This window comes from Triticum dicoccoides, chromosome 2B (genome assembly GCF_002162155.2).
Source record: "Triticum dicoccoides isolate Atlit2015 ecotype Zavitan chromosome 2B, WEW_v2.0, whole genome shotgun sequence".
Taxonomy (NCBI): Eukaryota; Viridiplantae; Streptophyta; class Magnoliopsida; order Poales; family Poaceae; genus Triticum; species Triticum dicoccoides.
Window position 1 is genome coordinate 721,578,881 of NC_041383.1, and position 72,089 is coordinate 721,650,969.

Below are 72,089 nucleotides of genomic sequence, written 5' to 3' on the forward strand. Positions count from 1 at the left end.
TGTTGCATGGCAATCCCTACTCACTCACATTGATATCTATTAATGGGCATCTCCATAGCCCGTTAATACGCCTAGTTGACGTGAGACTATCTTCCTCCTTTTTGTCTTCTCCACAACCACCATTCTATTCCACATATAGTGCTATGTCCATGGCTCACGCTCATGTATTGCGTGAAAGTTGAAAAGGTTTGAGATTACTAAAGTATGAAACAATTGCTTGGCTTGTCATCGGGGTTGTGCATGATTAAATACTTTGTGTGACGAAGATAGAGCAACAACCAGACTATATGATTTTGTAGGGATAACTTTCTTTAGCCATGTTATTTTGAGAAGACATGATTGCTTGATTAGTATGCTTGAAGTATTACTATTTCTTATGTCAATATGAACTTTTATTTTTAATCATTTGGATCTGATCATTCATGCCACAATAAATAAAATTACATTAAGGATTATGCTAGGTAGCATTACACATCAAAAAATCTGTTTTTATCATTTACCTACTCGAGGACGAGCCGGAATTAAGCTTGGGGATGCTTGATACGTCTCCAACGTATCTATAATTTTTGATTCCATGCTATTATATTACCCGTTTTGGATGTTTATGGGCTTTACTATACACTTTTATATCATTTTTGGGACTAACCTATTAACCTAGAGCACAATACCAGTTTCTATTTTTTCCTTGTTTTTGAGTTCTACAGAAAAGGAATACCAAACGGAGTCCAATTGACATGCCAATTTTTGACGATTTTTTGTGGACCAAAAGAAGCCCCTGGAGTGAAAGAGTTGGGGCAGGAGAGTCCCGAGCTGCCCACAAGGGTGGACCACGCGCCCACATCCCCTGGGCGCGCCTCCTGCCTCGTCGACAGCCCGGAAACCCCCCTGATGTGAGACCTATGCCAAAATTTCCTATAAATACTGAAACCTCCAAAAAATAACCTAGACCAGGAGTTCCACTACTGCAAGCCTCTGTAGCCACCAAAAACCTCTCGGGAGCCCGTTCCGGCACCCTGCCGGAGGGGTAATCCATCACCGTTGGCCATCTTCATCATCCCGGCACTCTCCATGACAAGGAGGGAGTAGTTCATCCTCAGGGCTGAGGGTATGTACCAGTAGCTATGTTTTGATCTCTCTCTCTCTCTTCCTCTCGTGTTCTTGAGGTGGTACGATCTTATGATGAAATGAGTTTTCCCTTTGAAGTTATCTTGTCGGATTGAGTCTTTAAGGATTTGAGAACACTTGATGTATGTCTTGCCGTGCTTATCTGTGGTGACAATGGGATATTCACGTGATCCACTTGATGTATGTTTTGGTGATCAACTTGCGGGATCAATGAACTTATGCATAGGGGTTGGCACACATTTTCGTCTTGACTCTCCGGTAGAAACTTTGGGGCACTCTTTGAAGTACTTTGTGTTGGTTGAATAGATCAATCTAAGATTGTGTGATGCATATCATATAATCATGCCCACGAATACTTGAGGTGACATTGGAGTAGCTAGGTGACATTAGGGTTTTGGTTGATTTGTGTCTTAAGATGTTATTCTAGTACGAACTCTATGATAGATCGAACGAAATTATTGCTTCATGTTATTTTACTACGGACTCTTGAATAGATCGAGCAGAAAGGATAACTTTGAGGTGGTTTCGTACCCTACCATAATCTCTTTGTTTGTTCCCCGCTATTAGAGACTTTGGGGTGACTTTTTGTTGCATGTTGAGGGATACTTATATGATCCAGTTACATTATTATTGTTGAGAGAACTTGCATAGTGAAAGTATGAACCCTAGGCCTTGTTTCCTAGCAGTGCAGTACCGTTTGTGCTCACTTTTATCATTAGTTACCTTGCTGTTTTTATAATTTCAGATTACAAAAACCTATATCTACCATCCATATTGCACTTGTAACACCATCTCTTTGCCGAACTAGTGCACCTATACAATTTGCCATTGTATTGGGTGTGTTGGGGACACAAGAAACTCTTTTTTATTTGGTTTCAGGGTTGTTTGAGAGAGACCATCTTCATCCTATGCCTCCCATAGATTGATAAACCTTAGGTCATCCACTTGAGGGAAATTTGCTACTGTCCTACAAACCTATGCACTTGGAGGCCCAACAACGTCTACAAGAACAAGGTTGTGCAGTAGACATCAGCCTCTCCCACATAAAACTTGCTATCGGTCTAGTAAAGTAGTCAATTGCTTAGGGACAATTTCACAACTCCTACCACCACTTTTCCACACTCGCTATACTAACTTTATTGCTTCTTTATTTAAACAGCCCCTATTTTTTATTTACGTGCTCTTTATATTCCTGCAAACCTATCCAACAACACCTACAAAGTCCTTCTAGTTTCATACTTGTTTTAGGTAAAGCGAACATTAAGCGTGCGTAGAACTTGAGGGAATATTTGTTCTACCTTTAGCTTCTCGTTGGGTTCGACACTCTTACTTATCGAAAGAGGCTACAATTGATCCCCTATACTTGTGGGTTATCAAGACCTTTTTCTGGCGCCGTTGCCGGGGAGTTATAGCGCGGGGTGAATATTCTCGTGTGTGCTTTGTTTTCTCTATCAGTAAGTAGTTTTTATTTTGTGCTCTTGTTTTCTATCTTTAGTTATGGGTAGGAAACGCAAAATACCAAAAAATTAGTTGTACCTACTACACCAATGGTTGAAGAACCACTCAAAATCTATCTCACTCTTGAAGCTTTTTCCTTGGATCATCTTCGATCCCCATGTGCTCGTGCTGAAACCCCAACTAGCTTAGTTGAGGGCAAATCTTTAGATGAGCATGCTTGTTATGTGTGACACCGCTTGTCTCAAAAAGGGAAACTTTTACTAGATCAAATTCATCGTTTGCAATGCTATGTTTGGAATTTATTTGAAATATATGATTTTACTTGTTGTTCTGAAGACCCTAAGAAACACCTTCCCTACCAATGTGAGTTTAATGATATGGAATCGTATCTTTGTATGCTAAGGGTGTTTATAATTACTATGATGTTCAACAAATTGAAGAATTTGTTGCTTTTAAGGGTGCTTATGAAATTGCTTCTTTGATTGGAAACTACGATGCTACTCTTTAAAATCTGAAAATTTTGGCATACTTAAATATTGCTATGATAATTATGCTTCTAATCCTTATGTTAAACCATATATTGAGGACTCCTCCGCTGTCCAAGAAGAGACTAATATTTTATAGGAGTCTATGGAAGAAGAAATTAATGACATTGTGAGCTCATTGGATGAAAAAGATGAGGAGGAGAGCGAAGAACAAAAGAAGGAAGAACAGATTAGCTAACCGTGCCCACCTTCTAATGTGAGTAACTCTTCAACTCATACATTGTTTGATTTCCCTTCGTGCTTACCGAAGGATGATTGCTATGATAATTGTTATGATCCCTTTAATTCATTTGAAATATCCCTTTTTGATGAACTTGATGTTTTCTATGCTTGTGGCCAAGATGCCAATATGGATGATGCTTATGGAGATGAACTTGCTATAGTTCCTTATGTTAAACATGAAATTGTTGCTATTACACCCACGCATGATAGTCCTATTATCTTTTTGAATTCTCCCGACTACACTATATCGGAGAAGTTTGCCCTTATGAAGGATTATATTGATGGGTTGCATTTCACTACTACACATGATGATTTTGATAGATATAATATGCATGCGCTTCCTGCTCGTACTTGCAATTATTACGAGAGAGGAACTATATCTCCAACTCTCTATGTTTCCCTCATGATAAAATTGCAAGAAACTGTTTATACTATGCATTGGCCTTTACTATGTGTGCATGAATTGTTCTTTTATAACATGCCGATGCATAGGAAGAGAGTTATACTTCGTCATTGCTTGATATATGTTACTTTGTGCTCACTACTAAATTACAAATCATTGTTAATTAAAATTGGCTTTGATATACCTTGGGATCCATTACTTGAGCACCATATGCCTAGCTTAATGCTTTAAAGAAAGCACTGCCAGGGAGACAACCTGGAAGTTTTAGAGAGTCATTTATTTCTGTTGTGTGCTTTTATAAAGTTTAATAATAAAAATAATGTGCCAAGGTTTGCCTTTAGGATGTTTACAATGCTTGTTGGTTTGTGCGGTGCAGGACAGAAACTTTGGCTGGAGTGTCCACTTTTACATTTTTTACTGGAATGTCAAACAGTTCTGGAACATTTTGCACTGCCTTGCTATACAAATTTTTTATTTTTCCTAATTTTTTCAGAATTTTTGGAGTACCAGAAATATGGTGAATGATCAGATTACTAGAATGTCCTGTTTAAGAAAGATTCTGTTTTTGATGCATAGTTTGCTTGTTTTGATGAAACTATCAATTTCTATCAGTGGATTAAGCCATGTAAAAGTTATATTACAATATCTACAATGCAAAAACAAAATATGAATTGGTTTGCAACCGTACCTAGAGTAGTGATTTGCTTTATTATACTAACGGATCTTACCGAGTTTTCTGTTGAGTTTTGTGTGGATGAAGTGTTTGAAGATCGAGGAGGTCTCGATATGAGGAAAAGGAGGAGAGGCAAGAGCTCAAGCTTGGGGATACCCAAGGCACCCCAAGTGAATATTCAAGGAGACACAAGCATCTAAGCTTGGGGATGCCCCAGAAGGCATCCCATCTTTCTTCAACAAGTATCGGTATGTTTTCTGATTCGTTTCGTTCATGCGATATGTGCAAATCTTGGAGCGTCTTTTGCATTTAGTTTTCACTTTTCTTTTATGTACCACGCTGGTATGAGATAGTCCTTGGTTGATTTATAGAATGCTCATTGCACTTCACTTATAACTTTTGAGTATGGCTTTATAGAATGCTTCATGTGCCTCACTTATATTATTTGAAGTTTGGATTGCCTGTTTCTCTTCACATAGAAAACCGCCATTTCTAGAATGCTCTTTTGCTTCACTTATATTTGTTAGAGAGTAGGCATATCTTTTGTAGAAAGAATTAAACTCTCTTGCTTCACTTATATCTATTTAGAGAGATGACTGGAATTGGTCATTCACATGGTTAGTCATAAAATCCTACATAAAACTTGTAGATCACTGAATATGATATGTTTGATCCTTGCAATAGTTTTGCGATATAGAGATGATAATATGTGGGAGGTTCTAGTAAATGGTTGTGTTTAGTAAGAATATTGGTGTTGAGGTTTGTGATTCCCGAAGCATGCACGTATGGTCTCCAAACTTTGTAACCAAATTGGCGCGCATTGTATTTTGATTGTTTATCTTTGCGTGAAGGTCGGGGCGCGCGATGGTTAACTCCTACCAACCTCCCCCCTAGGAGCATGCATAATAGTACTTTGCTTCGAAGGCCAATAAACTTTTGCAATAAGTATATGAGTTCTTTATGACTAATGTGAGTCCATGGATTATACGCACTCTTACCCTTCCATCATTGCTGGCCTCTTTGGTACCGTGCATTGCCCTTTCTCACCTCAAGAGTTGGTGCAAACTTCGCCGGTGCATCCAAACCCCGTGATATGATACGCTCTATCACACATAAGCCTCCTTATATCTTCTCAAAAAAGCCACCATACCTACCTATTATGGCATTTCCATAGCCATTCCGAGATATATTGCCATGAAACTTCCATCATCATCATATACATGACTTGAGCATTCATTGTCATATTGCTTTGCATGATCATAAGATAGCTAGCATGATGTTTTCATGGCTTGTCTGTTTTTTGATATCTTTGCTATGCTAGATCATTGCACATCCTGGTACACCGTCGAAAGCATTCATATAGAGTCATATCTTTGTTCTAGATATCGAGTTATAAGTAAATAAAGTGTGATGATCATCATTATTAGAGCATTGTCCCATGTGAGGAATGGATGATGGAAGCAATGATTCCCTCACAAGTTGGGATGAGTCTCCGGACTTTATGAAAAATAAAAGAGGCCAAAGAATCCCAAATAAAAAAGAGAGGCCAAAGAAGCCCACCAAAAAAATGAGAGAAAAAGAGAGAAGGGACAATGCTACTATCCTTTTACCACACTTGTGCTTCAAAGTAGCACCATGTTCTTCATATAGAGAGTCTCTTGAGTTATCACTTTCATATACTAGTGGGAATTTTCATTATAGAACTTGGCTTGTATATTCCGATGATGGGCTTGCTCAAATGCCCAAGGTCTTCATGAGCAAGCTAGTTGGATGCACACCCACTTAGTTTCAGTTTGAGCTTTCATACACTTATAGCTCCAGTGCATCTGTTGCATGGCAATCCCTACTCCTCGCATTGACATCAATTGACGGGCATCTCCATAGCCCGTTAATTAGCCGCGTCGATGTGAGACTTTTCTCCCTTTTGTCTTCTCCACACAACCTCCACCATCATACTCTATTCCATCTGTAGTGCTATATCCATGGATTGCGCTCATGTATTGCGTGAGGGTTGAAAAGGCTGAAGCGCATTAAAAAGTATGAACCAATTTCTTGGCTGACACCGGGATGGCCATGGGGGGTACCTTGTGTTAAGAAAAGGGAGCATACAAGACTATATTATTTGGTAGGGATAGCGTTCTTTAGCATTGATATTTTGAAAGACATGATTGCTTGTTGGGATGCCCGATTATTCAATTCTTTTATGTCAAATGATAGACTATTGCTTTGAATCACTTATGTCTTAATATTCTTGCCATGATTAGATCACATGATCAAGATTATGCTAGGTAGCATTCCACATCAAAAATTATCTTTTTTATCATTTACCTACTCGAGGACGAGCAGGAATTAAGCTTGGGGATGCTGATACGTCTCTGTCATATCTATAATTTTTGATTGTTCCATGCCAATATTCTACAACTTTTATATACTTTTGGCAACTCGTTATACTATTTTTGGGACTAACATCTTGATCCGGTGCCAGTTCCTGTTTGTTGCATATTTTTTGTTTCACAGAAAATCCATATCAAACGGAGTCCAAACGGGATAAAAACGGCCGGAGAATTTTTCTTGGAATATTTATGAATTTTGGGAAGAAGAATCAACGTGAGACGATGCTCGAGGGGCCCATGAGGCAGGGGGCGCGCCCCTGACCCTTGTGGACACCCTGTAAGGCGGTTGTTGCCCTTCTTTTGCCGCAAGAAAGCTAATATCCGAAAACAAATCGTGTTCAAAGTTTTAAACCAATCGGAGTTATGGATCTCCGGAAATATAAGAAACAGTGAAAGGGTAGAACTAGAAACGCAAAAACAAAGAGAGACAGAGAGACAGATCCAATCTCGGAGGGGCGCTCGCCCCTCCCACGCCATGAATACCATGGACCAGAGGGGAAACCCTTCTCCCATCTAGGGAGAAGGTCAAGGAAGAAGAAGAAGAAGGGGGGCTGTCGGTGTCAAAACCGGCGGATCTCGGGTAGGGGGTCCCGAACTATGCGTCTAGGCGGATGGTTGGAGACAAGGGACACGATGTTTTACCCAGGTTCGGGCCCTCTTGATGGAGGTAAAACCCTACATCCTGCTTGATTGATATTGATGATGTGGATGTTACAAGAGTAGATCTACCACGAGATCAAGGAGGCTAAACCCTAGAAGCTAGCCTATGGTATGATTGTTGTTATTCTACGGACTAAACCATCCGGTTTATATAGACATCGGAGAGGGCTAGGGTTACACAAAGTCGGTTACAATGGTAGGAGATCTACGTATCCATATCGCCAAGCTTGCCTTCCACGCCAAGGAAAGTCCCATCCGGACACGGGACAAAGTCTTCAATCTTGTATCTTCATAGTCTTGGAGTCCGGCCGATGATGATAGTTCGGCTATCCGGACACCCCCTAATCCAGGACTCCCTCAGTAGCCCCCAAACCAGGCTTCAATGACGACGAGTCCGGCGCGTATATTGTCTTCGGCAGTGCAAGGCGTGTTCTCCTTCAAACTTCATGTTCCTGTCGAATAGTGTCTGGCTTCCTTATAAATGTTGCGCTCCTTGGCTTCTATGTCCAATAATGGCCCTCTTCCACGTGTTGTATGAATGCGAAAAGCTAGGGTATTTTTAAATTTTACCCCCTGGCCGTGCGAACGAGCCGCCTATAAGAGAGGCGAGGATCTAGATCCAACTCACACCATCCTCCTTCCGCAAGTACTCATCGAAGCGCCCCTGACAAAAATCCATTCTATCATGGATATTCGACGCGGCTCCTCCTCTCGCGCTCCCAGCCCTCAGCCAGGAGATTGGGGAGATGCTCAGTTCCACACAGCGAGCTAGTGGCGCTCCAAACCGAGGGATATCTTCCCCCAGCCTTCATGGTTCCGGTTCGAGCCGGACTGGCCACCTTCAGGGGTGGAAAGCAGGCGGAGAGCGTCCCCAACCCTTCCAAAGGAGAGCGGGTATGCTTCGTCCCTTATCTAATAAGGGGACTCGGATTTCCCATACATCCGTTTCTCCGGGGGCTCCTGGAGTTCTACGGACTCCAGCTTCACCACCTTACACCCGCCTCCATTTTGCACATCGCGGGCTTTGTAGCTCTTTGCGAGCTGTTCTTGGGCATCGAGCCCCATTTTGCGCTGTGGAAGAGATTGTTTTGCCTCGTACCCCGTTCTCATGAGGGGTCGATATATCAAGTGGGCGGAGCCAAAATATGGCGCATCACCGGGACCGGATATCTATCCGGCACCCCGAAGAAGGCGTCCGAAGACCGGCCTTCGGAATGGTTATACATGGAGGACGCCCCTCTGCCGGATCCAGTTCGGATCGGCCTCCCGGAGTTCAGCAATGCTCCCTTGAAGAAATGCCTGAGTTGGCGCCCGCGGAGCCCTCAACGGGAAGATGATGGGAGCGTCCATTATCTGATGGGCCGGATTAGGTTACTGGCCCACTCCGGATTGACCATGATTGGAATCATGGCCACGTGCATTATGCGAGGGGTGCAGCCGCTCCAATACAGGGGCCACCCTATGTGGGATTTCAATGGGGAAGATGACGCCACCCGTCATGGCCGCAGAGGGCCGGGCTCGGCTGACGGTCTGGTAAAGATCCTGTCCGGCTTGTACAAGGGGGAGAAGGAGGACTTCCTTCGCACGAGTCCATTGAATGGATTCTCCATGAATAACCCTCGGAGCTGGGTAAGCGGACGTTTATCTATCCGATCCATATTTCCAAAGTGAAGTGTCTTACTTTGTGATTTTGACGCAGGAGCTGCGCCGGGACATGGAGGGCATACAAAGCCTGACTCCACAGCCCGAGGATCCGGGACGATCCCTTGATCCGTCCTCCGAAGAGGATACGGACATAAAGGTGGAGCTGATCGACGGGGTGTTCCACCAACTTAGCATGGACGATGTTCTAGTCGCCATTACGGCTGACTACCCCGGTTTATTTCCGGCTTCCCAGGTGACTACAACTGGAGTCCTGACACCATCATTTGATCCATGCTCGTTTCTGACCATCTTACACCGATGGTGCATCGCAGGAGGCGTCTTTAAGGCGGGAAGCTGAACCCGCAGCGGCTGACCAGCAAGGGTCAGTTCGGCCCAGCAGGCGGAAGAGGAGTGCGACGCGAATTGAAACGCCGCCACAACTGTACAACGCACCGCTGTTTTTAAGGGAAGGATCCTTAAGAGGTATATTAAAGCTCATGACTTCTCCAGGAGAAAGAGCGCTCGCCGGACAGTGTCCGGGGAGGTTGCCAATCAGGCCTCTGCCATCCATGCTCCAACGCGTGGTCCGGAAGGGGAGGCGAACACAAGGCATGAGCCGGATGCTCCTCCAACGGAGGATGCCGACAGGCTGTCCGCCACCAGGTCTGAGGTGGAGAGCGCCATGAATCACAGGCGTTGCCGGACAGTTCTTCGTGACGCGTATTTCTCCCCGGAGGCGTTGAATGCCTTCAATGAGGGAGACTCGCACCTCCGTGCCGCTCAAGATGGTTTAACCAGAGCCACGGAGCAGTATGTGAAGGACATACGGGTAAGCAATTTTAATAGTTATATATGACAGTAGCCCCCGAGACTTAAAATAGTTAAAATAACTGATTTAAGGATCATTTTTTATGCAGGTTCTTACGGAGAAGAATACCCACCTGTCCCAGGAGCTTCAAGAGTGCAAGGCCCATCTTGAGGCCGCACTGGCCACCACAGGGAGAGCTACAGAGACCCCCGCTGGTAATACATACTTCGAAAAGATAAGTAGTTAATAAAGTGCAGCGTGGGCGTAAATCTGACAATAATATTGCAGAGGGTGCCAGACTAGATCCGGACAAGCAACAGCTACTGCGCCGGCTGAAGGCCGGCGAGAAGGTGCTTATGAAGGTGCAACAGGAGAGGAACAAGCTCCAAGATTCCCACACCCAGCTAGGAGAAGAGCTGAAAGATGTTCGGGCCCAGCTGTCTGGCTCCGTGAAGGAGAATCAGCGGCTTCGTCGCGGCATTTATAGAAAGTGCTTGAGCAAACTCCTTTGAAAAGAAGAGTTCGGCGAGGAAGTCGATTGACAGAAATGTGTCTTTAGGTGTGCTCACAGGTCGCCCTGCAGAGGGAATGCCCGGTTCAATGGGTGATCAACTCCCCGAGCTGATGCAACTGCACGAACGTGTTCGGCAAGCGATGAGTGGCATCGCCCAGGCCTTATAGTCGTCCGTCTCCCTACCCGAAAACCTTGAAGGGCTTGCCGAGAAGCTTCAGGGAGCACGGCAGCGCTTCCGTCTGTGGAAGATATCGGCCTGCCGTCAAGGCGCCAAGGAGGCCTGGGCCATGGTGAAGACGTGGTACAAGAAGGCGGACCCGAACCGCATGGCCTAGGTCGGACCTGCGGGGCCCGATGGGAAGGAGATCCCTGTGAGCTTAATGTACGGCCAAGTAGAGTTGGCCGCTAAGTATTCCCAACAGGACTTTAAATTAGACAACCTATTAGACGGGATTGAAGAGGAGTACAATCAGTCAATTTGACGATGTATTTTAAAATGACATGTAAAATGCCTTCTAGCCGGATTGTAGATCATTTGTCTTTGCCGACCTTTTCGCTTCAACCTCGGGACCCTAGAGTCTGGAGTGTGTCCGAATACCTTCTCAGTTATGAAAAAACCGGGGCATGCATGGAGACCAGGCGTAGGGGTCATTAGTGCTTTATCAGACAAGTGCCCAACTAGTTATGTTATATTACATGGTTAGTAAGAAACATCTTCCAGGGAGAATAGTTCCATTAGGGGTTCCTTTCCCTGGGAGGCATGCCCTAAGGTGCATGCCCGTACTGTGAAGAGAGCAGAAAAAGCATCTGGCTGACCCGGTAGTAACAATCACAGAGGTGCTCCCTTTACCTCCTAGCCGAACAATCGGGAACGTAGGGGTAAGCACAGGAGCCAGGCAACCCAGCTTAGCCAAAACTTAAGTCATATAGATGCATATAATGGTGAATAAAAGGTACATGCGGAAGTATGACACATGTGTTGGGCATGAAGCCCGTATAAATAAGCTTCTGTTAAAGAAGCCCCCAGTTATAATGAGTGCTAGGAGCACATCAAGTGTGTGCGAACAATGCGCAAATCAGCCTACCAAAGGCTTTTACAAAAAAAAAGTGAGAAGAAGGAGGGGGACAAGAGACAGTGAAAATGTAAAAGGTGGATGGAGGAGGGAGACGAACTCTGAGTCCGGCGTTAGGCATAGAATCTTCGGAGACGGGCTGCGTTCCATGGGTTCGGCTCGAGTCGGTTGACAGATGCGTTACGTAGACGGTATGCTCCGCCGGTCAGGACTTGGTCGATGATGAAGGGACCTTCCCACTTGGGCTTAAGTTTGTCCTTTTTCTTGTCCGGCAGGCGTAGAACAAGTTCGCCAACATTGTAAGTTTTGGCCCGTACTTCTCTGCTTTGATATCTTCGAGCCTGCTGCTGATAGAATGCGGAACGAGCTTTTGCCACGTCCCGCTCCTCCTCTAAGGCGTCCAAACTGTCCTGCCGATCCAACTCGGCTTCTCTTTCTTCGTAAATGTGCACGCGAGGTGAGTCATGAATTATATCGCAGGGCAGAACTGCCTCTGCGCCGTACACCATGAAAAATGGTGTGAATCCGGTAGTGCGGTTTGGCGTGGTCCGCAGCCCCCAGAGTACGGAGTCGAGCTCCTCTACCCAGTGTGTGTTAGATTCCTTGAGGGACCGCACTAGTCTGGGTTTGATGCCACTCATGATTAGACCATTTGCTTGTTCGACTTGACCGTTAGTTTGGGGGTGATAGACTGAAGCGTAGTCGAGCTTGATGCCCATATTTTTGCACCAAAGTTTAAACTCGTCGGCCGTGAAGTTCGTGCCGTTATCAGTGATGATGCTGTGGGGGACACCATAGCGGTGTACTACCCCGGATATGAAGTCTATCACGGGTCCGGATTCGGCCGTTTTAACTGGCTTGGCCTCTATCCATTTGGTGAATTTGTCCACTATGACCAATAGGTATTTTTGCTTGTGGGTTCCCCCTTTAAGGGGTCCAACCATATCAAGCCCCCAGACCGCGAAAGGCCAGGTGATGGGTATAGTTTTGAGGGCGGTGGGTGGCATGTGGCTTTGATTAGCAAAGAGCTGGCAACCGACGCATTGTTGGACTAAGTCCTGAGCATCTGCCCAGGCAGTTGGCCAATAAAATCCTGTACGGAAGGCCTTGCCTACAAGGGCCCGGGCTGCGGCATGGTGCCCACCGAGTCCGGCGTCAATTTTAGCCAGAAGATTTCGCCCTTCCTCTTCGGAGATACACCTTTGAAGGACTCCGGTTGTGCTTTTCCTATAAAGTTCTCCCTTATGGACCTTGTAGGCTTTAGATCGCCGAACTATGCAGCGGGCCTCATTTTGGTCTTCGGGGAGTTCCTGCCTAGTTAAGTAGGCTAGGAATAGTTCCGTCCACGGGGCGAGTACTGCCATTATTTCCTGGGCTGAGGGTGTTATTTCATTGGCTAAGCCACCGATTGTGTCAGAATGTTCCGTGTTGGGTGGCGCGGTTGGTTCCGGGTTGCTATTTCCGGACTCCTCTTCCCATAGTACGGATGGCTTAAAGAGCCGCTCCAGGAAGATGTTTGGAGGGACGGCGTCGCGTTTTGCGCCGATGCGTGCCAACACGTCGGCTGCCTGGTTGTTGTCCCGGGCTACGTGGTGGAATTCGAGTCCTTCGAACCGAGCTGACATTTTTAAGACGGCATTACGGTAGGCTGCCATTTTCGGATCCTTGGCGTCAAAGTCTCCATTTACTTGGGATATTGCAAGGTTTGAATCCCCGCGGACCTCTAGGCGTTGAATGCCCATGGAGATAGCCATCCGGAGACCATGTAGAAGGGCCTCGTATGCGGCTGCATTGTTGGAGTCCGTGTACATTCTTTGAAGTACGTATTGGACTGTATCTCCAGTTGGGGACGTCAAGACGATGCCAGCCCCCAAGCCAGCCAACATTTTAGAGCCGTCGAAGTGCATAATCCAATTGGAGTATGCGCCGTACTCTTTAGGGAGTTCGGCTTCAGTCCATTCGGCGACGAAGTCAGCCAAAACTTGCGACTTTATAGCTCACCACAGTTTGTAGGTTATATCGAATGGTAAAAGATCAATGGCCCATTTTGCAATCCTGCCCGTCGCGTCGCGATTGTTTATGATGTTGTTGAGAGGTACTTCGGAGGCCACTGTTATCGAACACTCTTGAAAGTAGTGTCGCAGCTTCCGGGATGCCATGAACACCGCGTACGCTATCTTTTGATAATGTGGGTACCGAGACTTACATGGAGTTAGGACAGTGGATACGTAGTACACTGGTTTTTGAAGAGGGAATTTTTGCCCTTCTGTTTCTCGTTCGACGACGAGCACCGCACTTACAACTTGATGTGTTGCCGCGATATATAACAACATTGGTTCGCCCAAGTTGGGCGCGGCCAGGACCGGATTTGTTGCCAGTATGGCCTTTATGTCTTCGAGTCCGGCTGTGGCAGCATCCGTCCATTCGAAGTGTTCGGTGCGCCTGAGGAGGCGGTAGAGGGGCAATGCCTTTTCTCCCAAACGGGAGATGAAGCGGCTTAGGGCCGCCACGCATCCAGTCAATTTTTGTATTTGTTTGAGGTCTTTTGGGATGTCCAATTGTGACAGAGCTTGGATCTTGGCTGGGTTTGCTTCAATTCCTCTATCGGATACAATGAAGCCCAAGAGCTTTCCGGCTGGTACGCCGAAAACACATTTTTCCGGGTTAAGCTTGATGTCATATGCTCGGAGGTTGTCTAATGTTAGCCTCAAATTGTCTATTAGAGTTTCGACGTGTTTAGTTTTGACGACCACATCGTCTACGTATGCCTCCACTATTTTGCCGATCTGGGTAGCCAGACATGTCTGAATCATGCGCTGATATGTTGCGCCGGCGTTTTTAAGTCCGAAGGGCATTGTGTTGAAGCAGAATGGTCTGTATGGAGTAATGAATGCCGTTGCGGCCTGGTCTGTTTCCGCCATCTTGATTTGATGGTATCCGGAGTATGCGTCGAGGAAACACAATGAATCGTGCCCTGCGGTAGCATCGATGATTTGGTCGATGCGGGGGAGAGGGAAGGGATCCTTTGGACAGGCCTTATTAAGGTCTTTAAAATCCACACAAACGTGCCAGGATTTGTCCTTTTTTGGTACCATTACCAGGTTTGCTAGCCAGTCCAGATGTTTTATATCTCTGATGAATCCGGCTTCCAATAGTTTGGCTAGCTCCTCTCCCATTGCCTGTCTTTTGGGTTCGGAAAATCATCGAAGAGCCTGTTTGACTGGCTTGAATCCTTTTAGGATATTTAGGCTGTGCTCTGCCAGCCTGCGTGGGATTCCTGGCATATCTGAAGGGTGCCAGGCAAAAATGTCCCAATTTTCCCGAAGGAATTCTCGTAGTGCGGCTTCTACATCAGGGTTTAATTGTGCCGCAATGGAGGCCGTCTTTGTGGGGTCCGTAGGATGGACCTGGAATTTGACTATTTCGTCTGCTGGTTTGAAAGACGTGGACTTAGATCTCTTGCTGAGTATCACATCGTCCCTATTCACGGTGGAGCGTAGTGCCGTGAGTTCTTCTGCCGCTAGTGCTTCAGATAGTGCCTCTAGGGCTAGTGCGGCTGTCTTGTTTTCGGCACGGAGTGCTATGTCCAGATCACTGATCAGAGTGATGATTCCATTGGGCCCGGGCATTTTGAGCTTCATGTACCCCTAATGGGGTACGGCTTGGAAAATTGTGAATGCCTCTCGCCCTAATAGAGCGTGATATCCGTTGTTGAACGGGGCCACTTGGAACGTGACTTCCTCGGAGCTGTAGTTGTCCGGCGAGCCGAAGACCACATCTAGTGTGATTTTTCCTGTGCAGCGTACTTCCCAACTAGGGATTATTCCTCTAAAGGTTGTGCTGCTTCGCTCAATGCGGCTCCAGTCTATTTCCATTTTTTGGAGAGTTTCCTCGTAGATGAGGTTTAATCCGCTGCCGCCATCCATGAGTACCTTGGTAAGACGAAAGCCGTCCACTATGGGACTGAGGACCAATGCGGCTGGTGCTCGGGCTGTTCGGAATTTAGGTTCATCGCTGGCATTGAAGGTGATAGCCGTGTCGCTCCATGGATTTGTTGTTGCTACTTGGTAGACTTCGGCGAGGCTGTGGATTGTTCGTTTCCGCATATTATTTGATGCGAAAGTCTCGAAGAATGTTGATACCTTACTGGTGCTATTGGGCTGGTTGTCCGGGGCTAGGAGCCCTTCGCCACTTTTGGCCACCTGCCGTAGTATCCAACATGCCCGGAGGCTATGTGTTGGAGTGGCCCCTTCTGCATTATGGATTTTGCAGGGTCCGCTGAGCCACTCTTCCAGTACGGTTCCGTACCCTTTGGGGTTTTTTTGCTTTTTGGTTTTTGACCCAGGTGCTGTAGCGTGGTGCACCCTTTTATTCCGGACTAAGGTTGTGTTCAGGGCCGGATTGTCCCAAAATCTAGTTTCGGTTTTCCAGGCACTCTCCATCGCACAGTATTTTCATACTATGGTTGCCAGGTCGGCGAAGCGCGTGACCTCGCGACGACTTATGGCGTTCATGATTCCCTTGTCCGTGCAATTATTGCAGAAAATAGAGATTGCGCTTTCCTCATGGCAGTCCTTTATACTGTCCATAACCAGGAGGAATCTGGCCCAGTAATGATGTACTGTTTCATCGGGCTCTTGCCGTATTTGAGATAGATCGCTTGTGTTTGGGTGGGCGGGTGGAACTAAATTCGGAGCCCCGCCCAATCTAAGGCTCAAAGGCCGAGGAATTTCCGGATTTGGAAGCTTAGATTGCTGGAGACCGTCCAACGAATCTAGTCCGCTGCCTGACTTTAGGTTCAGTACTCGATCGACGTCCGTCCCCCTGTGGGAATCCGGCGTGGAGGGATCGGGAATCCGGACATAACTGGTTCTTAACATAGGGGAAGAGTCACCGTGTTGTTCTTCTACCACAGCAACATGGTGGGTAGCCTGGGGAGAGTTAATTTCTCTCAGATCGGTTTTAAGCCCAATCTGATCATAGTATGTAGTGACTCCCAGGGTGGTGATGCGATCCAAGAGCTCGTTTACAGAAGAGAGCTCCATCGGATCCAGCTGCTCGGCGAATTCCGAGTTGATGCGAAGATCGCTTTTGATGACCCGAGAGGTCATCGTCGAAGTGGTGGCCGGACAGGCGGTCATAAGAAAACCACCCAGCCGGATAGCTTGACCGACGGCCAAAGTTCCTTTGGCGATGGTACCGTCTTTAAAGACGAGAGGAGGCATCCTTCCTGATTGCGACGACACAGAGGAACTCTTAATGAAAGCACCAATGTCGGTGTCAAAACCGGCGGATCTCGGGTAGGGGGTCCCAAACTGTGCGTCTAGGCGGATGGTAACAGGAGACAAGGGACACGATGTTTTACCCAGGTTCGGGCCCTCTTGATGGAGGTAAAACCCTACGTCCTGCTTGATTGATATTGATGATGTGGATGTTACAAGAGTAGATCTACCATGAGATCAAGGAGGCTAAACCCTAGAAGCTAGCCTATGGTATGATTGTTGTTATTCTACGGACTAAACCATCCGGTTTATATAGACACCGGAGAGGGCTAGGGTTACACAAAGTCATTTACAATGGTAGGAGATCTACATATCCGTATCGCCAAGCTTGCCTTCCACGCCAAGGAAAGTCCCGTCCGGACACGGGACGAAGTCTTCAATCTTGTATCTTCATAGTCTTGGAGTCCGGCCGATGATGATAGTTCGGCTATCCGGACACCCCCTAATCCAGGACTCCCTCAGGGGCTCTCTCCCCCTCTCTCCCGGTGGTGCCGGAACGCCGCCGGGGCCATCATCATCACCGTGATCTACACCAACACCTCCGTCATTTTCACCAACATCTCCATCACCTTCCCCCATCTATCTACAGCGGTCCACTCTCCCGCAACCCGCTTTACCCTCTACTTGAACATGGTGATTTATGCTTCATATTATTATCCAATGATGTGTTGCCATCCTATGACGTTTGAGTAGATTTTCGTTGTCCTTTCGGTAATTCGTGAATTGCTACGATTGGTTTAATTTGCTATTGGTTATGTTGCTGTCCTTTTGTGCCCATCATATGAGCGCGCGCGTGGATCACACCATAGGGTTAGTTGTATGTTGATAGGACTGTGTCGGTGTCAAAACCGGCGGATCTCGGGTAGGGGGTCCCGAACTGTGCGTCTAGGCGGATGGTAACAGGAGACAAGGGACACGATGTTTTTACCCAGGTTCGGGTCCTCTCGATGGAGGTAAAACCGTACTCCTTCTTGATTAATATTGATGATATGGGTAGTACAAGAGTAGATCTACCACGAGATCAGAGAGTCTAAACCCTAGAAGCTAGCCTATGGTATGATTGTTGTTGTTCGTCCTAGGAACTAGAACCCTCCGGTTTATATAGACACCAGAGAGGGTAGGGTTACATAGAGTCGGTTACAATGGGAGGAGATCTACATATCCGTATCGCCAAGCTTTCCTTCCACGCCAAGGAAAGACCCATCCGGACACGGGACGAAGTCTTCAATCTTGTATCTTCATAGTCCGGCCAAAGGTTATAGTCCGGCTATCCGGATACCCCCTAATCCGGGACTCCCTCAATAGCCCCCGAACCAGGCTTCAATGATGATGAGTCCGGCGTGCAGATTTGTCTTCGGCATTGCAAGGCGGGTTCTCCTGCAAATTCCATATACCTATTGAATAGTGTCGAACTTTTGGTGAATGTTGCGCTCCTTGGCTTCTACGCCCAATAATGGCCATCTTCCACATGTCAAACGAATGCGAAAAGCCAGGGTGTTTTTTCATTTACCCCCTAGCTGCGCAAATGAGCTACCTATAAAAGAGACGGGGATTTAGATCCGAATCACACCATCTCCCCTTCGCGAGCATTCATCAGAGCGCATTCGACAGAGATCCATTCCATCATGGCCAGTCGACGCAGCTCATCCTCTCGCCCTTCCAGCCCTCAGCCTGGAGATTGGGAGAAGAGCTCCATCCCGCACACCGAGCTAGTGGCGCTCCGAGCCAAGGGGTTTCTCCCCCTAGCCTATATGGTCCCGGTTTGAGCCAGGCTTGCCACCTATAATGATGGAGAGCAAGCAGAGAGCATCCCCAATCCCTCCAAAGGAGAGCGGGTATGCCTTGTCCCTTATTTGATAAGAGGGCTCGGATTTCCAATTCATCCGTTTCTCCTGGGGCTCCTGGAGTTCTACGCCTCCAGTTTCACAACCTTACGCCTGCCTCCATATTGCATATTGCGGGCTTCGTAGCCCTGTGCGAGCTGTTTTTGGGCATCGAGGCTCATTTCGTGTTGTGGAAGAAGCTGTTCTGCCTTGTGCCCCGTTCTCAGAAGGGGTCGATATATCAAGTGGGCGGAGCCGAACTATGGCGCATCGCCGGGACCGGGTATCTATCCGGAACCCCAAAGAAGGCGTCCGAAGACTGGCCTTCGGAATGGTTTTATATAGACGATGTCCCCCTGCCGGACCCTGTTCGGACCAGCCTCCCTGAGTTTGATAATGCTCCTTTGAAGAAGCACCTAAGCTGGCGTCCACGGAGCCCCCAGAGGGAAAATTACAAGGACGTCTTTTACCTGATGAACCGGATAAGGTTGTTGGCTCATTCCGGACTGACCATGATCGAGGTCATGGCCACATGCATTATGCGGGGGGTGCAGCCGCTTCAGTATAGAGGCCACCCCATGTGGGACTTCAACGGGGAGGACGACGCCACCCGGTGCGGCCATAAGGGGCCGGAATCGGCTGCCGCTCTAATAAAGATCTTATCCTCTTTGTACAAGGGAGAAGAGGAGGAATTCCTCCGCGTCAACCCACGGGGCGGATTTTCTATGTACAATCCTCCAAGCTGGGTAAGCGAATACTTTCACTCGCCCATCCGTTTCATATTCCCATAGTTAAGTATCTTATCTTGTGATTTTGACGCAAGAATTGCGCCGGGCCGTAAAGGATATAAACAGCCCTCCTCCACAACCCGAGGATCCGGAACGGTCCCTCGATCCGGCCTCCCAAGAGGATCCGGACATATCCGTGGAGCTGATCGATGGGGTATTTTACCAACTAAGCATCGGCAACGCCTTGGTGGCTATTACACCCGATTATCCTGGACTGCTCCCCGCCTCACAAGTAATCAAGACCGAAGTCCTAATACTTTGAAGATGATCCGTTCGTGCTTATTTTTGATCACCGTATACCAATGGTGTTTCGCAGGGGAGGACCTCGAGGCGGAATGCCGAGCCTGCAGCGGCTGGCCAACAAGGGGTAGCAAGGCCCAGCATGCTGAAAAGAAGTGCGGTCCGGACTGAGACGCCGGCACAATGGTATGGCGTGCCATCTTATTCCCAGGTTTTATTCCCTCAAGGCATACTAACGCTTGTGCTCTCTTCAGGAAAAAGAGTGCTCGCCGGACTATATTCGGGGAGGTTGCCAATCGCACCTCTACCGGCCAGGCTCCAAGGCCGGGTCCGGAAGCAGAGGCGAACACGAGGCGCGCACCGGACGCTCCTCCGACAGAGGATGCGGACGGGTTGTCTGCCACCAATTCCGAGGTGGAGAGTGCCATGAACCACAGGCGTCGCCGGACAGTTCTTCGTGACGCTTGTTTCTCCCAAGAGGCATTGGATGCCTTCAATACGGGAGATGCGTACCTCCGTGCCGCTCAAAATGGTCTAGCCAGAGCCACGGAGCAGTATGCAAAAGACATACGTGTGAGAAAATTTGATGGTTATATATGTCAGTAGCCCCCGAGACTTGAAACAGTTAAAAAACTGATTTAAGGATCATTTGTTATGTAGGATCTTACAGAAAAGAATACCCAACTGTCCAGAGAGCTGGAAGAGTGCAAAGCCCAACTTGAGGGCGCACTGGCCGCGGCAAGGGAGGACAAGGAGACCCCCTCTGGTTATATATGCTTCGAAAGTTAAGTATGTTGCGAAGTGTGGCATGTGTGCAAATCTGACAATAACATTGCAGATGGCACTGGAGTGGATCCGGACAAGCAACAACTCCTGTGCCGGTTAAAGGCCGGCGAACGCGTGCTTACGAAGGTGAGGCAAGAGAAGAATAATCTCCAAGATGCCAACACCCAGCTGGGCGAGGAACTAAAGGATGTTCGTGCTCAGCTGTCGGACTCCGTGAAGGAGAATCAGCGGCTTCGACGCGGCATTTTTAGCAAGTTCTTGAACGAACTACGAAAAAGAGTTCGGCGAGGAAGTCGATTGACAGAGTTATGTCTGTAGGTATGCTGACAGGTCGGCCTGTAGAGGAAATGCCCGGTTCTATGAGTGACCTTCTTCCCGAGCTCTCACAACTACATGAACGAGTTCGGCAAGCAATGCAGGGCGTCGCCCAGGCCTTGTGGCCATCTGTCTCCATGCCCGAAGGCCTTGGAGAGCTTGCAGAGAAGCTGAAGGGAGCGCGGCGGTGCTTCCGATTATGGAAGATATCGGCCTGCCGTCAAGGCGCCAGGGAGGCCTGGGCCATGGTGAAGACGCGGTACACGAAGGCTGACCCAAACCACATGTCCGAGGTAGGACCTGTGGGGCCCGATGGGAAGGAGATCCCTGTGAGCTTAGTGTACGGCCAGGTAGAGCTGGCCGCCAAATATTCCCAACAGGACTGTAAGCTAGACAGCCTATTGCATGGTATTGAAGAGGAATATACCCAGTCAAATTGACTATGTAATTTAAGATGACATGTAAAATGCCTTCTAGCCGGATTGTAGATCGTTTGTCATGGCGGACCTTTTCGCTTCAACCTCGGGACCCGATAGTCCGGAGTGTGTCCGAATACCCTCTCGGTTATGTAAGAACTGGGGCATGCCTGGAGACCAATCATAGGGGTCACCAGTGCTTGAACAGACAAGTGCCCAACTAGTTATGTTATATTACATGGTTAGTAAGAAACATCTTCCAGGGAGAATAGTTCCGTTAGGGGTTCCTTTCCCTGGGACGCATGCCCTAAAGTGCATGTCCGGCTGTGTAAAAAGCAGCAAAGCATCTGGGGGCAGATAAATAAACGAGTAAGAAATCATCTTTAGTTCATCGATCGAATATTCCCTTAAGAACGCTAGCTTTCGGCTTCACCCAGTCTGAGGTACACATCCGGCTGACCCAGTAGTAACAATCGCAGAGGTGCTCCCTTTACCACCTAGCCGAACAATCGGGAACGTAGGGGTAAGCACAAGAGCCAGGCAACCCAGCTTGGCCAAAACTTAAGTCATATCGATGCATATAATGGTGAATAAAAGGTACATGCGGAAGTGTGACGCATGTGTTGGGCATGAGGCCCGTATAAACAAGCTTCTGTTAGAGAAGCCCCCAGGTATAATGAGCGTGGATAGCGCGACAATTGTGTGCGAACAAGGCGCGAACGAGCCCTTAAAGGCTGTTATAGAAAGGGAGGGAGAAGGAGAGAAATATAAGATAGTTAATGTGTAAAAAATAGACAGAGGAAGGAGACGAACACAGAGTCCGGCGCTAGGCGTAGAATCTTCGGAGACGGGCTGCATTCCATGGGTTCGGCTCAAGTCGGTTGTCCGATGCATCTCGCAGACGGTACGCTCCACCAGTCAGGACTTGGTCAATAATAAAGGGACCTTCCCATTTGGGCTTGAGTTTGTCCTTTTTCTTGTCCGGGAGGCGTAGAACTAATTCGCCAACATTGTAAGTTTTCGCCCGTACTTCTCTGCTTTGATATCTTCGAGCCTGCTGTTGATAGAATGCGGAACGGGCTTTTGCCACGTCACGCTCCTCCAAGGCGTCCAAACTGTCCTGCCGATCGAGTTCGGCTTCTCTTTCTTCATACATGCGCACACGAGGTGAGTCATGAATTACGTCACAGGGTAGAACTGCCTCTGCGCCGTATGCCATAAAGAATGGTGTGAATCCGGTAGTGCGATCCGGCGTGGTCTGCAGCCCCCAGAGTACGGAGTCGAGCTCCTCTACCCAGTGCGTGTTAGATTCCTTGAGGGACCGCACTAATCTGGGTTTGATGCCGCTCATGATTAGACCATTTGCTCGCTCGATTTGACCGTTAGTTTGTGGGTGATAGACTGAAGCATAGTCGAGCTTGATGCCCATGTTTTTGCACCAGAGTTTGACCTCATCGGCCGTAAAGTTCGTGCCGTTATCAGTGGTGATGCTGTGGGCCAGGTGATGGGTATAGTTTGGAGGGCGATGGGTGGCATATGGCTTTGGTTAGCAAAGAGCTGGCAACCGACGCATCATTGTACTAAGTCCTGAGCATCTGCCCCGGCCGTCGGCCAATAAAATCCTGTATGGAAGGCCTTGCTTACAAGGGCCCGGGCTGCGGCGTGGTGCCCGCCGTGTCCTGCATGAATTTCAGCCAGAAGATTCCGCCCTTCCTCCTCGGAGATACACCTTTGAAGGACTCCGGAGGTGCTTTTCTTATAAAGCTCTCCCTCATGGGCTTTATAGGCTTTAGATCGCCGCACTATGCAGCGTGCCTCGTTTTGGTCCTCGGGAAGTTCCTGCCTGGTTAAGTAGGCTAGGAATGGTTCTATCCACGGGGCAATGACTGCCATTATTACGTGGGCTGAGGATGTTACTTCATTGGTCGAGCCTCCCGGTGTGTCAGAATGTTCAGTGTCGGGCAGTGCGGTTGGGTCCGGGCTGTTATTTCCGGATTCCTCTTCCCATAATATGGATGGCTTGAATAACCTCTCCAAGAAAATGTTGGGGGGGGACTGCATCGCGCTTTGCGCCAATGCGTGCCAAGACGTCTGCTGCCTGATTGTTTTCCCGAGCTATATGGTGAAATTCGAGCCCCTCGAACCGAGCTGACATTTTTAGGAAGGCATTGCGATAAGCTGCCATTTTCGGATCCTTGGCATCAAAGTCTCCATTTATTCGGGATATCGCGAGGTTCGAATTCCTGCGCACCTCTAGGCGTTGAATGCCCATGGAGACTGCCATCCGGAGACCATGTAGTAGGGCCTCGTATTCGGCTGCGTTGTTGGAGTCCGTATACATTATCTGGAGTACGTATTGAACTGTATCTCCTGTTGGGGACGTCAGAACGACGCCAGCCCCCAGACCAGCCAACATTTTGGAGCCGTCGAAGTGCATGATCCAGTTGGAATATATGTCGTACTCTTTAGGGAGTTCGGCTTCAGTCCATTCAGCGACGAAGTCGTCCAAAACTTGCGACTTAATAGCTCGCCTTGGCTTATAGGTTATGTCGAATGGGAGGAGCTCAATGGCCCATTTGGCAATCCGGCCTGTCGCGTAGCGGTTGTTTATAATATCATTGAGAGGTACTTCGGAGGCTACTGTTATCGAACACTCTTGAAAGTAGTGTCGCAGCTTCCGGGATGCCATGAACACCGCATACGCTATCTTTTGATAATGCAGGTACCATGACTTGCATGGAGTGAGGACAGTGGACACAGAGTAAACTGGTTTTTGAAGGGGGAATTTGTGTCCGTCCGTTTCTCGTTCGACGGTGAGCACTGCGCTTACAACTTGACAAGTTGCCGCGATGTATAATAGCATTGGTTCGCCGATGTTAGGCGCGGCCAGGACCGGGTTTGTTGCCAATATGGCTTTTATTTCTACGAGCCCGGCCGTGGCGGCATCCGTCCACTTGAAGTGTTCGGTGCACCGGAGGAGGCGATAAAGGGGTAATGCCTTTTCTCCCAAGCGGGAGATAAAGCGGCTTAGAGCCGCCATGATCTAGTTAATTTCTGTATTTGTTTGAGGTCCTTTGGAATATCCAATTGTGACAGAGCTCGGATCTTGGCTGGTTTTGCTTCAATTCCTCTACCGGATACAATGAAGCCCAAGAGTTTTCCGGCTGGTACGCCGAAAATGCATTTTTTTGGGTTAAGCTTGATGTCATATGTTCGGAGGTTATCGAATGTGAGCCTCAAGTAGTCTACTAGAGTTTCGACATGCTTGGTTTTGACGACCACGTCATCTACGTATGCCTCCACTATTTGGCCGATCTAGTTTGCCAGACATGTCTAAATCATGCACTGATATGTTGCGCCAGTGTTTTTGAGCCCGAAGGGCATTGTGTTGAACCAGAATGGGCCGTATGGGGTGATGAATGCCGTTGCGGCTTGGTCTGGCTCTGCCATCTTAATTTGATGGTAGCCGGAGTATGCATCGAGGAAACACAATGAATCGTGTCCTGCGGTAGCGTCGATAATTTGATCGATGCGGGGGAGGGGGAAGGGATCCTTTGGGCAAGCCTTGTTGAGGTCCTTGAAATCGACGCATAGGCGCCAGGATTTGTCCTTCTTTGGTACCATCACCAGGTTTGCTAGCCAGTCCGGGTGTTTTATATCTCTGATGAATCCGGCCTCCAGTAGTTTGGCTAGCTCCTCTCCCATGGCTTGTCTCTTAGGTTCGGAGAAACGCCAAAGGGCCTGCTTGACTGGCTTGAATCCTTTTAGGATGTTTAGGCTGTGCTCGGCCAGCCGGCGTGGGATTCCTGGCATGTCTGAAGGGTGCCAGGCAAAAATGTCCCAATTTTCGCGTAGGAATTCTCGTAGTATGGCGTCTACATGAGGGTTTAATTGCGCCCCGATGGAGGCCGTTTTTGTAGGGTCTGTTGGATGGACATGGAATTTGACTATTTCCTCCGCCGGTTTAAAGGAGGTGGACTTGGGTCTTTTATCGAGTATCACGTCGTCCCTGTTCACCGTGGAGCGCAGCGGAGTCAGTTCCTCGCCCGCTAGGGCTTCGGATAGTGCCTCAAGGGCCAGTGCGGCTGTCTTATTTTCAGCGCGGAGTGCTATGTCCGGGTCACTTGTAAGAGTGATGATTCCATTGGGTCCGGGCATTTTGAGCTTCATGTACCCGTAATGGGGTATAGCTTGAAAAATTGTGAATGCCTCTCGCCCTAATAGAGCATGGTACCCGCTACTGAACGGGGCCACTTGGAACGTGACCTCCTCGGGCCTGTAATTATCCAGCGTGCCAAACACCACATCCAGTGTGATTTTTCCTGTACAGCGCGCTTCCTGACTGGGGATTATTCCTCTAAAGGTTGTGTTGCTTCGCTCAATGCGGCTCCAGTTTATTTCCATTTTTCGAAGGGTTTCCTCATAAATGAGGTTCAATCCACTGCCACCGTCCATGAGTACCTTGGTAAGGCGAAAGCCGTCCACTATTGGACTGAGGACCAATGCGGCTGGTGCTCGGGCTGTTCGGAATTTAGGTTCATCACTGGCATTAAAGGTAATAGTCGTGTCACTCCATGGGTTTATTGTTGCTACTTGGTAGACTTCAGCAAGGCTACGGAGTGTTCGTTTCTGCATATTATTTGATGCGAAGGTCTCGAAGAATGTTAATACCGTACTGGTATCCCTGGGCTGGTGTTATGTGGATTCTGGAGTTAGAAGCTCTTCGCCACTTCTGGCCACCTGCCGGAGTATCCAACATGCTCTAAGGCTAAGACTTGGTGTGGCGCCCTCTGTACTATGAATTTTACAGGGTCCATTGAGCCATCCCTCCAGTACGGTTCCATGCCCTATAGAGGGTTTTTGTTTTTTGGTGTTTAACCCAGGTGCCTGGCGGTAATGCACGCTTTTATTTCAGACTGGGGTTGTATTCAGGGCCGGATTGTCCCAAAATTTTATTTCGGTTTTCCAAGCGCTTTCCATCGCACAGTACATTTGTACTATGGATTCCAAGTCAGCGAAGCGTGTAATTTCACAGCGACTTATGGCGTTGAGGATTCCGTTGTCCGTGCAATTATTGCAGAAGAATGAAATTGCATCCTCCTCGCGGCAATCCTTTGTCCTGTTCATGACCAGGAGGAATCTGGCCCAGTAATGGTGTACTGTTTCTGTGGGCTCTTGCCGAATTTGAGATAGATCCCTTATATTTGGGTGGGCGGGTGGAATTAAATCCGGAACCTCGCCCAATCTGAGACTCAGGGGCCAAGGAGTTTCCGAACTCGGAAGCTTGGGTTCTTGGATGTTGTCCAATGAATCTAGCCCGCTGCCTGACTTTAGGTTCAGGGCCTGAGTGACGTCCTCCCCTCCGCGGGTATCCGGCTTGGAGGGATCGGCAATCCAAACATAACTAGTCCTTAAGATAGATGAAGGCTTGCCGCATTGTTCCTCCACCACTGCAACATGGTGGGTGACCTGGGGAGAGTTAATCTCTCTCGGATCGGGTTTAAGCCCAATCTGATCGTAGTCTGTAGAGACTCCCAGGGCGGCAATGCGATCCAAGAGCTTGTTTAAGGAAGAGAGCTCCATCGGATCTAACTGCTCGGCGAGTTCCGAGTTGACGTGGAGATTGCTTTCGATGACCCGAGAGGTCATCGTCGGCGCGGGGGCCGAACAGGCGGTCATAAGAAAACTGCCTAGCCAGAGAGTTTCGCCGATAGCCAAAGCTCCTTTAGCGACAGTGCCGTCTTTAAAGATGGGACGAGGCATCCTTCCTGATGGCGACGGCACAGCGGAACTCTCAATGAAAGCACCAATGTCGGTGTCAAAACCGGCGGATCACGGGTAGGGAGTCCCGAACTGTGCGTCTAGGCAGATGGTAACAGGAGACAAGGGACATGATGTTTTTACCCAGGTTTGGGCCCTCTCGATGGAGATAAAACCCTACTCCTTCTTGATTAATATTGATGATATGGGTAGTACAAGAGTAGATCTACCATGAGATCAGAGAGGCTAAACCCTAGAAGCTAGCCTATGGTATGATTGTTGTTGTTCGTCCTACGGACTAGAACCCTGCAGTTTAGATAGACACCGGAGAGGGCTAGGGTTACACGGAGTGGGTTACAATGGGAGGAGATCTACATATCCGTATCGCCAAGCTTTCCTTCCACGCCAAGGAAAGTCCCATCCGGACACGGGACGAAGTCTTCAATCTTGTATCTTCATAGTCCGGCCAAAGGTTATAGTCCGGCTATCCGGATACCCCCTAATCCGGGACTCCCTCACTATTTATTGGAGGGCAAGAGTGACAGAATCTTCAACCTAGCATAGAAATTGATGCATACGGGATTGAAGGGGGACCAATATATCTTAATGCTATGGTTGGGTTTTACCTTAATGAACGTTAGTAGTTGCGGATGCTTGCTAATAGTTCCAATCATAAGTGCATAGAATTCCAAGTCAGGGATGACATGCTAGCAGTGGCCTCTCCCACATAAAACTTGCTATCGATCTAGTAAAGTAGTCAATTTCTTAGGGACAATTTGACAACTCCTACCACCACTTTTACACACTCGCTATACTAACTTTATTGCTTCTTTATTTAAACAGCCCCTTGTTTTTATTTACATGCTCTTTATATTCTTGCAAACCTATCCAACAACACCTACAAAGTCCTTCTAGTTTCATACTTGTTTTAGGTAAAGCGAACGTTAAGCGTGCGTAGAATTGTATCGGTGGTCGATAGAACTCGAGGGAATATTTCGTCTACCTTTAGCTCCTCGTTGGGTTCGACGCTATTACTTATCGAAAGAGGCTACAATTGATCCCCTATACTTGTGGGTTATCAACAACCAGGAGCAAGAGTATTGTACCAAGCTTTAGCATCACTGTCGGTGTCAAAACCGGCGGATCTCGGGTAGGGGGTCCCGAACTATGCGTCTAGGCGGATGGTAACAGGAGACAAGGGACACGATGTTTTTACCCAGGTTCGGGCCCTCTCGATGGAGGTAAAACCCTACTCCTGCTTGATTAATATTGATGATATGGGTAGTACAAGAGTAGATCTACCACGAGATCAGAGAGGCTAAACCCTAGAAGCTAGCCTATGGTATGATTGTTGTTCGTCCCATGGACTAAAACCCTCCGGTTTATATAGACACCAGAGAGGGCTAGGGTTACACAGAGTCGGTTACAATGGGAGGAGATCTACATATCCGTATCGCCAAGCTTGCCTTCCATGCCAAAGTCTCGTCCGGACACGGGACGAAGTCTTCAATCTTGTATCTTCATAGTCCAGGAGTCCGGCCAAAGGTTATAGTTCGGCCATCCGAACACCCCCTAATCCAGGACTCCCTCAGTAGTCCCTGAACCAGGCTTCGATGACGACGTGTACGGCGCGCAGATTGTCTTCGGCATTGCAAGGCGGGTTCCTCCTCCGAATACTTCATAGAAGATTTTGAACACAAGGGTAGTGTCCGGCTCTGCAAAACAAGTTCCACATACCACCGTAGAGAGAATAATATTTGTACAAATCTAATCTACTGACGTATTCCGCATCATGACATCACACCACGGCCAAGCCCTTATTCGAATCATTTTACTGTCCCACCTCAGCGCGTTTAGCAAGCCGATTTCCTTGGCACGTCTTGTCGAAGCAGAGATCGTGTCCCCTTATTCTGGGATTCTCATCAATACGGGTGTGGGTAACCCAACCGTGCCTGTTGGTATGTCTCCTCGATCGAAGGCGAGTCCCAAACGGTCACCGGGAGGGCTCTTGGTATTCAACCTCTTTATAAAGAGACCAAGTCTCAACTCCTTTCTTTCAATCTTAAGCGAATCCACCTCTCGCCTTGAGTTCCAACACCCAAGCTCCAGATTCAGGCGCTTCGGACCTCCGATGATGTCCGGCCCCGACCTTCGAGGCCGGTGGATGCCTTCCTCCGTTACGGAAGAAGACATGCTAAAGCTAAGAGATGCCAGGTATCTAACCGGCAAAATCTCGCATAGGCTGCCTGCTCAAGAGCAGGTTATTCCCACTCCCAAGCCTGGTGAGAGCGTGGTGTTCGCGTCTCACTTCCTTCGGGGCCTCGGCTTCCCGACGGACCCCTTCGTGAGGGGGATCATGTTTTATTACGGGCTGGAATTTGACGACTTAGCTCCGGAGTCCATCCTACATATCTCATCGTTCATTGTCGTGTGCGAGGCCTTCCTCCATATTACTCCTCACTTCAGATTGTGGCTTAAGACCTTCAAAGTAGAGCCGAAGATGATCGAGGGGCAGCACGCGGAGTGTGGAGGTTCTGTTATAAGCAAGAATGCTAACGCTCCATGGCCCGAGGGCTCTTTTCAAGAGGAGCTCAGCTTATGGCAACGAGAGTGGTTTTATATCACAGCTCCTAGGGGCACCAAGTGGGTGGCGCCACCTGCCTCTCGCTCGGGTCCTCCACCACAGCTAGCGTCATGGGTCAATAAAGGGTTCGACTGGGGGCCGTCCAAGGACGCGCCCTTGTTGCAGGGCCGCGTTCGAGATCTCCTAGAAAGAGATATCAATCTGGTCGCAGTGACGCAGGTTATGTTGATTCGCCGCATCCTGCCCTGCAAACGTCGCCCCCTCCGTCTGTGGGAGTATAATCCGGAGGGATCACGAGCCCTCCAACATTTTGTGGGCGCGACGCCCATGGAGATGTACAAATTGTTCTTCGGATCACAAGCAATGTTTCCGGACTCATCCGAGGACGCACGTCTGAGCTGCAATCACCCGGATACTCAAGTAAGTAGCCCTGTACCTGGACACGCTATCTGTATATTTATCATAAAATTTCCCTTAAAAGAGTTGTCCCTTAAACAGGAGTGGATAGCGAAGGCAAAGCTAATCAGGTGTCTGACCCCCCTCCCTGAGACTACGCCGGATCCCATGTTAACCAGGATGCTGGAGGTTGCGCCTTTGGAAGAAGGCGAAGAGGGGAACAAGGAAGCTACCGCCTCCCCGAAGGAGGCTGTCAGGAAAGTAGGAATCGAGAATTCCTCTAACCAGGGGAGGAAGAGGACCACCTCTGAAGACTCGGAGACCGTGGTCTCAAAGCGGGGGGAGAAATCTTCGTCAGAGGGTCCGGCGCCGGGGGGTGCCTCGGTCGCATTGCGCCCCCAAGGGGATCAGCTCTCTACCGAGCCGTAAGTAAAGAGGGGAGTTTTTAAAATGAGAGACATCCCTGTTCCATTTCTGAGGAAGATAACCAAAATTTTACCTTGTGGTTCGGATCTCAACCCTTCTCAGTAGAGCTCATCTTTAGGGGATCTTCGTCCGGAGATGATGGAGAGCGGAACGCCTCCCCCTGCCGTGCCGCCCTACGAGGCGGGTGACCCTGAGGTGTCGTCACGGAGGGTTTCTCTGAATCCGACAGGGCCGGAAGGCAGTCGTATGGCCCCCCAAGGCCCTCCGTGTCTGGCCTTCTAAAAAGGCCATCGGACGAGTCCGGCACCGTCTGGTGCATGGTCGGAGGAGCCGAAGGATCTGCTCGGGCGAGCATCTATCTCAGAAGAACACCGTGCACTGATGGATACGGTGATTGGAAGGATTTCATCCGCGGAGAGCGGTTTGTACAAGGCCGTTGGGAGTTTACTGACAGATTTTGAGGTACGCGAAATGATGTACCTTTTGACAGATCCGCATATATAAGATGCGCCCTGTATAGATAGTAGCCCCTGAGACTCTGTGCGTTGTCAAAAATGACGGCGCGCCGAGGATCATAATCCCAGGTATAATATGCCGCCTTCCCTATATAGGTGGCGAAGTGTCTGGTGGCTAGCCGGACTGATGAATTTGCCGAGCTAAAGCGGCAACTTGATGTGGCAGATGCCGACATCGCGCTTGTCAACAAGCGGCTTGACGAGGCATAAGGTATGTAATTTCTCCGAAGACACCTGGTAAGAGGAGCTTGATGCCCGTACCTTACAACATGTATGCTTGATGCAGATGGTGCCGCTGCCATGGAGAACCTTCGGGCGGAACTTGCCCGAGCCAAGGAGCAGGCCAGGAAAAGCGATGCGGCTGCCTTAAAGGCGGAAGAAGAGCTGAAAGCCGAGAAGCCTGCTCACTGCCAAAGCAAGAAGGAAATGGCCGAGATGGCTGTAAAGCTGAAGGATGCTGCCGACCGCTGCAAGCTTCTTGAAAAAGAAGATCGGGTGGCACAGAAGGACCTAGAGAAGGCCGCTACCGAGGCCAAGGATACTCGCTCTGCGATGAGACCTATGAAGGAGGAGCTACGTCAGGACGGAGATATCGCGGCTGGAAAGCCCTTTATGCTGCGGATGAAGTTCGGGGATCCTAAATATGCTCCGTTGGACCGGATGTGGAGTGCGGCAAACACTTATCTGGACTTGGCGGCGAGTGCCGCGGACGCGGCCGAACACTTCCGAGAACAAAAGGACCCCGAAGTGGAAAAGCTTTTTTGGTCGCAGTTCCACAATCCAGAGCGCCCACTCCCATTAACTGATCATTTGGCTGCATGGGCGGAGGTGAATAGATTATCCGGATTCGCCATGAAATGTGTCGTGAGTCATCTGTGGCCGGAAACGCCCGAGCCAAAGAGTTATTTTAGCTTGGTGCAGCAGTTCTTTGGTGCGGTGCTGCATATTAATGCAATGAAGAGGTCAGCGTGCATAGAGGGTGCGCAGATGGCTCTTGCCCATGTCAAGACATACTGGGCGGAGATGAAGGCCGTCGCTGTTGCATCCCAAGATTCGGACGAGAGCCGAGTACCTGCCGAGCACTATTTTCAGGAAGTTTTGCAGGGCGCTCGTTTAATAGAGACGCAGTGCTCGAAGGATATTATGTTCGAATGACATGTATTATTGTAGAACAATGTTTTGATGGAATATAAAAGCTTTTTATACTTGTGCTTTCAAGAATTAGAATGCCTCCTGTGCGGCCGTTAATGTATATGTGTATATAACCTGAAAGATGGCAGTCTTCGGCTTCAGCCCCCACGCATATAATGCGGGGGTGTTCGCAGAAGGTGAATTTTCACACTTGATCCAACGTCTTGGTCCTATTAAGTAGGTGATGGCACAACGAACTAGGCAACCGGACTATAATGCTTTATCACTTTCACTTAGCCATAGGAGTTTGACAGTGGGGCTACTATATAGCCCCTAGGGGCACCACGCTCACCCAAATTTGGGGCGCGTGTGTGCTTGGCCGGGAAACAGCCCTTCGTTAATGCGGAGGAATCCTAAATATTCCGACGGGTCATCGAGTGGTTGACCAGTCTCACGCTATATCATGATAGTCAGTTTTCGGCTTTCTCTATTGAGGTGCTTGCATGGCCGAACCGGGGCACAATCACAGTAGTTCTCCTGGTGCCGCCTTAGCCGATAGAGCGGAACGTAAGGTAGCAAAACACAGGAGCCGGGCAAACCCAACATTTGACCAAAGACATAATTCAGAGCTGATGCATATAAGGCCAAACTCGCGATGCCGAACACTCCCTAAGGTATTCGGTCTTTATGAAAAATGGGCTGAACAACACCCTTGGTAAGAAGCCCCTGGTGTCCAGGTACGCGCAAAATTCTGACGTGGCCACATGCCAAGATGCCAGCCTCCTCCTCGGTTATACCAAGAAACCGGGGGATGTATATCAACAAGAGACAGTGAAAAAGGTTTACGCAGGGTCTTAATCTGAAAAGAATCCTTGGAACTGGTCCCTAATGCACGTCTGCGCCTGTGTCTCCGTTGTGCCGTATCCTGGACGGGTGTAGCACGGTGTTCATCTATAAAAGAGAGGAACTTAGTTGAAAAAGATCGTGCGAAAATCAATGTCATATTAAATAAACAAAGTATAATTCAGAAAATGGGTAAAAGTGAGCTTTATTGTCTCTTGTTGTACACGCGCGGAGCCCCTTGTACGGGGGTATGCGGCTTGTAAGCCCTTGTATGTTTACGCCGGACTCGTCTAGCCATGTCCGGGGTCTGAACGACCTGTTTAGGTGCTGAGATTAGTGAAGTCGGTTTAGTGTGTGGTTGTCAAGGCAGCCGCACAGTCTTCCACGCTCAAGGAACGCTCGATATTTCCCTTTAATGAGATGATGCCTCGCGGACCGGGCATTTTAAGCGTAAGGGATGCATAATGTGGTATTGCGTTAAAGCGGGCGAACGCTTCGCGTCCCAGTAGCGCTTGATAGCTAATTGTAAATGGGGCAATGTCGAAGGTTAGCTTTTCGCGGCGGAAGTTGTCGGGGGAGCCGAACATAACTTCTAGCAAGAGAGAACCCGTACAATGGGCATCTGGGCCTGGCGTTACCCCTTGAAATGCGCTGTTGCTATGGCAAATTTTTCTTGGGTTTATCCCCATTTTGCGGATTGTGTCCTGATATAGCAGGTTTAGACCACTGCCGCTGTCCATTAGGACATGTGTAAAGTGGAGTCCGTCAATTATCGGATCTAATATCAAGACAGTCCAGCCTGCATTCCGGATACTTCTGGAGTAATCCTGATGGTCGAAGGTGATTGGTTTTAACAACCAGTGGCGGGACTCTTCTGGGATAGGCTGTATGGCGCGTATCTCAATAGGCGCCACTTTGTTTTTCCCTTTTGTCACGTGTAGTGAGTTTACTATTTTGTCTTCTTGTGGGAAATTCTTTTGCTCTCCGGTGCTCTGCTTGTGGGGTTCGTCATCGTCCTCGCTTGGTATGTCGAGCCCCTTGTGTTCGGTGTTGAGTTTGCCAGATTGCTTGAAGACCCAACAATCTCTGTGGGTATGGTTTGCAGGCTTCCCAGGATTACTGTGGATTTGGCATATCTTGTCCAAGATTTTGTTTAGGTTAGATAGCTCGTCCCTGTTATCCTTGAGGGGCAGCTTTTTCTGATTCTGCCGAGAGCTTTTAAATCCGGCGTTGACTACCATGCTCTTCGGGCTGCTTCCCTTAGTCCGGCGCTGGTCCTTGCTGCGTCGCGGTTTTTCGTTTCCATCCCTAACTTCGCATGTACTTGGGTCGCTGGTACTGTTTCTTGCCAACCAGCTATCCTCTCCTACGCAAAAGCGGGTCATGAGGCTTATTAATGTGGCCATTGTTCTTGGCTTTTCTTGGCCGAGGTGTCTAGCGAGCCATTCGTCTCGAACGCTATGTTTGAAAGCTGCTAAGGCTTCGGCGTCCGGACAGTCGACTATCTGGTTCTTTTTAGTAAGAAATATGTTCCAGAGTTTCCGGGCTGACTCTCCGAGTTGTTGAGTTATATGACTTAGATCGTCTGCATCCGGAGGTCGGACATAGGTCCCTTGAAAATTTTCCCGAAAAGCATCCTCGAGCTCTTCCCAACTTCCAATGGTGTTTTGGGGAAGGCTTTTAAGCCAATGTCGGGCTGGCCCTTTAAGTTTGAGGGGTAAGTATTTTATGGCGTGGAGGCCATCTCCTCTAGCCATGTGTATGTGGAGGATACAATCCTCAATCCAGACTCCAGGGTCTGTTGTTCGGTCGTATGCCTCTATGTTTACGGGCTTGAATCCCGCTGGAAATTCATGGTCCAGCACCTCATCGGTGAAACATAGGGGGTGTGTGGCGCCCCTATATTTGGATGTGCCGTGATGTTCGGATACTTGCTGCGTTGCATTGCTTACTAGAGCTTGCTTTCTTGGCCCGTAGATAGATCTGACTGGGCCGTCTTTTTGATGTGAATCCTTGTGCGGATCGCGTGCCGGCTTGTGTGCGGCGTCGTTCGCCGCTCTATGTTGGCCATGGGGTTGTTTATCCGACTGGGTGGCTTCCTTATTTTTCGATTGCGGGGGCTCTAAGGCCTCTTCATCAAATTCCGGCAGTAATTTTCGCTTCGGATAGCTCTTTGTGTGGCGATTGTCGCCATATTTGTCTACGGTGTTGAGTACTTTGCTCCATCTAATTCTGAGTGCATCTTCCGCTGTTTTGAGCTTCCGCTTCTGCTTTTTCAGGCTATGCGCAGTAGCGACGAGCCTTTTGTGGAGGTTCTTCTGTTCCAGCAGCTTGTCCGGCGTGAGGTCGTCCGAACTATTATCTTCACCGGGGACGGGTTGTTCGGTTTATTTATCCAGGTTGCTCTATTTGGACGGTTGCTTGATGGCATGTTCGTCGTCTGCCGGTGTGCCCAGCTCTGTGGCTAGGTCTGTATGGCTGCTGTCTCTGTCGTGGTGGGGTTTGGAGCGGCGCTTACGCCGCTGCTTTGACTGCTTTTCTAGGGAACAATCCCTCGCTGCATCCCTTTGTTCCTCATCGTTGTTTCTTTTAGATGTGTCCACCATGTATACATCGTGAGATGAGGTGGTTGTCCAGTGCCTGATAGGCGCTGGTTCCTGTTCGTCTCCTACATCGTCGTCCATACCGTCGATGTCTTCGGAGTCGAAGTTGAGCATGTCGGTTAGATCATCGATAGTGGCTACAAAGTGGGTGGTGGGTGGGCTTTGAATTTCTTCGTCGTCCGCATCCCAACCTTGCTGACCATAGTCCGACCAGGGATCTCCTGATAAAGAGAGAGACTTTAGAGAATTCAGAATGTCGCCGAAGGGCGAGTGCTGAAAGATGTCCGTGGCGGCAAACTCCATGATCGGCGCCCGGTCGAATTCGATCGGCAGGGGCGTGGGAGGTTCGGAGTCCGGAGAGGAGTCCGGCACCTTGGAGTCACGGGCTTCGCAGAGGACAAGGCTGGTGTTCGGCTCGATCGCCGTAGAGATTGCAGCCCACGTGGCGGTGTCCAGCCACCCGTCCTCGATTGGCGCAGTCGGCTCCGAGCTAAGGGTCAGAGCAGACACTGGTGCGGCCTCCAGGGCATTGTTCGGCGGTAGAGTTAGATCATGCCCATCGTGACAGTGCGGCGCGCTCGGCTGTGGCTCAAACCCGTCGAAGATCAAGTCTCCGCGGACGTCAGCCGTGTAGTTCAAACTTCCAAATCTGACCTGATGGCCAGGGGCATAGCTTTTGATCTGCTCTAGATGGCCAAACGATTGGCCTGCAGGGCAAAGCCACCGAATACGAAGATCTGTCCGAGGAGAAAATTCTCACCCTGGAAAGCATCATTGTTGATGATCGAAGGAGCCATCGGGCCTAAAGATGACGACACAGAGGAACTCTCAATGAAAGCTCCAATGTCGGTGTCAAAACCTGCGGATCTCAGGTAGGGGGTCCCGAACTGTGCGTCTAGGCAGATGGTAACTGGAGACAAGGGACACAATGTTTTTACCCAGGTTCGGGCCCTCTCGATGGAGGTAAAACCCTACTCCTGCTTGATTAATATTGATGATATGGGTAGTACATGAGTAGATCTACCACGAGATCAGAGAGGCTAAACCCTAGAAGCTAGCCAATGGTACGATTGTTGTTCGTCCTACGGACTAAAACCCTCCGGTTTATATAGACACCGGAGAGGGCTAGGGTTACATAGAGTTGGTTACAATGGGAGGAGATCTACATATCCGTATCGCCAAGCTTGCCTTCCACGCCAAGGAAAGTCCCGTCCGGACACGGGATGAAGTCTTCAATCTTGTATCTTCATAGTCCAGGAGTCCGGCCAAAGGTTATAGTCCGGCCATCCGGACATCCCCTAATCCAGGCCTCCCTCAATCACCCTTTAATGATAAAGGAAATAATTTGAGAATAAATTAGTACCGAGTTTTCTCATTATGAGTAAAAAGGGTGGCTATATCGTTCAACTTAGTAAGATGTGCCACAACAGTTTTAGTTTCATAACCATGGAAAGGATCAGATTCAACCAAAGTAATTAACTCTGAGTTGACAGAGAATTCATAATCCTTATCATCAATAAAGATAGGCAAAGTAGCAAACTTAGGATCACATTTCATCTAGCATTCAGAGATTTTTCTTTATACTTGTGTAATAATTTCTCTAGATCATCTCTATCCTTACAAGCAAGAATATCTCTAGTTGCCTCTTCACTCATAACATAGCCTTCCGGTACCTTAGGCAATTCATATCTAGGAGGTCTAGCTCTAGCAAGTGTTTTAGGAGTTTCAGTTTCAAGCTCATCATCAGATTCAAAAACATCATGTTGTATTACTATAGAAATTTGTTCATCCAGAAATTCACCAAGTGGCACATCATCATTATCGAGCATGGTACTAGCATCATCATAAGCATCGTTCATAGTAGAAGTAGCATCATCAATAACTTGTGACATATCAAAATTAATAGCATGTGGTGGTGGTGTTGCAAGTTTACTCATAACAAAAGGTGAATCTAAAGCAGAACTGGATGGCAGTTTTTTACCTCCCCTCGTATTTGAGGGAAATATCTTAGTCTTTGGATCCTTCAGATTCTTCATAGTGATAAATTGATAATAATCTCAAGTGACTCAACAAATATAGCTATGCTCCCCGGCAACGGCGCCAGACAAAGGTCTTGATAACCCACAAGTATAGGGGATCGCAACAGTTTTCGAGGGTAGAGTATTCAACCCAAATTTATAGATTCGACACAAGGGGAGCCAAATAATATTTGAAGGTATTAGTAGCTGAGTTGTCAATTCAACCACACCTAGAGATTAATTATCTGCAGCAAAGTGATTAGTAGCATAGTAGTATGATAGTTTTGATGATAACAACAGTACTAATAGTAACGGTAACAGTGATAGCAGTGCTATTGTAGCAGTAAAGGTAACAGTAGCAACAGTAGTAACTTAGCAAGAACAATATATGATAAATTCGTAGGCATTGGATCGGTGACTCGTTGGATGATATTCATCATGTGATAGTTATAACCTAGGGCGATACGACACTAGCTCCAGTTCATCGATATAATGTAGGCATGTATTCCGTAAATAGTCATATGTGCTTTATTAAAAGAACTTGCATGCCATCTTTTTTCCTACCCTCCCATGGCAACGGGGTCCATATTGAAAACTAAGGGATATTAAGGCCTCCTTTTAATAGAGAACCGGAACAAAGCATTAACACATAGTGAATACATGAACTCCTCAAACTACGGTCATCACCGAGAGTGGGCCCGGTTGTGTCACTCCGAGGTTGTCGGATCATAATCGTAGTAGGTGACATAACTTGCAAGATTGGATCTAAAACATGGATATAATGATGAACTCATAAACGGTTCAGATCTGAGTTCATGGCACCCGGGCCCAAAGTGACAAGAATTAAGCATAGCAAAGTCATAGAAACATCAATCTAAGAACATAGTGGATACTAGGGACCAGACCCTAACAAAACTAACTCGACTATATGATGGATCTCATCCAACTCCTCACTGACCAGTGAGCCTACGAAGGAATTACTCACTCCCGATGGAGAGCATCATGGAATTGACGATGGAGATGGGTTGGTGATGACGAAGAATGAAGATCCCCCTTTCCGAAGCCCCAAACAGACTCCAGGTCTACCCTCCTGAGGAATAACAGGGCTTGGCGGCGGCTCCCTCTCGTGGATCGTGATAATTCTTTCTCCCTGATTTTTTTCTGGAAATATGTAATTTTATAGTACCAGGGGGTCATCTGCGGGGCCACCAGGTGGGTATAACCCACCTAGGCGCGCCAGGAGAGGGGGCACGCCCTGGTGCCCACCCAGGTGCCCCTCTTCGGCACGTCTTGGCTCCAGAAATTCTTATTATTGATATAAAAAATCCTCGCAAAGTTTTTTTCCATTCCGAGAACTTTTATTTCTGCACAAAAACAACACCATGGTAGTTCTACTGAAAACAGCGTCAGTACGGGGTTAGTTTCATTCAAATCATGCAAATTAGAGTCCAAAACAAGAGGAAAAGCGTGAGAAAAAATAGATACGTTGGAGACGTATCACCCCCCGATTTCCTCTGAAGCCTCTGTTCATCGCCTCTCCTTCCTTTGTTTCTAGTGGTGGCGGGGAAAGGGGAAACCCTAATTCCTCGAAGGGATCACTATCTCCTTCCAACAGAAGGAGAGACTCGTCATTTATACTAGTGAAGCTTTTAGAAAGCATATTTTCCAAAGTCGTTTCCCTCATTTTCCATTTTTTCCCTTCCTTATTCTTTCCACTGCCAATTCCCCTCCGAACAGGGGTATTATCTTCTCCATTACCCAAACCTCTATATATTTCCATTTCTTTAATATAAACAACCTCATTACACCAGAAACCTAGAATTTGGGCATATTGCTTTTTGTTCATTCTACTGGCGATTTCTCTACCAAAAGAAGTCTGGCTTTGAGTGATCCCACTACTACCCTCTCCTTTGAGCACATAACCAAAACATGTTCTGACCTCATTATTCCCCATATCATCGCCAGCTAACCGCCACTGTTTTCTCAATATTGATTTACCCAATTTCCCAAAGAATTGGTATCCAAGAGATATTTCTTTAGAGAGGGCATAGTACCTTGCAGATCCAATGAGGGCCCAGCCTCCTCGTTGGAGTCCTCACCAGCGAGCAACCAGAAGCGACTGCCCGCCGGTGAGGTTCTTATGCCTATCCCGGGGAACGAGCAAGGCTGAGCGGGCATGGCGAACGGCGAGGGAAGTGATAACCTACAAGTATAGGGGATTGCAACAGTTTTTGAGGGTAGAGTATTCAACCCAAATTTATTGATTCGACACAAGGGGAGCCAAAGAATATTCTCAAGTATTAGCAGTTGAGTTGTCAATTCAACCACACCTGGATAACTTAATATCTGCAGCAAAGTATTTAGTAGCAAAGTAGTATGGAAGTAACGGTAACGGTAGCAAAAGTAACAATAGCAGTTTTGTAGTAATTATAACAGTGGCAACGGTAAATTAATTAAGAAAAGATCAATATGTGAAAAGCTCGTGGGCATTGGATAAGTGATGGATAATTATGTCGGATGCGATTCCTCATGCAATATTTATAACATAGGGTGACATAGAACTAGCTCCAGTTCATCAATGTAATGTAGGCATGTATTCCGAATATAGTCATACGTGCTTATGGAAAAGAACTTGCATGACATCTTTTGTCCTACCCTCCCGTGGCAGCGGGGTCTGATACATCTCCGTCGTATCTATAATTTTTTATTGTTCCATGCCAATATTATTCAACTTTCATATACTTTTGGCAACTTTTTATACTATTTTTTTGACTAACATATTGATCTAGTGCCCAGTGCCAGTTCCTGTTTGTTGCATGTTTTATGTTTCGCAGAAACCCAATATCAAATGGAGTCCAAACGGGATAAAAACGGACGGCGAATTATTTTCGAATATTTGTGATTTTTGGGAGGAAGAATCAACGCGCGACGGTGCCCGTGGGGGCCACGAGATAGGGGGCGCACCCCAGGGAGACAAGCGCGCCCTGGACTCTCCTGGATACCCCATAAGGCAATTGACGCTCTTCTTTTGCCGCAACAAAGCTAATTTTATGAGAAAAATCTAAGCGAAAGATTCACCCCAATGGAGTTACGGATCTCCGGATATAAAAGAAACGGTGAAAGGGCAGAATCTGAGAACACAGAAACAGAGAGAGACAGAGAGATAGATCCAATCTCGGAGGGGCTCTCGCCACTCCCACGCCATGGGAGCCAAGGAGCAGAGGGGAAACCCTTCTCCCATCTAGGGAGGAGGTCAAGTAAGAAGAAGAAGAAGAAGAAGAAGAAGGGGTCCCTCTCCCCCTTGCTTCCGGTGGCGCCGGAGCGTTGCCGGGGGCCATCATCATCACCGCGATCTTCACCAACACCTCCGCCATATTCACCAACATCTCGATCACCTTCCCCCATCTATATTCAGCGGTCCACTCTCCCGCAACCCACTGTACCCTCTACTTGAACATGGTGCTTTATGCTTCATATTATTATCCAATGATGTGTTGCCATCCTATGATGTCTGAGTAGATTTTCGTTGTCCTATCGGTGATTGATGAATTGCTATGATTGGTTTGAATTGCATGTTTTATTATTGGTGATGTCCTATTGTGCCCTCCGTGTTGCGCAAGCGTGAGGGATCCCCGCTGTAGGGTTTGCAATATGTTCATGATTTGCTTATGGTGGGTGACGTGAGTGACAGAAGCACAGACCCGAGTAACTAGATTGTTTGCGTATGGGATAAAGGGGACTTGATACTTTAATGCTATGGTTGGGTTTTACCTTAATGATATTTAGTAGTTGCGGATGCTTGCTAGAGTTCTGATCATAAGTGCATATGATCCAAGAAGAGAAAGTACGTTAGCTTATGCCTCTCCCTCAAATAGAATTGCAATAGTGATTACTGGTCTAGTAAAGTAGTCAATTGCTTCGGGGCAATTTCATAACTCCTACCACCACTTTTCCACACTCGCTATATTTACTTTATTGCTTCTTTACCTAAACAGACCCTAGCTTTTAATTATGTGTTCTTTATTACCTTGCAAACCTATCCAACAACACCTACAAAGTACTTCTAGTTTCATACTTGTTCTAGGTAAAGCGAACACTAAGCGTGCGTAGAGTTGTATCAGTGGCAGATAGGACTTGAGAGGGTATTTGTTCTACCTTTAGCTCCTCGTTGGGTTCGACACTCTTACTTATCAAAAGAGGCTACAATTATCCCCTACACTTGTGGGTTGTCAGGGTCCTATTGGAAACTAAGGGATATTAACACCTCCTTTTAGTAGAGTACCGGACCAAAGCATTAACACTTAGTGAATACATGAACTCCTCAAACTACGGTCATCATCGGGAGTGGTCTCGGTTATTGTCACTTCGGGGTTTGCCGGATCATAACACATAGTAGGTGACTATTGACTTGCAAGATAGGATCAAGAACTCACATATATTCATGTAAACATAATAGCTTCAGATCTCAAATCATGGCACTCGGGCCTTAGTGACAAGCATTAAGCATAGCAAAGTCATAGCAACATCAATCTAAGAACATAATGAATACTAGGGATCAAACTCTAACAAAACTAACTCGATTACATGGTAAATCTCATCCCACCTATCACCGTCCAGCAAGCCTACGATGGAGTTACTCACGCACGGCGGTGAGCATCATGAAATTGGTGATGGAGGATGGTTGATGATGACGACGGTGACGGATTCCCCTCTCCGGAGCCCTGAACAGACTCCAGATCAGCCCTCCCGAGAGAGATTAGGGCTTGGCTGCGGCTCCGTATCGTAAAACGCGATGAATCCTTCTCTCTAGTTTTTTTCTCCCCGAACATGAATATATAGAGTTGGAGTTGAGGTCGGTGGATCACCAGGGGGCCCACGAGGCAGGGGCGCGCCCAGGGGGGTAGGCGCGCCCCCCACCCTCGTGGACAGGGTGTGGGCCCCCTAGTCTTGATTCTTTCGCCAGTATATTTTATTAATTCCAAAAATATTCTCCGTGGAGTTTCAGGTCATTCCGAGAACTTTTATTTCTACACAAAAATAACACCATGGCAATTCTGCTGAAAACAGTGTCAGTTCGGGTTAGTTCCATTCAAATCATGCAAGTTAGAGTCCAAAACAAGGGCAAAAGTGTTTGGAAAAGTAGATACGATGGAGACTTATCAGCTCCCCCAAGCTTAAACCTTTGCTTGTCCTCAAGCAATTCAGTTGACAAACTAAAAGTAATAAAGAAAAACTTTTACAAACTCTATTTGCTCTTGTTGTTGCAAATATGTAAAGCCAACATTCAAGTTTTAAGCAAAGATTATGAACTAACTATATCACAATAACACTTAGGTCTCATGTTTACTCATATCAATGGCATAATCAACTAGCGAGCAATAATAATACTCGGATGACAACACTTTCTCAAAAAAATCATAATATGATATAACAAGATGGTATCTCTCTAGCCCTTTCTGAGACCGCAAAACATAAATGCAGAGCACCCCTCAAGATCAAGGACTGACTAGACATTGTAATTCATGGTAAAAGAGATCCAATCATAGTCATACTCAATATAAATTAATAGTAATGCATACAAATGATAGCGGTGCTCTCCAACTGGTGCTTTTTAATAAGAGGATGATGACTCAACATGAAAGTAAATAGATAGGCCCTTCGCAGAGGGCAGCATGGATTTGTAGAGGTGCCAGAGCTCGATTTTGAAATAGAGATAAATAATATTTTGAGTGGCATATACTTTCATTGTCAACATAACAACTGAGAGATCTCGATATCTTCCATGCTACACACATTATAGGCAGTTCCCAAACAGAATGGTAAAGTTTATACTCCCCCACCACCAACAAGCATCAATCCATGGCTTGCCCGAAACAACGGGTGCCTCCAACTAACAACAATCCTAGGGGAGTTTTGTTTGCAATTATTTTGGTTTGATTTGAGCACGAGACTGGGCATCCCGATTACCAGCTGTTTTCTCGTGAGTGAGGAGCGGAGTCCACTTCTATTGAGAATAACCCGCCTGGCATGGAAGATATAGACAGCCCTAGTTGATACATAAGCTGTTCGAGCATACAAAACAGAATTTCATTTGAAGGTTTAGGGTTTGGCACATACAAATTTACTTGGAACGGCATGTAAATACCGCATATAGGAAAGTATGGTGGACTCATATGGAATAACTTTGGGGTTTATGGAAGTGGATGCGCAAGCAGTATTCCCGCTTAGTACAAGTGAAGGCTAGAAAGAGACTGGGAAGTGACCAACTAGAGAGAGACAACAGTCATGAACATGTAGTAAGATTAATCAACAATGAGTGCAAGCATGAGTAGGATATAAATCACCATGAACATAAATATCATGTAGGCTATGTTGATTTTGTTTCAGCTACATGCGTGAACATGTGCCAAGTCAAGCCACTCGAATCGTTGAAAGGAGGATGCCACCCTATCATACCACATCACAACCATTTTAATAGCATGTTGGCATGCAAGGTAAACCATGATAAACTCTTAGCTAATTAAGCATGGCATGAGCAACTATAATCTCTAATTGTCATTGCGAACATGTTTCATTCATAATAGGCTGAATCAGGAATGATGAACTAATCTTATTTACAAAAACAAGATAGGTCGAGTTCATACCAGCTTCTTTCATCTCAATTAGTCCATCATATATCGTCATTATTGCCTTTCACTTGCACAACCGAACGGTGTGTATAATACTAATAGTGCATGTGCATTGGACTAAGCTGGAATCTGCAAGCATTCAATTCAAGGGTTAAGACAAGGTAATATGGGCTCTAGGTTAAATCAACAATAATGCATATGAGAGCCACTGAACATTTTCATCATTGTCATCTCCTCTCGACCCCCAAAGAAAAGAAAATAAATAAAACTATTTACATGGGAAAGCTCCCAACAAGCAAAAGAAGAACGAGAAATCTTTTTGGTTTTATTTTAATTAATTACTACTACTACTACTACAAGCATGGAAAGTAAACTAGCTAAAAGCTATTAATAATTATTTTGGTTTTTCTTAAGGTTTTTCAAACACACAAGAAGAAACCTTAGAAAAGAGAATAAACTAGCATGGATAATACAATGAAAAAGTATGAGCACCGACAACTAGAATGAGTGTGTGAACATGAATGCAATGTCGGTGAGAAATACGTACTCCCCCAAGCTTAGGATTTTGGCCTAAGTTGGTCTATGCCCATGGATTAAAGCTACTCTCTCCGGTGTACTGAGGAGTGTCATCTGAGTGCCCTGGTTGGCGATCTCCTCCGGATCCCATTGCTAAACGGACTGTCGACAAGGGTCAAGTGGTGGTTCCGGCTCAGGCTCTGGAGCTGGTGTCAGGCTCCGGTATGTGTAAACGGCCTCCGGCAAGATGAGGTACGTGCCTGAAAATATGTTAAACAAAGAGGGTGCAGGAAAGATAATAGTCTCACTTTGAGTTTTATTAAATCTCAAATTATACTTAAGCATCATCTCATTATTTTTTACAATAAATTCATGTGCTACCATACTCTTATAATCTAGAAAAATAGGGGGCAGCAACTTTTCCTCTTTCTCATAATGCCTAATAGGTATCTTAAAGGGTTTATCAAGGTGTGAAGCAAAGATGCCTCCAAAGATGGGGCCCTTTGTACAGTTCAGACTTAGTCGTTTAGCAATAATAGAGCCTAAACTGAAAGTGTTATCGTGAAACAAAGCATGGCACAAAATAACAATATTAGGGGCACTAAGGTTTCCACAGTTCCCGCGACCAATTAAGCGTCTACTAGCAAATATTGCAAAGTAACGTAGAACAAGAAAGTGTATGCTAGTAATTATTGCATCAGAAACCTTCCTCGTTTCCCCTACAGCAATCATATCAATAAATCCATCCACATCACTACGATGTGGTTTCTCTATACTGCCTGCAAAGGGTATCTTGCAAACCCCACAAAAATCATATAATGACATCTCCTTAACCTCATCATATAAATGAAACTCCACTGAAGGTGGAGATTTCCTAGCATGAAAGTAAAAATATTGCATGAAAATATTAGTGAGTAGGAGATACTGATCGAGCTGGTCCTAGAGGAAGTCGGTGAGGCCTCCACGATGCGAGGGAGATTAAATTTGGGCTTTTTATCCTCTTCACTTTGCTTATCCTTCGAGCTTCGGCTCGAAGAGCCCCTCAGAAATCTCTTCATCATTTTCTGAAAATTCCTAAAATTCTTAGTAACTCAAAATAAAAGTGAACCAAACTCAACAAAATTGATAGCAACTACTCTCACAAGTGCTTAGAGACTATATCATGCATTAGAACTACTTGGGACCATATAAATTTGACATGCAAGCTCAAGAACAGGGTCACCTTAGCAGCAAATAATTTGCAATGAATAATACACTAAAACAAAAACTAATTGGACCATTGGAGGAGTCACATACCAAAGAACAATCCCCCAAAGCAGTTTTGTGAGTGGAGCTTTGAGCAAGGAGATCGAAAATGGCAGCAAGATGAGCTAGAATCGTGCTTGAGCTGGTAGGTAATTTTTTTGGGAGTAAGAAGGAGTGTGTGGGTGCAGGAATAAGTGGAGGGGGCCACCAGGGGCCCATGAGGCAGGGGCACACCCAGGGGGGTGGGCGCGCCCTGGACCCTCATGGCGAGGTGCTGGCTCCCCCTGATGTGTTCTCAGTGCCAGATATTCTCAAATATTCTAGAAAAAATCATATTTCATTTTCAGGGCATTTGGAGAACTTTTATTTACGAGGTATTTTTTATTGCAAGGATAATTCAGAAAATAGATAGAAAATACTATTTTTGCTTAATTTAATCTAAATAACAGAAAGTAAAAGGAGGGTACAGAAGGTTGTGCTTTCTAAGTTCATCCATCTCTTGCTCATCAAAAGGAATCCACTAACAAGGTTGATCAAGTCTTGTTAACAAACTCATTCCAAATCGCATGAAACCAGAGAATTTTCGAATAGCACTAGGTTACCTCAACGGGGATATGTACATCCCCAATAATAAGACTATCATATTTCTTCTTGACAGTAGGAAGAGGAAATTCGAAACCTCCAATAGTAATAGTTGGAATTTTTCCAATAGAATTTATACTTTGGACTTGAGGTTGTTTCGTCGGAAAGTGTACCGTATGCTCATTACCATTAACATGAAAAGTGACATTGCCTTTGTTGCAATCAATAACAACCCCTATAGTATTCAAAAAGGGTCTACCAAGGATAATCAACATACTATCGTCCTCGGGAATATCAAGAATAATAAAGTACGTTAAGATAGTAACGTTTGCAACCAGAACAGGCACATCCTCACAAATATCGACATGTATAGCGGTTGATTTATCGGCCATTTGCAAAGATATTTCAGTAGATGTCAACTTATTCAATTCAAGTCTACGATATAAAGAGAGAGGTATAACACTAACACCGGCTCCAAGATCACATAAAGCAGTTTTAACATAGTTTATTTTAATGGAGCATGGTATAGTTGGTACTCCTGGATCTCCTAGTTTCTTAGGTATTCCACCCTTAAAAGTATAATTAGCAAGCATGGTGGAAATTTCAGCTTCCGGTATCTTTATTTTATTTGTAACAATATCTTTCATGTACTTAGCATAAGGATTCATTTTAAGCATATCGGTAAAACGCATACGCAAAAAGATAGGTCTAAACATATCAGCAAAGCGCTCAAAATCGTCATCATCCATTTTCTTGGATGGTTTGGGAGGAAAAGGCATGAGTTTCTGAAACCATGGTTCTCTTTCTTTACCGTGCTTCCTAGCAATGAAGTCTCTCTTATCATAATGTTGATTCTTTGATTGTGGGTTATCAAGATCAACAGCAGGTTCAACCTCTACGTCATTGTTATTGCTAGGTTTAGCATCAACATGAACATCATCACTAACATTATCACTAGGTTCATGTTCATCACCATATTGTGTTTCAGCATCAGAAATAAAAATATCATTGGGATTCTCAGGTGTGTCTACAACAGGTTCACTAGAAGCATGCAAAGTCCTATCATTTTTCTTTTTCTTCTTTTTAGAAGGACTAGGTGTATCAACATTATTTCTCTGAGAATCTTGTTCAATTCTCTTAGGGTGGCCCTCAGGATACAAAGGTTCCTGAGTCATTTTACCCCCTCTAGTCATAACTCTAACAGCATTATCATTTTCTTATTATTTAATTCATTGAGCAAATCATTTTGAGCTTTAAGCACTTGTTCTACTTGAGTGCTAACCATAGAAGCATGCTTACTAATAAGTTTAGGTTCACCTTTAACTCTAGACATACAATCACTCAAGTTTTCAATCATATAAGCATTACGTTTCAATTGTCTACCAACATAAGCATTGAAGTTTTCTTGTTTAGCCATAAAGTCATCAAACTCATCCAAGCATTGGCTAGCAAACTTAGTAGACGGGATTTCAGCTTTATCATATCTATAGAGAGAATTTACCTTTACTACCTGTGTCGGGTTATCAAGACCATGTACTTCTTCAATAGGTGGTAAATTAAGGCCTTGTATTTCTTTAACAGGAGGTAAATTCTTAACATCTTCAGCTTTAATACCCTTTTCTTTCATAGATTTCTTTGCCTCTTGCATATCTTCAGGACTGAGAAATAGAACACCTCTTTTCTTTGGAGTTGTCTTAGGAGTTGGTTCAGGAAGTGTCCAATTATTTCATTAGTCAACATATTATTCAATAACAATTCAGCTTGATCAACAGTTCTTTCCCTGAAAACACAACTGGCACAACTATCCAGGTGGTCTCTGGAAGCATCGGTTATTCCATTATAAAAGATATCAAGTATTTCATTTTTCTTGAGAGGATGATCAGGCAAAGCATTAAGTAATTGGATAAGCCTCCCCCAAGCTTGTGGGAGACTCTCTTCTTCAATTTGTGCAAAATTATATATTTCCCTTAAGGCAGCACTACAAAAAAAATACACTTCCGTGATGATACGTGTTTGTCACAGTAGGTCGCGTTTTTTGTCATGCATGTACATCCATGACGATTTTATGACAGAATCAAGATAGTCATACCTGTGCTGTCGTAGAAGTGTTCCATGACATTACCAAAATTATCATCACGGAAGTGTCCACTTCCATGACGATAAATCGCGCGTCACAGAAGTGCTTTCGTCAAGGGTGACTGACACGTGGCATCCACCGTAACGGAACGCTGTTAAGCTATCGGGTCGGGTTTTGGATCCGGTAACCTGTTAACAGCCCCAACCAATGGGGATTTTCCACGTGTAAAATCATCATTGGATGGAGGAAACACATGTCGGCTCATCGTTAGGACAGATGTCATGCACTCATTGGACAGAAGGCGCCTATGATACGTCGACACGTGGCATGGCCCAACAGAGGCCCATTCCTGTGAAAAGGCCGGCCCGTTTGACTTGGTCAAAAGGTGGTGGGTAGGCCCATGGAAAGCCTGTTAACGGCCTGTTCGCATATAGCCCATTTATAGCCCGCTAACCCAAGGCCCGTTACGCCCTATCTGAATTAGGCCTAGTAGTGTCATCTGGGCCATCCAATATGATTACAGCCCGTTTTCACTTTACACCCACTAACGGCCCGTGGTGAAACTGGCCCGTAATGACGTCTTTTGGCCCATATGAGGCCCTATGTAACTCTTGGCCTATTAACGGCCTGTGGTGAAACTGGCCCGCAATGAACAGTGTATCACTTTACACCCACTAACGGCCCATGGTGAAACTGGCCTGTAATGAACAGTGTATCACTTTATACCCATTAAGGGCCCGTTATTCAGTTGGGCCGTTTCCAGCCCATGTTATCTTTAGGCCTTCTCAGAGCCCATTTATTCTTGGGCTCATTGAGGGAGTCCTAGATAATGGGGTATCCGGACAGCCAGACTGTATACATCGTTCGGACTATTGAAGCGTGAAGATACAAGACTCAAGACTTCGGCCCGTGTCCGGATGGGACTCTCCTTGGCGTGGAAGGCAAGCTTGGAGATCTGGATATTGTGTTTCCTTCCTTGTAACCGACTCCATGTAAACCCTAGCCCTCTCCGGTGTCTAAACAAACTGAAGAGGTTGGTCCTTAGAAGGCCGATCATAATTACAATCATACCATCATAGGCCAGCTCTTAGGGTTTAGCCTCTATGATCTCGTGGTAGATCTACTCTTGTACTACCCATATCTTTAATATTAATCAAGCAGGAAGTAGGCTTTTACCTCCATCGAGAGGGCCCAAACCTGGGTAAACATCTGTGTCCCTTGCTTCCTATTACCATTAGCCTAGACGCACAGATTGGGACCCCCTACCCATGATCCGCCGGTTTTGACACCGACATTGGTGCTTTCATTGAGAGTTCCTCTGTGTCGTCGCAGCAGGGCTCGATGGCTCCTTCAATCATCGTCAACGACACGGACCAGGGTGAGACTTTCCTTCCCTGACAGATTTCCATGTCCGGCGGCGTTGCACTGTGGGCCAATTCGCTTGGCCATCTAGAGCAGATCGACAGCTACAACCCTGGCCACCAGATCAAGTTCGGAAACCTGAACTACACGGCTGACCTTCTCGGAGACTTGATCTTCGACGGATTCGGGCCTGCGCCAGGAGCACCGGACAGTCACGACGGGCATGGCTTTGACCTGCTGTCGGAAAACACTCGGGATATTACCACTGCAGTAGCCCCGGGCTCAAATCCGTAGCATACTGTGTCGCCTAAAGACGGAGGGTTAGACTCCGTCCCGCAGGTTGCACACTCATCGGCGGTGGAGCCGAACACGGGTCTCACCTCTGTAGAGGCCTGTGACTTTGGGCCCCCGAATTCGAATTCGGTTGTTGGTTCCAGTCCGCGCACCCTCGAGCCAACCGAGTCAGGTTGGGCTCCGATAATGGAGTTCACTGCTGCGGATATCTTCCAGCACTCGCCTTTCCGCGACATGCTGAACTCGTTAAAAACTCGCTCTTTGACAGAAAATTCCGGGCCGAACTATGTCTGGCTGGAGTGGGAAGCAGGCGACGAGGAAATTCGTTACCCACCCACCACCCACTTAATAGCCACGGTTGATGATTAAACCAACGTGCTTGACCTCGACTCCGAAGGCATCGACGGTATGGACGACGATGCAGGAGAAGATTTAGAATCTATTGGGTGCCAGACTTCCGCCTCGTCACATGACATATACATGGTGGACACGCCCAAAGAATACAACGGCGACAATCCAGAAGATAAAACCCCCGGGCAAAAGCCAAAGCGATGACGCAGACGCCGCTCCAAGTCTAGTAACAGTAAAAATAGCAGCAAGAGCGCCAGAAGGATCGATACTCCAGTCAACCCCGAAGGCAACAATGACCATACAGAACCAGCGATGGAGCAGGACAAGCCAGGTCACGCCGAACACTGTTCGGAGCAGATGCCCGATGACAATGATCCGAAGGGACGAATTCATCAAATCGGCCCAGGACAAGAAGACAGTCTGGACGATGATGCATTCATCATTCCGGAAGAACGCGTGAAACGAGATAGCCTCCACAGAAAGCTTATGGACACAGTGAGAAGTCTGAAGAAGCAGAAGCAAAGGCTTAAGGACGCGTAGGAAAAGCTCAATCACAGATGGAATAAAGTGCTAGACACTGAAGAAAGATATGGCGACGATCGCCATACAAAGAGCTATCCAAAACGCAAGGTACTGCCAAAATTCAACGACGAGGCCGTTCCACCAAAGAGTAATACGACCAGGACGCCAGACGTACCACTTCATAACCACAAGAAAGCGTCTACTGATGCCGCACACGATCTACATGAGCACCTAGATAAGAAAACTGGCGCAGCTAGGTCCATTTACGGATCTAAAGGACACACCCCGGCGAAGGACTGTGGTAATCAAAACGATTATACCAATCAAATTCCAGTTCGAAATAAATGCCGGACACAACAACATCCGACGGCATGCCACAACACATCCAGATACAGAGGGGCTGCTCAACCCCTGTGCTTTACCGAAGAAGTAGTGGACCATGAATTCCCACAGGGCTTTAAACCTGTGAACATAGAGGCATACAACGGAACGACAGACCCAGGGGTCTGGATCGAGGACTTTATCCTGCATATACATATGGCTCGTGGGGATGACCTCCACGCCATCAAATACCTTCCCCTCAAACTAAAGGGACCAGCTTGACACTGGTAGAAAAGCCTCCCTGAAAATTCAATTGGGAGTTGGGAGGAACTCGAGGATGCTTTCAGGGCCAATTTTCAAGGGACTTATGTCCGGCCTCCGGATGCCGGCGACTTAAGTCACATAATCCAACAGCCCGGAGAGTCCGCCCGCAAGCTCTGGAATAGATTCCTCACTAAAAAGAATCAAATTGTCGATTGTCCGGATGCCGAAGCCTTAGCGGCATTCAAACACAGCATCCGCGATGAGTGGCTCGCCAGACACCCCAGCCAAGAAAATCCAAGGACAATGGCAGCCCTAACAAGTCTTATGACCCACTTTTGCACGGGTGAAGATAGCTGGCTAGCTCGTAAAGGCACCAGCGACCCGGGCACATTCGAAATAAGGGATGGCAACGGAAAGCCACGGCGTAATAAAAACAAACGCCAAAATAAGGAAGAGAGCCCGGATAACACAACGGTTAATGCTGGATTCAGGGGCTCTCGACCTAACCAGCAAAATAAGCCGTCTAAAGCCAGTAAAGAGGGACCGTCCGGTCTGAACAGAGTCCTGGACAGACTATACCAAATTCATGGCACCCTTGACAAACCTGCGAACCACACGCACAGAGAGTGCTGGGTCTTCAAACAGGCCGGCAAACTAAATGTCGAACACAAGGGAAGGGAAACACCAAGTGAAGACCAGGATGAAACTCGCCATCCGAACACTGGGGGACAGAAAAAATTCCTGCCAGAGGTTAAAACAGTGAACATGATCCACACGACTCGCACATCCATGGGAAAGCACGAACGCGCGCATAGAGACGCGCACAATATAGAGCCCATCATACCCAACCTAACTACTGGATGTCTTATCCGATCACCTTTGATCATTTGGACGGCCAAACTAGTATTCGGCGCGAAGGATCAAAGGCCTTGGTGCTTGACCCAATAATCGATGGATACTATCTCACCCACGTCCTCATGGATGGCGGCAGCAGTCTCAATCTAATATATGAGGACACTGTCCACAGGATGGGGATAGACCCATCCAGAATTAGTCAAATTAACACCACCTTTGAAGGGGTAATACCAGGCGTTAAAGCCTACAGCAGGGGCTCCGTCGTACTGGAGGTAACATTTGGCTCTCCAGGCAACTCCAGAAGCGAAGAACTACTCTTCATCATCGCACCCTTCCAAAGCGACTATCATGCATTGCTTGGAAGAATGGCCTTCGCCCGCTTCAACGCATTGCCGCACTATGGCCACCTTACACTCAAGATGCCTGGTCCACGTGGCGTCATCACCGTTAGCGGAATCACAAAGCACTCCTCATGCGCAGAGGAACACGCGACGACCCTGGCAGCCGGACTATAAGCGGCCTCCAATATCAGAAAACATGACTGGTCATTAAGACCACATACACGGTTAGATGAGTCCGGTAGCCCGGACAAAATTGAACCAGGGCACCGTATATGTAATCCCATAGAGGACACCAGGGGCTATAAATATTTAATAAAGCCCCACACTTGGCTCAACTCTATTAGCAGGTCAACATCTTACACTTTTATTATCCATCGCATACTTACGTTGTACTCTCCTACGAGTTCTCTCTTTTACAGACAACGTTCACACGATACCCTTCCAGGATACGGCACAACAGAGACAAAGGCGCAGACGTGCAGCAGGGCCCCGCTCCATAGGTTTCTTTTTAGATTAAGCCCCTGTGTAAACCTTTTCTATTGCCTCTTGTTGTTTAACCATCCCATGGGTTCCATACCCACAGAGGATACTGTCGTTATTGGCATTTCGCCATGATAGACTTACGCACGTACCTGGAAACACAAGGTTTATAATGAATGGGCATTCTTGAGCCCATCATCTGTTATAAAGTCTGAATACCTTCGGGAGTGTTCGGCGTCACGAGTTTGTCCTTATATGCATCAACTCCGAATCATGTCTTTGGTCAAATGTTGGGTTTGCCCGGCTCCTAGGTTTGCCGCCTTACGTTCCATTATTATCGGCTAAGGTGGCCAAAGGATAATTACTGCAATTGTGCCCTAGTTATTCCGGATGAGCACCTCAGTAGAGAAAGCCGAAAACTGACTGTCATGATACAGCGAGAGACTGATCAACCACTCGAAGTCTCACCGGAATCTTTAGGATTACTCCGCATTAACAAAGGGCCGTTTCCCGGTCATGTACATACGTGCCCGTATTCGGATGCATGCGAAGGTACCAGGGGCTACATAGTAGCCCCAACTTTAGACTCCCATGGCTAAGCGAAAGTGTTACAGCTATATAGTCTGGTTGCCTAGTTCGATGTGCGATCACCTCCTCAATGGACCAAGACGTTGGATCAAGTGTGGTTAAGCATATTTTTCGCGAACACCCCCGCATTGTATGCATGGGGGCTGAAGCCAACGACTGCTAACTTTCGGATTACATATCTATATCTATATATATATCTATATAGATATATATATATAGATATATATATATATATATATATATATATATATAAACGGCCGCACAGGGGACACCATCATATTTTCAGGCAAACAGTATAAATATAGCCTCATAATCAAAATAAACATTGTTTTTACAATGATTCGATTCATCACTCGAACAAGACATTCTTCGAGCACTGCGCCTCTATTAGGCGGGCACCTTCTGTGACCTGCGCCAAGTAGTGCTCGGCCGGATATTGGCCCCCCACCGGATCCTAGGTCGCTATAAGGGTGGCCTCCATATCCGTCCAATAGGCTTTAACGCGGGCAAGGGCCATCCGCGCACCCTCTATGCACGCCGACCTTCTCATGGCATCGATCCGAGGCACGGCCCCAAGGAATTGCTGCACCTAACCAAAGTAACTGTCCGTCTTAGGCCCCCTCGTCCAAAGATGGTCTATTACAGACCGCATTGCAAGCCCGGACAGCCTGTGAAGCTCCGCTATAGCAGCCATCTTGTCACTTAACGGCAGCAGGCGAGTGGGAGCATTGAATTGCGACCAGAAAAGCTTCTCCACTTCCTTACCACCCTGATCATTGAAGAACTTGGCAGCGTCAGCTGTACTCTTTGCCAAATCCGCATACGCATCCGCAGGACTCCCGCGTCCATCCAGGGGAGCATACTCCGGATCGACAAACTTCGTCCGCAACAAGTAGGAGCCCCCAGCCGCAATTTTATCGGCCTGTTGAAGCTCCTCCCGCGCACCCCTGAGCTCAGTTTGTATTTCCTTGGTGGCATTAAGTGCTTTGTCCAGATCGGCCGAACTATCCTTATCCTCCTTCTTCAGGAGCTCATACCAGTCAGCAGCATTTTTTAACTCAACAGCCATTTCGGCTACCTTTTCCTCGCTTCGGCGATGAGCAGCCTGTTCGGCTCTCAATTCCTCACCCACCTTTAGGGCAGCCGCATTGCTCACCCGAGCTTGTTCCTTGGCTTGAGCAAGTTCCTCCCTCAGGGCCTCCACGGCAGCAGCACCATCTGCAGTCCAAACATATTTCATTAATATCATGTCGCCTTCATATTTCCCTATACAAAGGAAGGCAGAGCACATACCTTGTGACTTATCCAGCCGCTCGTTCACTAGCGTGATATCGGCATCAATCAATCCAATTTGCCTCGTTAGTTCGGCAACTTCAACGGACTGGTCGGCGGCCGGACACATAGGTACCTGCACGTATTTACAGTGCAATCATTGATTTATGATCCCCCGTTTGCCGCCTAGGGCGGGCAACCAGAGTCTCAGGGGCTACTATCTATATGGAGCACACCTAGCGCATGCCTCACAACTAAAGAAATAGTGTATTCTTCACTACATACATCAAAGCCTCTTAGCAGGATTGTAAATGCTTCATTCAAACCGCTCGTAGCAGATGAAATCTTCTTGAGCACCTCGCCCATCAATGAGCGGTGCTCCTCCGAGAGCGCAGCTCGCTCCAGTAGGCCAGTCAGTACGTCCGGCCGGACATTGAACTGTGCCGGACCCTTCCCATCGCCCCTCGTGTGAGCCAAACGCTCCGGACTAAGGGCGGCTGGCGTATTGGCTTCTGGCTTTGGCAGATCCGGACTGCTCCGTGACGACACATCGGTGTCGCCCGCTTCATGAGTCGGAGAGGCGGGTGGGGTCTCGCTCTCCATCATCTCTGGAGGAAGGTCCCCCAAAGACGAACCCTATTGAGAAGAGCTGCCAGCTGGACTGCAAAAAGTCGAATCCTGGTTATTGATCTAGGAGAAACACAGTGCCTTCAAATTGTAGATTGACTTACAGCTCGGTGGAGGGATGGCCCGTTGGTGGGCATGACGCTGTGAGGGTGCCCCTCGGGGCAGGGCCCCCTGGGGATACCTTTTTCCCTGGTTTGGGCATCTCCGCCTCCAAGTCTTCAGAGGCAGCCCTCTTCTTCCCGTGCGGGGAGGAGGCCTTAGCCTCCCTTTCCCGACTATCCTCCTTAGGGGAGGTAACAATCCCCCCGGTTCGGATGTGTAGCGTGTGGAGTTTGGTTTCTTCGTTCTTCCCCTTGTCCTTCCATGAGGGCATTCTGCTGAGTACCCGGTTAAGCATCTTGGCCATGGTGGGACCAGGTGAGCCTTCGGGAAGTGGCGCCGGACACCTGATTCTCTCCGCCTTACTGAGCCATTCCTGGCCGCGGATGATTTCCAGAATAAACAATTATGACAGATACAAAACAAGGTGTCCGGTATCAAGGTTACTTACTTGGGTATCTGGGTGATTGCAGCTTAGGCCCGCATCCTCGGTGGTGTTCGGACACTCTATTTTCGGTCCGAAGAACAATTTGCACATCCCTTCGGGTTTCAAACCGAAGAAGTGCTTAACAGTCCGCGGACCCTCTGGATTAAACTCCCACATACGGAGAGGCCAGCGTTGACACGGCAACATCCGTCGGATTAACATCACTTGCATTATGCTAACAAGATTTATGTCCCTCTCAAGAAGCTCCCGGATACGGCTCTGCAGTACTGGTACAGTGCCAGCGGGCCCCCAATTCCGTCCTACATCAGTCCAAAACGCTAGTTGTGATGGAGGGCCCGAGCGGAACTCAGGGGCGGCCACCCACTTTGTGCCTCTGGGAGCCGTGACATAAAACCACCTCCGTTGCCATACATCGGATACTTCTGGGAAAGAACCCTCTGGCCATGGGGCATCGGCGTTCTTGCTTATTACGGCACCTCCACACTCTGCATGTTGCCCCTCGATCATCTTCGGCTTCACATTGAAGGTCTTAAGCCATAAGCCAAAGTGTGGGGTGACATGGAGGAAGGCCTCGCACACTATAATGAACGATGAGATGTGGAGGATGGCGTCCGGAGCCAGATCATGAAAATCCAACCCATAATAAAACATGAGCCCCCTCACAAAAGGATCGAGGGTGAGGCCCAAACCATGAAGGAAGTGAGGAATGAACACAATGCACTCATTGGGCTCTGGTGTAGGGATGACCTGCCCTGGAGCGGGAAGCCTGTGCCGGATGTCGGCGATCAGATATCCGACCTCCCTAAGCTTCTCAATGTCTTCCTCTTGGATCGAGGAGGCCACCCACCGGCCTTGAAGGTTGGATCCGGACATATTGGAGGATTTGGGGTGTTTGGGATTAGGTCTTGGGCGTTGGAGCTCGAGGTGCGAGAAGGTGCGAGGGAGGTGGAAAAGAGGCATAGGCCTCGACCCCTTTATAAAGGGGATGAATATCAAGAGTCCTCAGCTTGACCACTTGAGGCTTATCTAAAAACACACGGAGTTATACCAACAGTCGTCGTGGGGTCACGCACGCCCATATTAATGGAAGATCCCGTAATAAGAGGAACACGATCTCTACCTCGACGGGATGTGCCAATAAAACTGCCTCACAACACGAGTCGAGGTGGGGCAAGAAACGCCGGTTCGCATTGGACCAGGCCACGATGCAAGGGCACGATGTACGAAGGTGGCCAGCGGATCAGATTTATGCTATGTTCCCTACAATGGTATGTGAAGATCATCTTGCAGATCCGGACACGGTTCGAGTGTTCGATAATTACTTTGGAGTATTCGGAGAAGGAACCCGCCCTACAATGCCAAAGACAAGACTGCGCGCCGGATTCATCATCATTGAAGCCTGGTTCAGGGGCTAATAAGGGAGTCCTGGATAAGGGGGTATCCAGACAGCCAGATTGTATACATCGTCCGGACTATTGAAGCGTGAAGATACAAGACTCAAGACTTCGGCCCGTGTCCGGATGGGACTCTCCTTGGCGTGGAAGGCAAGCTTGGCGATCCGCATATTGTATTTCCTTCCTTGTAACTGACTCCATGTAAACCCTAGCCTTCTCCGGTGTTTATATAAACCGGAGAGGTTGGTCCTTAGAAGGCCGATCACAATTACAATCATACCATCATCGGCTAGCTCTTAGGGTTTAGCCTCTACGATCTCGTGGTAGATCTACTCTTGTACTACACATATCTTCAATATTAATCAAGCAGGAAGTAGGGTTTTACCTCCATCGAGAGGGTCCAAACCTGGGTAAACATCTGTGTCCCTTGCTTCCTGTTACCATCAGCCTAGACGCACAGATCGGGACCCCCTACTCGAGATTCACCGGTTTTGACACCGACACTCATTTTCAGCATTGGTTTACTTACGGCCCGTTACTTTCATTTTCTGCTTGTGGGCCAAATTCAGCCCGTGGTTATAGTCGGCCCGTTTGTGGTCCGTTAATACGTTGGGCCATTTTCATAGCGTCATCAAATACAGCCTATTAACAATGGCCTGTTAAGGTCGGCCCATGAACGGACGATTCCAACTCTAGCCAGTCTACGGCCATAATGTGGCCTGTTATTGGCCCATGTTTGGCCAATCGATCATACGACCCGTATAAGGCCCATTGATGATACGGCCCGTAGAAGGCCCATTGTTTCTACGGCCCATAGAAAGCCCATTGTTTCTACGGCCCGTAGAAGGCCTACTGTTTCTACAGCCCGTAGAAGGCCCATTGTTTCTACGGCCCGTAGGAGGCCCAGTGTCACTAAAGTAAATATTAGCCCATGGTTATTGTGGCCTAGTTTTAAAAAATAGGTTATTGCAGCCACCAGCAAACCACAGAAAAAGAACTGCACTGACTACAAGCAAACAAATAAACAAGACAACAATGAAATAAATAAGCAAGCAACTTATGGTAGGCTATCACGGCTATTACACATATTACATCCACTGGGCATCAAAGTTCGCCACCAGTGCAAATATAGGGAACAAAGCATCATATAAACGCCGCAGCAAAACAAGTCCAGAACTGAAACCACTTCAGAAAAGTTCAAGAAACAATATCCTGGGTACCCATAATGCTGGCAAGATGCTTAGCAAGCTTATTAACTTTCTCTTGTTTGGCGCTTAAATCCTCCAGCGCTTGCTGTTGCACAACAAAGTACGCATCTGAATTCTGCAGGGACTTCCTCAGTCCTTCGGCTTCTTGCCGCAGCACAGCTGACTGATGCCTTTTAGCTTGTAGCTGAGACTGAAGAAGCCGAAGTGATTCAGGCAGCAAGTTCGAAGAGCTTGTGCCAGTGGTACTGGCCAGTAACTCGAACACTACATCAACGCGGGACTGTGGGGTTTTCTCACTGTCTACAAGATCGTTTTTATCACCTTTCTTGGAGACCAACAGGGTTGTCTCACTATCTTGAACCTTATCTGCATTACGTTCTCTACCATTGCATAGTGGGGTGCTCTTCTCCAATATTCTGTTTGCATACTACAAGAGAAACAAGCAGACACATCACAGGTTTAGCTTGTAGTATACGAAACTCATTTTCGTATACCGGTTCAATAGTAAGGTGGACAGGATAACAACATGAAACAAACATATATCTATGTACTATGGTCACTGTATTGTCCATATCATTCTAGTTTATGTTCCCTAATCAAGATAGAGACACAGTTCAACTCATATATTTTTAAGACACGGCAGCATAGACACAATATAAGTGTGAGAAACTACACATCATTGGCAGCACTTGTAATGTGCGTCACATGAGAACATAACTGTTTATACAACTTAAACTGAAATCAACATAGAGCAAGAAGTTAGAACAGCAATCCAGTTAAAGAAATAGGTTTAAAACATACATGTTGCGCCATTGGAGTTTCAATTGGATCCTTCAAATTCGAAAGTAGTTGGTATGAGTAAATACAGTGATGCAACAGCAAAGGAGTATGGACAATAGCTACGGAATCTGACCTGAGAACAGTTGCTCTTCTGCTTTAAACGTGGAGTTTGGGTTAGCTGTGGTGGTCTTCGTGCTTTGGGCACTGTAGTAGCTTTACAAACTGCTCGTGTGGGGGCACTCTATGGTGGACATGGTGCTTTGTCAACTATAAGTGGGTTACTATCCGCTGGGGTTGCGGTTAGATGGGTTGTAGCTGGTTCTCTGCCCAACAGTGTTAGTGTGCAATCTGGAAGAGTCTCGATTATGTGTGGTGGGGCTAGTTTGTGGGCCAGTACAACCATGGTTCTATCTGCATCAACGGGTAGCACTGTCTTTTGTGAAGAACGGGCTTTTGCTCCCTTAGATACTGCCATCACCCCCTCCAATTCAAATGGCTGATAAACAAGAAAAGAAATTGAATGTACAGACATTGTATGATAGACAGATGTGGTAACTCACATATATGTTGTCTAACCAAAAAGGACAGCATGACACAATTTCACATATATGATGCCTAACTAAACAGGATAGCATGACACAGTTTCAGATATATGATGGATAACTTAACAGGATATAATGTCATAATTCAACATATGATGAGTACCTAAACAGGATGACATGACAAAACTATATGATGTCTTTCTAAAATAGGTTGGGATGAAATAATTCACATACATGTTGTCTAAGTATACAGGATGGCATGATATAATTGACATAATTGATTCATATACTAAGCAGCTGGCACTCGCATGTATGATCTCTAAACTAAGCAGATAGAATTCAATATTGTGCATATGATGTCTAAACTAAGCAATGCAAGACACCATATGCATCATATGAGAAATATAAACATTGCAACTTAGAGCATACACCTCAGGTGGGATATAGGACTGGTCATCTGTCTCTGAATCCTCCTCTTAGGAGCTTCCTGTAACCATCGAGATATATGCTTCAACAGGTACCATTGCCTGCTCTGAAGACCTTGTTTTCACTCAAGATTCTTCCATAACCGTCTCGAATGGCTGATACACATGAAGAGTAGTTCAATATACACAGATTGTCGACAAATGGAATACATAATGAAAAAAAAGATGGCATGAAATAATTCACATATATGATGCCTGGCTCCATGGCGGTGCATAATTCACATATATGATAACTGGCTGAAATACATGGCATTGCATAATTCACATATCTGATATAGAAAGCAAACAAGAGGCATTCACACAAAGCATGTCTAATCTAAGCAGATGGCATGGCAATGCAAGACACCATATGCATGATATGAGCAATATAACCCAGCCAAGTTAGAGCATGCACCTCGGGGAGGGGGGGAATATGACTGGTCATCTCTCTCTGAATCCTCCTCCGAGCAGCTATATGTAACCAGCAAGAAATCTGCATCGACAGGTAGCACTGACTGCTCAGAAGACCTTGTTTTCACTCCAGATTTTCCCATGACCGACTCAAATGGCTGATGCACAGGAAGAGTAGATGAATGTATAAACATTGTTGACAAATGGAATACATTATGGAAAAAAATATGTCATGATAAAATTCACATATACAATGACTGACTAAAAAGGATGGCATTGCATGATTCACGTATATGATGCCTGGCTAAAGAAGATGGCATCGCATAATTCTCATATACTCCCTCCGTTCCTAAATATTTGTCTTTTTAGATATTTCAAATGGACTACCACATACGGATGTATATAGACATATTTTAGAGTGTAGATTCACTCATTTTGTTCCGTATGTAGTCACTTGTTGAAATCTCTAAAAAGACAAATATTTAGGAATGGTGGGAGTATGATATAGAAACCAAACAGGTGGCTTCACACAAAGCAAATCTAAACTAAGCTGATGACATATAAGATGTATAATGTAAGCAATGCAAGGCGCCATATGCATGATATGACCAACATCAGCATGCCAGGTTAGAGCAAACACCTCAGGTGGTAAACAGGCATGGTCGGCTCCTTCTGAATCTCCATCTGAACAGTTATCTTCCTCTGGAATACAATCTGGAAATGCAGGAGAGGGTGGGCACTTCGCCCACCATGGAGTGGCGTCTGCATGACATTATATTCGCACCCAACGGTCTTCTCTTTTTCTCTACATGTTCAGTACGATTGTGTACAATATCTGACATGCATAATAAAAAATAGTTAGATTTTGTAAGGTCTAAGGGGTGCATGCAAAAATCAAGACTGATGGTAGCAAACGAGTGGATGGATCCAAAACTAATGATAGCAGGTAGATTATAGCTTCAGTTTAAAAAGATAGACAATGGATCATCTATTGTTTGTTGCCCACCCAACATGAACCACATAGAAGACCCCAGATGAACCAGATAGTAGACAGATAGTATTTGTTGTTGGCTCGATATGAGACCCATGGTCAATTCAAAACTCAAGATTGAACGATAAAGTAGCAGGTAATAATAACCGATGTATAATGTAAGCAAACACGAAAGACTGCGACCTCTCTTCCGGAACTGTGTAGTCCTCAGGTTCATCTGCTGAGTCGATGATTGTAATGCAGTTGGCGTGACTGCCGGCAACGGGGAAGATGATCTGAGGCGGCGAAAGAAAGTCTGCAGGGGGGATCTCTGCTGCAGTGAACGCTTCTGTCGATGGTGCACCTCAGGTGGGGTGGATGACGGCATGGCAGGAGCAGGACATAAAGACAGAGTATTCTTTGACGCCAATCTGAAAATGAAGTAAATCTGTAAGGGCTCCTTAGAATTGGAGGATTCTATAAACGCATGGGATAGGAAAAACACAGGAATAAGATAGGAATGCACGTTCAAAACAGAGCATTTGGAAACATAGGATTTCAGTTAACCTGGTTGTTTGGCTCACATGAATTGGAAGAACAGAGGAATGGAGAAACAAAGTGATGCGACGAGTGTACAACCTCTTTGGCATAGCCTTGTGGACCTCAGTATCATTGGGTTGGACGTGGAGGATGGTGATGATGCTGGTGTGACTGTCGGAGGCGGGGAAGAAGATCCGAGGCCTCTGGAAACGGCGCCGAGGGTACTGCTCCGCTGTGATGGAGGGTTCCGGCGTTGGAGCAGCTCTGCTAAGGTGTACGGCGACGAGGCTGAAGCACGATAAGACAAACAACGTTAATCTGAAGTGGGACCCTAATATCATCTGCAATAGATGATGTAAAATACATCACCAGAAAGTGCTAGATGTAGAACGCATCAGCCGCGCCACGGCCGCTCCGACAGATGTAGTAAGTACTGTTCACTCTGAATTTAACTGAAGAAAATGAACTTCACAGTCAAAACTGAATTTTACTGTCAAAACTGATTGAACTAGTAACAGAGCATTGCAATAGATGTTTAGGGCGTTCGAGCACTAGTAGCAGAGAAGCAGTGATCTAAATCAGCAGACGCTCGAGCAGGGAACACACTACCGGAGAGCAAGTCGTGCAGTAGCACCACGAGCGAGTGCTAAAGCAGCAATTCCTATAGCTGCCGGAGGTCGTGCAGCAGCAGCAGCAGCCCAAGCGAGAGCAAGAGTAGAGCAGCAACACGAACGAAAGCACGAACAATGCAGCAGCGCGACCGACAACAAGAACAGAGTTGCAGCGCGAGCGAGAGCCGGAGTAGCTGCAGCTAGTGCCGTTGTGGAAGTCGCCGTCGAGGAAGCAACGACATGGGGGAGAGACGCCATGGATGATGTGGCCGGCGACGGTGCCGTCGATGGAGACGCCATGTCTGCTCGGTATCGAGCACCGGTAGCCCTGTGAGATCGAATAAAAGATAAAATGCAGTAGTGAGTGCAGAACCTCCTTGGTGGCGCCGAGTTGGCCTCGGCTTCATCGGAGGAATTGGTGAGGGTGCTGTGGTTCCAGTGGGGCAAGTCAAGACGGCGCTGTGGAGGACGGGGCGAGCTGTTGCGGTGGACGACGTAGTCGGGGTAGAGTCTCTGGCTGGGCGGCGGTCGGGAGGCCGATGGAGGAGCGTGGGGTTTCGTGGGTTTTGGCGGCCTCGGTGTACGAATGGGGGGGCGAAGGGGGGGAGCCAAGCTTAGGGACGCGCTTGTCCGAAATGTAGGGTAAGTTACCAGCGTACCCCCACCGGTTTTGACACCGCGACGTGGAGCTTCATTTCCGGCTGAGGGGTAGAAGGGGGATTTCACATGTCTGGGCTGCGGGAGCGATTTCGGATGAGGAGGGAGATCTCACGCGCGTCCAAATTTCGGGATAACAAGGTGCGGCGCGGGTTGAAGAAGTAGGAGTTTCAAAGCAGGTGAGACAAAAGATACTCGAGCTTGAAAATTTCGGGATAACAAGGTGCGGATTCCTTGTTCGGCAGAACAAACTTAACGTGTAAAAAAACAATTCATACAAGACACAAGAGAGTCATGTCCCCTTTTAGAATATTGCTATAGATGCCATTGAAAAAACTACAAGAAAATTGTAAAAAAATTGGGAGAACAAGATTACCCTGCACAGTACCAAATCGGTTCGCACTTCCCTCAACAACAACAAAAAACAAATCAATTCCCACCAAAGAAAGAGTAATGTCCCCTTTTTATATGATTACATATGCCATGATCTCGAATTGCAATTTTTGAATCCACGTTATGTTGAATTCGAATATATCATTAGGTGACCTTGCGGTTTATAATTGATGTAGTCGTACATTTTGATCTTCAATCATATATGAACATTTTCCACCATGTGAACATATATATTGTCGTCTACCATATGGACTAAATTTGAATCAATTTTCCTTATTTGAATACGATTATTGTCAAGTTATACAATAATTTAAATATTATCTTGATAACAAAAAGACATGCATATAGCAGTAATCATATTTCACTATGAACTACATGTACCATACGCTCTTCAATTCAAATATTTGTATCCATTTTATGTTGAATTCAAATCATAGTACATTATTAGTCTAGGTAGCGAGATGTTCGGGATAATCTAAACCCCGTTTTCATACGTATAATTTTTGGCTAAATTGGGACAAGTTTTGGTATAAGCCTCTTGCAAAACTGGAGATTCTCTCAACAAGCCTCGTGGTTCCTAGAGGGAACGTGTCACCTTTGTGTGCGAAACGATATACGCTGCCTCCCCCCTAATTTTATTTACAGAGGCAACATAGAACACTATGAGTGCCCTGTTAAATTTTGGAATTATTTCAGGTTCATTTGGCCTTTTATACATTAATTGAGTTTCTGGACTTTTAATGTGCATAATCTAAATATGAATTGCATGCACATGCTCCGGTGCACCAAAGTGGGCTGAAAAATCACATGTGTGTCCTTGGTTGAATTTCTAGGTCCCATGGAAGAAATGAGAATGAAATTCAAACATCTGGGCGTCATGACTCTGCCGAGAACATCGAGAAACTTAGATTTTAAATTCATGTAAATCCAAAACTCGGCTGGAAATCATGAAACTTGGCATGGTGTCATGTCATGGCACTAACATGTTGTGGTAAAAAATTGGGCCAATTTGGAAGCTCGTCGTTCTAAGAGGGAACGTGCCACCTTTGAGTGTGAAACGATATATGCTGCCCCCCCCCTTGAGTTTCTTATCAAAGGCAACATAGAACTACATTAGTGCCCTGTTAAATTTTGGAATTATTCCGGGTTCGTTTGTCGTTTTTTATACATTAATTGAGTTTTTGGTCATTTAATGTGCATAAGTCAAATTTGAATTACAAGCACATGCTCTCGTGCACCAAAGTTGGTTGAAAAATAACATTTGTGTCCTCGGGTGGATTTCTAGGTCCCATGCAAGAAATGAGAATAAAATTATAACATCTGGGCATCATGGCTCGGCCGAGAACATTGAGAAACTTGGTTTTAAAAATCTTGTAAATCCAAAACACGTCTAAAAATCATGAAACTTGGCATGGATGTTATGTCATGGTACTACCATGTTGTGGTAAAAAAAATGGCCGAATAGGAACATATTTTGGTATAAGCTTCTTGCAAACCGAAGCTTCTCTCAAGAAGGCTCGTGGTTCTGAGAGAGAACGTGCCACCTTTGAGTGTGAAATGATATTCGTTGTCCCCCTTGAGTTTATTTACAAAGGCAACATAGAACTACATGAGTGCCCTATTAAATTTTGGAATTATTCCGGCTTCGTTTGGCCTTATTTACACATTAATTGAGTTTTTGGTCATTTAACATGCATAATTCAAATTTGAACTACAAGCACATGCTCCCGTGCACCAAAGTTGGTTGAAAAATCACATTTGTGTCCTCGGGTGAATTTCTAGGTTCCATGCAAGAAATGGGAATGAAATTCAAAATTCTGGGCGTCGTGGCTCGGTTGGAAACATTGAGACACTTAGTTTTGTAATTCCTGTAAATCCAAAACACGCATGAAAATAGTGAAACTTGGCCTGGTGCCATGACATGGCACCAACATGCTGTGGTAAATTTGCAGTCTGATTTGCGAAGGCGCACACATTAACAATCAACAAAATCATTTTGGAACAAGTGATGTCACGTTACAATCGGAAACACAAGTATTATTGAAACTATGGGCGTTCTACTTACTAGTACCATTTACGTGCCGCCACGCGTCCCCATTTTTTATTAGCTAGTAGGCACCGTGCAGGGTAGCTATTTGAGTATGAGAGGCGTGCGATCAGACCCCTGCGCGTGCTTATCGGGAGGAGAGCCCTTTGACCTCCATCAGCCGTCCACCTCTCTCCTAAGGTCTCCATTAATGGCGCCCGAACCTCTGTTTAATGGCGTGGCTATGTCTCACTCGACTGAGATTTAAGAGAGAGAAAAGAAAATCTGAAAGCACAGATCTTGATGTAAGATCCGACGGACCTATATAGCATCTACTGCGACTTATAGCAAGATTGATGAATATATAAGGACGATTAAATTTTTCTTTTGATCAAAGAAGGGCTTGCCCCTTCCGATTTTCATTACTGAAAACCACCACAATTCACAAGAAGTTCAGCACAACTCCAGCCTAATGAAGGACTAAAAGCTACCAGATTGAAATCGCAACATCCCAAGAGGCCAACAAAGGCCAAACATCCGCGCTAGAACCCAACATTTCTCAACCGAGGCACAATCCACATCCTAAACCGATTATTACATCAAAAGAAACCAGGAAACTGAAGGAAGCCCAGCAGCAACTAGAAGAACAGCAACGTCAGGGTCGCCACAGCAAGAGTTTTCTTCATTCCAGCCTCGCAACATTGATCTTCCACAGAAAGATAAGGAGGACTAATTGTCTTACATAATTAGAAAGATAATTAAAAAAGCCACATGCGGCTATGCCCGAAATGCACAAGGGTAAAAGAAGAAGGAAGACAAGGATCTGGCTCGCTGATCTCTACTTTCTTGATGCGTTGCTGCAGGCCGCGGGAACTAGTCTCCGCGGCGATGAGCTCTTTCGTGTCCTCAAGACGCTGCTTGAGAACATCCACGGATTCCTCCACCAGCCTTTGGCGCTCGTTGCGGAGCATGTCATTCTCGTCCATAAGTTTCTTGACGATGACGCTGGTCCTCTTCAACAAGGCACTGGTCTCCTCCTGCTGGTCTGCACTTCGGACGATCTTCTCCCTCAGCAGCTCGCGCTCGGCCCGGAGCCTCTCATTGCCCTCCCTTAGTTGCTGGATGACGCCGGTAGCCTGTTCAAACGAGGCTTTCACATTGTCCTGCAACCTTGCCAAGCCGGAGATCTGATCCATCTGGCTATGGACGATCGCATGCATGCGCCTGTAACAGTCGTCGCCTGCCCGCGAGAAATTTTCCCAGGCCGCCACTGCGCGGCGGGACATCTCTGTTGCATTCGTGGCGCGGCGGGACATCTCTGCTGCTTCCGCAGTGCGGCCGGACCAGTCTGCTGCATCGACGGCGCGGCGGGACCTCCGTGCTACTTCAGCGGCACGGCGGGACCTCTGTGCTGCTACTTCCGCACGGCGGGACATGTCGGCTGCTCTCGCAGCGAGGTGGGACATCTCTCGTGCTTCCGCTTCCATGCTCGCCTCTCCCTGGTGGCAATCTCTCAACCCAGAACTCACGCTGGCATGGCAGACGCAAGGGAAGGATGCTCAATGACTTGTTTGTTTTTGTGGATGAGGAGTTGAGGAGGAATGTGCAGTCATCTTGGCATACTAGTATTTATAACCGAGTACTAATACGCTCCTAAGTGGGAAACGGTTTAGGTTGTGATCGGTGTGAACAGGTTTGGAATTCAATATAGCATGGTACTAATATGCTCCTAAGTGGGAAACCGTTTAGGTTGTGATCAGTGTGAACAGGTTTGCAATTCAATATAGCCTGGAGTAATTTGGAATGTGACGAGACGCAAGCTCAAAATTTATTGACGGTTCTAGTTTCGAAGTGCGGCACTATTCCCGGATGGAGTACTTCTTTTTCTATTCCCTCCTTTCCGGTTTTATAGGGTTTATCTCAAAATTTTAGTTTTTCCATTTTATAAGGCTCAATTTGGTTGTTGCCCAACACATGTTTAGATTCCAAGGTGCATTAAATCATTGCATGCAACTGTTAAGAGAAAATTAACCAATGCATGTACTTTACGCATGCATGCATTGCAATTAATGCATTGATAAACATAATTTTTTGAGAAAAACAAGAGCATTAATTAGGTGCTTTTACAAACTACAAAAAATATTCCACCACTCACCATCTTGGTTGGTGAGATTTTTGAATTAAGCCCTATAAACCAGAAAGGAGGGAGTACTGCTGTGTATGTGCAATAACTGGCACCGTCGTATACATATCTTACAGTTAAGACTAGCCACAATGCATAGTAACATACACTAGTAACATACACAAATCTCTAGACTATGTTACTATCTTCATAGTGGGTAGTAACATAAGTGTGGTAACATGCAAAGCTTCATTTATTAAGTTATAGACTCATATTGCATTGAGACATGTGATGTTACAGTAACTAGCTAAGTTACTGTAACTACCTCTCTCCTCATTAATTCATTGCAACATAAGCAAATTTGCTAAGTTGGACTCGATGTTACTGCTGAAGTTATTCCCACTCTGGCTAGTCTAATGGGGCGTTCGACAGGAATAGCCGCATGGCGAGCTCTAGGCTAGTCCTTTTTTCAGACGCATTAAACCTATCTCTCGGGACTTCTCACACCCACCATCGTGCCACCCACAAAATGTTGTACTCTGAGTTTAGTAGTACGTTATACAGGAAGAGAAGAGGTGCACGCACGCACTCGTCCTCTCACACACGCGTCTGTTTTTTCTCGAAAAGGAGGATGATGACCCCCGGCCTCTGCACCTGGGAGTCACACATGCATCTGTAGCTACGAATTGTAGTGTTCTCAACCATCCGATTGGCTCTATCATGGATGTACCTATATACTAAAACATGTCTAGATACATCTATATTTTGACAAATGGAAGGCATGTATTGTGGAACGAAGGGAGTGCTTGTCATCAAAATGGATAAAAAGGGACGTATCTAGAACTAAAATACGTCTACATACATCTCCTTTTATCCATTTTGATGACAAGTAGTACTTCTTACCAAAAGGGACTTTATATCCAACAGACACAAAATATTCGTCCGACTGTTAGAAATTACTGATCTGATGTTGAAGTAATTGCTGCATCGCCACCAGAACCCACTCTTAAGCTAAAGTAGACCAAGGTAATCCCTATATTAGCATATTACTAAGATAAACAGAAGGCACTGTTGAAACATTTAGGACGTGAGCTTGTCAATCTAAATGTGGAGGGACACAAGCTTAGCCCCGGCCAGCAGCTTGGGCGGAACTGTCAAGAAGGTCAGCTCCTGCATGTCGACGTCGCCGGGATCCATGCTGCTTGTCACCTCCATTTCCACCTTGACGGCGTCGATCGTGCCTTTGGGCTCCCCCGGCGGGCTGTTCGCCCATAGCTTGGCCAAGTAGTGCGGCAGTGGGGACGCCCCCGCTCTGATGCAGACAACCGACATGGCGATAGGCGCGCCAATGTCGAGCACGCCGCCGACCAAGAAAAACGCGCGGCGGTCCTCCTCCGCGAACAGCAAGAGCCGTGGCTCCGATAGTGGCACTTGCAGCTGGAGCACCTTGCTGTACTGGATCCTATGCACGGGCATGGGATGCGCGGTGCTGATGTGGTGGTAGAGCGCCGGCAGCGGGCCTTCGTAGCCGCAGACGGGCACGGGGCATTTGCAGGGCGCGAGCGGACACACGCTCTGGTGATCGGCGAGCTTGTGGTAAGTGACGTAGAGCCCACAGCCTTCGTGCGGGCACTCCACCCTCACCGACGAAAGGACGGAGTCCACCGCCATGTTCCGCACGTCGAAGTCACCGCCGCGCTCGCACTTCTGGCACTGCCGCTGGTTCCCGGGCGCTCGACGCGGCAGTCCGCGCAGGCCAGGTGCCCTCCCTTGCAGTGCGGAAATCAATCGAACATCACATCAATCAAGAAACCTGCACCTTGCTCAATCAGCCGAACAGACGAGGTGTATTCTAACCTCATACACTGGAGGTGTCAAGGGGCGGAGGCACAAGGGGCAGTGGAGCATAGTGAGGTCCATCGAGACCTTAGAGAGCTGCATCGTCGGGTCCTGTTCCTGTTCGGTCTGCATGATCTCGCCCTCCTCGTGCACAACCATCTCTCGACTTGGGCCGGGGTATTACAAAGCTTTACGGTTAGATATTTTATACTCCCTCCATTCCTAAATGTAAGTCTTTATAGAGACTTCACTAGGTGGACTACATACGGAGCAAAATGAATGAATCCACACTTAAAATGCATCTATATACATCTGTATGTAATTCATAATGGAATCCCTACAAAGACTTATAATTTTGGAATGGAGGGACTACTACTTCAAGGTGCATTAAATCAACACATGCAAGTATCAAAAGAAGAGTCACGACATGCATGCATGCGTTGTAATTAATGCATCGGTAAACGCAAATTATTGAAATATATCGAGTGCAGTGCTTTGATGTGTCGCGTCAACTCGTACATCAACGAGAAGTTTGATTATCCTCTCCCTCGCGGACTTAACTACACCTGCCTTTGGCTGTATGACAGGTTGGCCACACTGTCGGGCCCACCTGTCATACACGCAAAGGCAGGAGTGTCCCTCCCTCGCCGATGAGTGTGGTGGCTGGCAAGACTAGGAGAAGCTTTCGCTACACGCTCTCCCTTCCGCACGCGATGGACATGCAGCAGTTCAATCGGTGTCAGATGGCCAGAAGCGTACTGTAGTACTCCTCCAGTGCAGTAGTAATCCATCATTGTTCAACTTCCCGAAGAGGCGAAGAGCCAAGCGCAGCCCGGACGCTTGTGTGGCAGTTTCATGTGTAGAGTAGTCTAGGGTAGCGTGTACCATGCTTGTAAGCTTAAAATCGTTGGGGTCGGCTCCATGTTATGTGGCCATCTCGAAGTTTTTAAAAAAAATTAAAATAGTCTTCTGGCCCTACCTGTCACCCTGGTGACTGTAGTTTGCACGCTCATCTGGTCAAGACAGGAATATATATATTTTAATTTGTTTTTTTTTTGAAAAGGGGGGACTCCCCGGCCTCTGCATCAGAACGATGCATACGGCCACATATATTTTAATTTGTGGTGGGTAAATGTTAGAGGTTGCAGCAAATATATTGTACACTGCGAGTCTTTTAGCCAAGTTTAGAGCCAATCATGTGGGGCCAGTGCTATGATGTGTCGCGTCAACTCGTACAACGAGGAGAAGCTTGATTTTACTACACGCCTTCTCCCTCGCCCATGCGCGTGTTGCTTGCAAACGAGGACAGGCTTTTGCTTAGTAGTACTTCTACAACAAGCTATCCATCCCGCTCGCGGTGGACGGACATGCAGCAGTGGATTCAACACTGTAGAAGCAGTAGTAGTAACATCATTGTTCATCTTCTCGAAGAGGCGAAGAGCCAAGCGCAAACCGAAGGTTGCAGTTGCGAACATTGGAGCATGCATATAGCCAGGCTCTTGCATGAGACAAAATTGCTATGTGAGCCCACTATTGTACTAGTACGTACAACTACTTGCTAGTATAGCCCTGTAAACCAGAAAGGAGTATTTGCCCTTCTAGAGATTTCAACAAGTGACTAGACTACACCGAGACGGAGTACATATGGAGCAAAATGAGTGAATCTGCACCATAAATAAATACGTACTAGTTCTATCGTTTTCCTCTCCGAGGTGCACAATATTGAGTATACTGACTAGTCTCTTTTTGACATGCATTTACGTTTTTTTGACACAGTATAGACGCAAGCGCTCATATACACGCGCATACACTCAC